Source organism: Anolis sagrei, chromosome 4, assembly GCF_037176765.1.
Source record: "Anolis sagrei isolate rAnoSag1 chromosome 4, rAnoSag1.mat, whole genome shotgun sequence".
Taxonomy (NCBI): Eukaryota; Metazoa; Chordata; class Lepidosauria; order Squamata; family Dactyloidae; genus Anolis; species Anolis sagrei.
The window spans coordinates 238946389-239002314 of NC_090024.1; the positions used below are offsets into that span (position 1 = coordinate 238946389).

At 43.3% G+C, this 55926-nt stretch overlaps 1 protein-coding gene across 1 annotated transcript; it reads right to left on the reverse strand.

Annotated features, from left to right (window-relative positions):
• Positions 1 to 6525: 6525 nt before the first annotated feature.
• On the reverse strand, positions 6526 to 33635 carry TNFRSF6B (TNF receptor superfamily member 6b). Its single transcript, XM_060771471.2, has 5 exons — positions 33602 to 33635; positions 24243 to 24393; positions 18162 to 18549; positions 9069 to 9278; positions 6526 to 7430 (listed from the first exon to the last, which is right to left on the reverse strand). Exons 2-5 carry the CDS (start codon positions 24291 to 24293, stop codon positions 7159 to 7161), a joined length of 921 nt encoding a protein of 306 aa, XP_060627454.2. The 5' UTR covers positions 24294 to 24393; positions 33602 to 33635; the 3' UTR covers positions 6526 to 7158.
• Positions 33636 to 55926: the final 22291 nt, after the last annotated feature.

Genomic DNA, 55926 nt, shown 5'->3' on the forward strand with positions numbered 1-55926 from the left:
GGGGGCTGTGGAGCCCTATTCTTGATCCACATGTTCTCCCGCAATGAGGGCATCAGTTTACAGACATAAGGCGGTTTCGGTCAGGGTTGGCTTGATGCGTCTTCCTCTTGGCACGTTTCTCCCATTTATTAATTAATTTATCTATTTACTATATTTATATACCACACCTCTCAGCCCAGAGGCCCTCCATTTGTGCCTCTCTGAATTACGAAGCATTGCTGGTCACAGCTGAACTCCAGTTAGAGCGCTCAAGGGCCAGAGCTTCCCAGTTATCAGTGTCTATGCCACAGTTTTTAAGTTTGCTTTCAGCCCATATTTAAATCTCTTTTCCTGTCCACCAATATTATATTTCCTATTCTTGAGTTGGGAGTATAGTAACTGCTTTGGGAGACGGTGACTGGGCATTCGGACAACGTGGCCGGTCCAGTGGAGTTTGTGGCAGAGGAGCATCTCTTCAGTGCTGGTGGTCTTCGCTTCTTCCAGCACGCTGACATTTGTCCATCTGTCTTCCCAAAAGATTTGCAGGATTTTTCAGAGGCAACGCTAATGGAATTGTTCCAGGAGTTGAGTGTGATGTCTGTAGACACGTTTCGCAGGCATATAGCAGGATTGGGTGGACTATCTATCTATCTATCTATCTATCTATCTATCTATCTATATAAATGCTCTGTGCATAATGAGTACCTTAAAAACAAAAGAACCAATGAACGAATTCACACAAAATTTGGCAACAAAATGTCTCACAACACAAGGAGTGACCATCACTCAAAAATTATTATTTTTTTCATTTGGAAGTTGTAGTTTCTGGGATTTATAGTTCACCTACAATAAAAGGTAATGGAAGGTAAAAGGAAGAGGGGCCGACCAAGGGCAAGATGGATGGATGGCATCCTTGAAGTGACTGGACTGACCTTGAAGGAGCTAGGGGTGGTGACGGCTGACAGGGAGCTCTGGCGTGGGCTGGTCCAAGAGGTCACGAAGAGTCGGAGACGACTGAACGACAATCAAAGAGTATTCTGAACTCTATCAACGATGAACTGAACCAAACTTGGCACACAGAACTCCCATGACCAACAGAAAATACTGGAAGGGTTTGGTGGGCATTGACCTTGAGTTTGAGAGTTGTAGTTCACCTACATCCAGAGAGCACTGTGGACTCAAACAATGATGGATCTGGACCAAACTTGGCACAAACACTCAATATGCCCAAGTATGAACACAGATGGAGTCTGGGAAATAGACCTTGACATTTAGGAATTGTAGTTACTGGGATTTATAGTTCACCTACAATCAAAGAGCATTCTGAACCCCTCAAACAACAGAATTGGGGCAATCTTCAACACAGAACCCTCATGACCAACAGAAAATACTTAAGGCCATCCAGTCCAACTCCCTTCATCAGGGCAAGAAAACGTAATCAAAGTCCTCCTGACAAAGAGCCATCCAGCCATAGATATATATGATTCACACAAACAGAGATATAGTATCGTAGATTTGAAGGGACTCCTAAGGAAGGACAATTATATGTTGAATGTTCCAGAGTAGCAAAACCAGATAATCTCCCCATCAACACTGACAAAGAAACAGCAAGAAATACTGTTTACCCACAAAAATAAAGAAATCACATATATTAGAAACCAACATTTTCTCGTATTGTCGAAGGCTTTCATGGCCGGAATCACTGGGTTGTTGTAGGTTTTTTCGGGCTATATGGCCATGGTCTAGAGTCATTCTCTCCTGATGTTTCGCCTGCATCTATGGCAAGCATCCTCAGAGGTAGTGGCAAGCATCCTCACTACCTCTGAGGATGCTTGCCATAGATGCAGGTGAAACGTCAGGAGAGAACGCCTCTAGACCATGGCCATATAGCCCGAAAAAACCTACAACAACCCAACATTTTCTCATTACTTTATTTTCCAGATCAACAGACTGGGCCACAGCAATGCGTGGCAGGGGACAGCTAGTAGCTTTATAAACATCACCTTGGTATCCCTATGGATGTCCCAGTCCTCAAACAAAAAATAACAAAACCAGAAAGAAGCAGCCGAAATCTGAAAATCAAGCCTATCAGAAGCTGCTTAGGAAGCGGCGTATATATATACTGGTAACTGAAAAGAGATCCCAAGTCTCAATTTGGGGAAAAAGATATCTGAAGTGACGCCAGATAGACAATGGAGCAAATTGGGATGCGGCACTTTAAAAGCCAATGTGACCTTAGGCTGCTTCTAAAACAGTATAATGCCTATTTCAAGGGAAGTCATAAAACTACTTTGATCTGCAATGCAAATATTATCTGGGTCAAATATGGATAAGCATTGGCACATACGTTTCCTGGTTAGATCAAACATGACCTTTTTGGGGAAACTCTCCATTTTTCCGAGCTGGCTTCCCTTACGCTCCATTTCCTTAATGAAAAGACCATGGTGGGAAATCAGATTGATTTCCCTCTCACATCAACCAGTAAGCCATGATGGGGAAATGTACCGCTTTCCCCAGACACTCCCAGTATAAATGCCAGTCATATATTTTAATTAGGGGAAAATGACAAGTCTTCCTCATTGCATGACTCCCATCACCATAAGAACTTCAATGTTTTGAACTAAACCAATATAGATACAGAAGGGGGAAATACACACACACACACACCAGAATAGAAAGGAAATAAAAACTGCACAGACTACTTTGGAAAAAGTCCAGTCCTAGGCTGAGGGATCGCTCATGATGATGGGCTTTGTCCATGAATAGCACCCAATGGCTTCCTTGAGGAGATGTGGTGGACTGGCCATGGGTATTGCACAATGACATGGAATAGGGATTGCCACCAAAGCTGATGGTCCTGCTACTGCGATGGTTTCCATCTCCATATTTATTTATCGTGTCAGGCAACCGAACACTTGTATTACGTTTTTGACAGAACAAACAAACAAACATACAAAAGACACAGAGTTTGCAAGCTTGGTAGTTGATTAAATGTCCTTTGACCAGTATCTGGCCACTTGGAGTGCCTCTGGTGTTGCTGCAAGAAGGTCCTCCATTGTGCATATAGCAGGACTCAGGTTGCATTGCAGCAGGTGGTCTGTAGTTTGCTCTTCTCCACACTCGCATGTCGTGGATTCCACTTTGTAGCCCCATTTCTGAAGGTTGGCTCTGCATCTCGTGGTGCCAGAGCGCAGTCTGTTCAATGCCTTCCAAGTCACCCAGTCTTCTGTGTGCCCAGGGGGGAGTCTCTCATTTGGTATCAGTCATTGATTGAGGTTCTGGGTTTGAGCCTGCCACTTTTGGACTCTCGCTTGCTGAGGTGTTCCAGCGAGTGTCTCTGTAGATCTTAGAAAACTATTTCTTGATTTAAGTCGTTGGCGTGCTGGCTGATACCCAAACAAGGGATGAGCTGGAGATGTCGCTGCCTTGGTCCTTTCGCTATTGGCTGCTACTTCCCGGCGGATGTCAGGTGGTGCAATACCGGCTAAGCAGTGTAATTTCTCCAGTGGTGTAGGCAGGGGCGGCTCAACCCATTACGCAAAGTAAGCATTTGCAGTATCGTTGATTTTGCCCAGGAGCGCTCTTGAGGCACCCTTGGGGGAAAATAGACCTTGACATATGCGAGTTGTAGTTACTGGGATGTATAGATCACCTACAATCAAAGAGCATTCTGAACTCCACCAATGATGGAATTGAACCAAATATGGCACACAGAACTCCCACGACGAACAGAAAATACATATCAGTGATTGGTTGTTTGGGGGGGGGGGGTGGAAATACTGTTTGCTTACCGTTGAAAATTACCTAGGGCCACCTCTGGGTGTAGGGCGCAGACACCCCGTGATAATGTGGCATGTCTCATTAAGAGCCACATCCACTGTTTTAGTGTGGTGAGATGTAGAATCATAGAATCAAAGAGTGGGAAGAGACTTCATGGGCCATCCAGTCCAACCTCATTCTGCCAAGAAGCAGGAATATTGCATTCAAATCACCCCTGACAGATGGCCATCCAGCCTCTGTTTAAAAGCTTCCAAAGAAGGAGCCTCCACCACACTCCGGGGCAGAGAGTTCCACTGCTGAACGGCTCTCACAGTCTGGGAAGAACTTCCTGACTGTTCCACACTGGGCATGCATACTCAGCAGCAGAGTAGCATAGCGCAAGGGCGGATGTCTTCACTGTGTCTGGTTGTGATCCCCAGGTTGTGCCAGTATCATCTCCATATGAAATAGCCCTTAATTTCCCACAATGATCCTATGGGGCTACCCCTCCATTAAGCTCACCTTAATGGAGATGGTATATGGGAACTTCTTTTTCTTGACAGGACCCCTGTCATTGCATTTTGCTGCTTTCCAGAAGAGAACTGGTTTTCAAAGGTGGCACTGGCAATCTCATAGATCCATAGAATCCTAGAGTTGGAAGAGACCCCAAGGGCCATTCAGTCCAACACATTTCTGCCAGGTAGGAAGACACCATCAAAATATTCCGGATAGATGGCCATCTAGGCTCTACTTTAGAATCTCCATAGAATGGGACTCCGCCACTTTCCCAGGCAACAGCAATCCCACCTTCCAAGCGAGCGCTCTTTGGCAGAGAAGACCAAAGACCTTGAAAAACATCCTTAATTCCATAACATTGACTCCTCTACAATTACTAGTATTCAATAGAATTGAGTCATGGTAGTCAAATAGTACCAAACGGCATTAATTCAACAATGTAGATTACTCTGATACTCTCAAGAATGGAATCCCATTATGTCTTATTACTTTGGAATTGGTGCAGAGTTTCTGGTTAGACTATTTTTAGCTCACTTGCCACGTAACAGATCAAATTAATTTTAGAAACAAGGAAGTTTCTGTTTGCATTACCTGGTTTGCCCTGGTGTTTCTTCTAAGCTGTTGCGGTTCCCTTGTAAACACATGTTGAAATTGGCATTTGTCAACTTCAGACACACCCCGTGGCCTGAAGGTATGCGGTCAGCTCCTCAGCCAAAGAGTGATGTTTCCTGGAAATCCATGTCTGGTTGTAAAAATTCCCCTCAGAGAAGATGCAGCAACATCTACTACTACTAGGTTCTTGTAGGTTTTTTCGGGCTATAGGGCCATGTTCTGGAGGCATTTCTCCTGACGTTTCCCCTGCATCTGTGGCAAGCATCCTCAGAGGTAGTGAGGCACCTCACTACCTCTGAAGATGCTTGCCATAGATGCAGGCGAAACGTCAGGAGAAATGCCTCTAGAACATGGCCCTATAGCCTGAAAAAACCTACAAGAACCTAGTGATTCCAGCCATGAAAGCCTTCGACAATACATCTACTACTACTATTAATAATAATTCATAATAACTTATAATATCACAAAGGATTACCACCCCACCTGGTTAACAGGAAATCTGCTACAATAGAGGAGCTTTTTTGTTGAATTCTAGGGCCAGAGAAACAGATGGCAAAAACAGGATGGCATGCCTCAGGGGAGCGTGCTCGCTCCATCAATGTTTAACATTTACACAAATGATCGGCCACTGCCAGAAGGGACAGAGAGTATCATCTATGCGGGGAATGCCGTGGATGTAGTGTACCTGGATTTCAGTAAGGCCTTCGACAAGGTCCCCCATGACCTTCTGGCAAGGAAACTAGTCCAATGTGGGCTAGGCAAAACTACGGTGAGGTGGATCTGTAATTGGTTAAATGGACGAACCCAGAGGGTGCTCACCAATGCTTCCTCTTCATCCTGGAAAGAAGTGACAAGTGGAGTGCCGCAGGGTTCCGGTCCTGTTCAACATCTTTATTAATGACTTAGATGAAGGGCTAGAAGGCAGGACCATCAAGTTTGCAGACGACACCAAACTGGGAGGGATAGCCAATACTCCAGAGGACAGGAGCAGGATTCAAAACGATCTTGACAGATTAGAGAGATGAATGGTCGTGGATGTGGATATCCGTGTATAAGGAACGGAAAATTTTCTAAAGCAAGGGATCCTATGCCCTGAAGAGAAGTTGGTTTTACACCAAGAAAGACTCTTTACATTATGCTTACTCTAAAGCAAGGGATCCTATGCCCTGAAGACATGTTGTCTTTACACCAAAAAAGACTATTTATGTTATGTATGTGTAATCTTTGTAAACAACTGGTTGTTGTTCATTATACACTGTTTTATGCCTATACCATATAAATTTGTCGTTTGTTGAATATTGTAATATACAAACTGTTAGGCAATATTGACCTTTGTCATTCGTGTACCACAACCTTTAGTGGATTTGTGTTTTTTGTATTGGTGGGAATCCATTGTCTTCTTGTGAAGAACATCCAACAGACCTCCCTACCTCTGAGGATGCTTGCCATAGATGCAGGCGAAACGTCAGGAGAGAATGCCTCTAGACCATGATCATACAGCCCGAAAAACCTACAACAACCCAGTGATTCCGGCCATACATTTAGTGTAATGCCAAGTTTTTCAACTTTGTTTGTGTCCTTTACATTACAACTGCACCGTTGGTTCGCTTCTGATACCATAAAAATAAGCAATTGCAAGGAGGAAGCCAGACATAAGAATGTGGTAAAATCTTTATTGCCCTCCCTCTATATAAAATAAAGGTTGTACAAAACTAAAGAACCAAAATACATTTTGAAAAAATATATTTATTAAAAAATGTGTTTGTTAGTTCTGCTTTCATAACACTTTTCTTGCCCATTTCCTCTGAGGTAGGTCAGGTGAAGAGAAGAGAGGAATATCCGTACCACTCTTTTCTTGCTTTTTTAAACATTGAAATTTCAACCGACGCGCCATGTTGTTGTTGTTGTTGACTCTGTGTCTTTTGTTCACTTGTTTACATTAATAAATAGAAACCAGAAGACAAAGAAGTGGATTCAAATGAATAAAAATTGCACCAAAAGTGATTCCACCTAAGCATTAGGAGGAACCTTCTGACCATAAGAGCTGTTCAACAGCGGAATGTGTAACTGCCTTGGAATGTGTTAGTCTCCATCTCTGGAGGCTTTGATTGGGTTTTCCTGCATTGGAGTTGGACTAGTTCGTTCTTGTGGTCTCTTCCAACCATATGATTCTACAAAATAACAGCACATTTATGTTGCAATCCTATATATGCACCTTCCTTAGGAGTAAGTTCCACTGAAGTCAAGGGCACTTACTCCCAAATAGGTGTACATAGGATTGCATTGTTAATCTCACAAGAAGAAACACTTGTTATGCGGATAGCGGAGGATTTTATGCTGGTAGACGTCTCGCAATGTTTCCAGCAACTGGTGCTTTCTCCTCCGGTCCTTGAGCACGGTGATATGCGCATGGAGCTCAGCCTGGAGCTGTAGACGGCTCTTTCTCGCATTGCTGGTCAAACGGGAGCTCTTGCCGAAGAAACGGTTCAGGCACCGCAGCTTTTTGACTGACTTAATGCTGTATGGTATGAAGTCAATGAAAGCATCTTGGCACTCTTCATTCCCTGGAGAAAGGAGAGGAGGGAAAACCATCAAAAATTTATCAAATGGGATAAATGTGATGTATGGATTGAATGAAATTGTATGAAGTGTATGATTGGGGTTTGGCAAGGGCATATTAAGGCCTTCCGAGACTGAAAACACCATCCTAAGAAGACCGAGGCCTAAAATCTATATAAATAAAAATATAATGTTCGTTTGTGGGATTAACAGAACTCAAAAACCACTGGAGGAATTGACACCAAATTTGGACATGATACACCTAACAACCCAATGTATGTCCTTCACTCAAAGAAATTGATGTTGTCATTTGAGAGTTGTAGTTGCTGGGATGTATAGTTCACCTACAATCAAAGAGCATTCTGAACTCTACCAACGATGGAATTGAACCAGTCTTGGCACACAGAACTCCCATGACTAACAGAAACTACTGGAAGGGTTTAGTGGGTATTGACCTTGAGTTTTGGAGTTGTAGTTCACCTCCACCCAGAGAGTACTGTGGACTCAAACAATTATATATCTGGACCAAACTTGGCACAAATACTCAATATGTCCAAATGTGAACACTGGTGGAGTTTGGGGAAATAGAATCTTGACATTTGGGAGTTGTACTTGCTGGGATTTATAGTTCACCTACAATCACAAAGCATTCTGATTTAATGACTTAAATCAAGACATAGTTTTCTTAGATCTACAGAGACACTAGCTGGAACACCCCAGCAAGTGAGAGTCCAAAAGTGGCAGGCCCAAACCCAGCACCTCAATCCATGGGTGATACAAGATGAGAGACTCCCTCCTGGGCACACAGAAGACTGGGCGACTTGGAAGGCACTGAACAGGCTGCGCTCTGGCACCACGAGATGCAGAGCCAATCTTAAGAAATGGGGCTACAAAGTGGAATCCTCGGCATGCGAGTGTGGAGAAGAGCAAACCACTGACCACCTGCTGCAATGCAACCAGAGCCCTGCCACATGCACAAGGGAGGACCTCCTTGCGGCAACCCCAAGTGGCCAGATACTGGTCAAAGGACATTTAACCAAATACCAAATCTGCAAAATCTGTGTGTTTTTTTTTCTTTTTCTTTTCAATCTGTGTGTTTGTTTTGCTCTGTTAGAATTGTAATACAATGGTATGGTTGCTGATGACACGATAAATAATTCATGAACTGCTAAATTGTGATAAAAAGTTGCTGACGAGAACTGCTGACATTAGTGACCTGTTCAGCTGTGGTTGAAAACAACATGTTTACATAGTCAAATACAATCAATTATTTAAGTTAAGGAAGTCATCACAATGGTTTCTTACTTAAGGAAGAAAAAACAATATCTGTTTGGAACTTAATGGGGTGAGATTTTCTTGGTGGGTCTGTGGATAGTTTGTATGTTGAGTTTCCTCATCAGCTTCCCTCTGCGGTCAGTTCCAACAGACCTCACTACCTCTGAGGATGTTTGCCATAGATGCAGGCGAAACGTCAGGAGAGAATGCCTCTAGACCATGGCCATATAGCCCGAAAAAAACCTACAACAACCCAAAAGAAAATCATGCTTCCAAAAGCCTGGGGAGATTCCTGCTTCTCCCAAAAGGTTATAAATGCAATTTTCCAAAAATATGTGTCTCTTTGACTTGGATTAAATATGCCTTACCTAGCCAATCTTCTAATCCATCAGCAGTCCCATTGGGCTTCTTCAGTTTACAAGCAGTGCACAATGTATCATGAAACTGGTTGCCGGGGACGTTGAGCTCCAGGCCTTGCGCAGAACAGTTCCGGTGCGGTTGACATGGGTCCATGCTGGAGGTGGAGGAGAAGGTCCCCTGAGGACACTCCTTGCATTTCGTGTCCTCATACGGATTGCCTGCAAGGAACAACAATGAGGATAGGAAAGGTGTCAGACTGTGCCAAAAGGAATGGATTGCAGCACCCAAAAGTTTGCTATGAAATAAACTGTCCAACCTTGAAGGTTCCACACAATTCCCTTTTCCTTCCCTCTTTATCAGCAAGCAGAACTTCTCTATACATTGCAATTACAAGTGGGGTATGGAAAATGTTAAAAAATAAATTCCAGTGCCATAGTAGAGCCAACCTTAACGAAAGTTGCCTATTGTGACTTTCCTTGAAGGTTTTGAGGAAGTGTAGCCTTCATATGGCTGCAGAATATTGTATCATCAGTGCCTAACAACATTGACGACGACAACAACAACAGTGGGTTGTTGTAGGTTTTTTCGGGCTATATGGTCATGTTCTAGAGGCATTCTCTCCTGACGTTTCGCCTGCATCTATGGCAAGCATCCTCAGAGGTAGTGAGGATGCTTGCCATAGATGCAGGCGAAACGTCAGGAGAGAATGTCTCTAGAACATGGCCATATAGACCGAAAAAATCTACAACAACCCAGCGATTCTGGCCACGAAAGCCTTCGACAATACAACAACAACAACACTTATAGCTTTCTCCAAAGAACACTCAAAATTTTGGAAAGTGAGTGAGAAATATCACCAACACATGGAAATCAGAACTCACAACCTCTGAGGATGCTTGCCATAGATGCAGGTGAAACGTCAGGAGAGAATGCTTCTAGAACATGGCCATATAGCCCGAAAAAACCTACAACAACCCAGCGATTCTGGCCATGAAAGCCTTCGACAATACAACAACAACAACACTTATAGCTTTCTCCAAAGAACACTCAAAATTTTGGAAAGTGAGTGAGAAATATCACCAACACATGGAAATCAGAACTCACAACCTCTGAGGATGCTTGCCATAGATGCAGGTGAAACGTCAGGAGAGAATGCTTCTAGAACATGGCCATATAGCCCGAAAAAACCTACAACAACCCAGCGATTCTGGCCACGAAAGCCTTCGACAATACAACAACAACAACACTTATAGCTTTCTCCAAAGAACACTCAAAATTTTGGAAAGTGAGTGAGAAATATCACCAACACATGGAAATCAGACCTCCCAACTTCTGAGGATGCTTGCCATAGATGCAGGTGAAATGTCAGGAGAGAATGCTTCTAGAACATGGCCATATAGCCCGAAAAAATCTACAACAACCCAGCGATTCTGGCCATGAAAGCCTTCGACAATACAACAACAACAACCCTTATAGCTTTCTCCAAAGAACACTCAAAATTTTGGAAACTGAGTCAGAAATATCACCAACACATGGAAATCAGAACTCACAACCTCTGAGGATGCTTGCCATAGATGCAGGTGAAACATCAGGAGAGAATGCTTCTAGAACATGGCCATATAGCTCGTAAAACCTACAACAACCCAGTGATTCCATCCATGAAAGCCTTCGACAATACATGGAAATCATAGTTGGAAGTGACCATAAAAGCCATCCGGTCTAGCACCTTTCTGCCATGTGGTAATACACAATTCAAGCACTCCCAACAGATGGCCATCCAGCCTCTATGTAAATGGAATCATATAATAATAGAATCAGAAGAGACCACATGGGCCATCTAGTCCAACTCCCTGCTATGCAGGAAAAGCACATTCAAAGCACCTCCAACAGACAGCCATCCAGCCTCTGTTTAAAAGTTTCCAAGGAACAAGCTTCCACCATATTCCAAGTCAGAGAGTTCCACTGCTGAACAGCTCTTACAGTCAGGACGTTCTTCCTAATGTTCAGGTGGAAACCTGAACATTAGGATTTGAACCCATTGTTCCGAGTCAGAGTTTCCAGGGCAGCAGAAAACAAGCCTACTCCCTCTTCCTTATAGCATCCTTTCACGTACCCCTGAAAGATGGCCATTCAGCCATTCAAACAAGGATATCTAATCACCTCTTAACAAAAGTTTGCTCCAGGCACAGTCAGGCCATTGTATGCTAATCAAGGTGGTCAGTTGAAACATTCACACCTAGCTCCCGCAGAAAAGAGTCCTTTGTCCCACCCTGGTCATTCCACAGATATATAAACCCTTTTTCCTAGTTCCAACAGACCTCACTACCTCTGAGGATGCTTGCCATAGATGCAGGCGAAATGTCAGGAGAGAATGCCTCTAGACCATGGCCATACAGCCCGAAAAAACCTACAACAACCCAGTGATTCTGGCCATGAAAGCCTCCGACAATACATTCAGCCTCTGTTTGAATTGACATCTCTGGCCCTCTGTTTGGGTATCAGCCAGCAAGCCAAATCAAGAAATAGCTTCTAAGATCTACAGAGGTACTTGCAGGAACACCTCAGCAAGCGAGAGTCCAAAAGTGGCAGGCTAAAACCAGAACCTCAATCAGGGGATGATACCAAATGAGAAGCTCTCACACAGAAGAGGGGGCAACTTGGAAGGCGTTGAACAGACTACTCTCTGCCGCTATGAGATGTAGAGCTAACCTTAAGAAATGGGGCTACAAAGTGGAGTCCATGATATGCGAGTGTGGATAAGAGCAAACCACAGACCACTTTCTACAATGCAGTCTGAGCCCTGCCACATGCACAGCGGAGGACTTTCTTTCTGTGACACCAGAGGCACTCCAAATGGCCAACTTCTGGTCAAAGGAAATTTATCATCATGCCAAGTTTTAAACTTTGTTTGTGGTTTTTCTATACATTATAACTGTATTCTCAATTCGCTTCTGACATGATAAATAAATGAATAACTCCAAAGAAGTAGACTTCATGGTGCTATGAAGTCGTGCATTCCATTACTGAGCAGCTCTTACTGTCAGAAGTTCTTCCTAATGTTTAAGTGGAATCTGTTTTACTGCAATTTGAATTCTGTGCTTCTTATCCTAGTCTCTGATCCCTAATCCATCTAAAACACAGACATGTGCCTTTCACCTTAAGAACAGACAAGCGTCCCGAGTTCTGAGGATTACCTGGGAAGGAATCCCACTGGAGCATTGCAGCGCACCCAAATACCTGGGAGTCACTCTGGACCGTGCTCTTACCTACAAGAAGCACTGCCTGAACATCAAGCAAAAAGTGGGCGCTAGAAACAACATCATACGAAAGCTGACTGGCACAACCTGGGGATCACAACCAGACACAGTGAAGACATCTGCCCTTGCGCTATGCTACTCTGCTGCTGAGTATGCATGCCCAGTGTGGAACACATCTCACCACACTAAAACAGTGGATGTGGCTCTTAATGAGACATGCCGCATTATCACGGGGTGTCTGCACTGTACACCACTGGAGAAATTACACTGTTTAGCTGGTATTGCACCATCTGACATCCGCCGGGAAGTGGCAACCAATAGTGAAAGGACCAAGGCAGTGTCATCTCCAGCTCATCCCTTGTTTGGGTATCAGCCAGCATGTCAATGACTTAAATCAAGAAATAATTTTCTAAGATCTACAGAGACACTCGCTGGAACACCTCAGCAAGCGAGAGTTCAAAAGTGGCAGGCTCAAACCCAGAACCTCAACCAATGGCTGATACCAAATGAGAAACTCCCTCCTGGTCACACAGAAGACTGGGCGACTTGGAAGGCGCTGAACAGACTGCGCTCTGGCACCACGAGATGCAGAGCCAACCTTAAGAAATGGGGTCACAAAGTGGAATCCACGACATGTGAGTGTGGAGAAGAGCAAACCACTGACCACCTGCTGCAATGCAACCTGAGCCCTGCCACATGCACAATGGAGGACCTTCTTGCGGCAACTCCAGAGGCACTCCAAGTGGCCAGATACTGGTCAAAGGACATTTAATCAACTACCAAGCTTGCAAACTTTGTGTTTTTTTATCTGTTTGTTTGTTTTGTTGTGTTAGAAATGTAATACAATGGTCTGGTTGCCCCTGACACGATAAATAAATAGCAATAGTCTCTATAGCAATAGAAAGTAAGCTGCTCATCCGTTGAATTGTACATCATTTCAAATACGTAAACAAGGCTAGCACGTCCTCACATAACCTTTGCTAAGTTAGACATGTCTTGCTTGCTAAGCTGCTCCTCATAAGGTTTGGCTTCCATATCTCTGACCATTTTAGTCCCTTTTCTTTGGACATGTTGTTGAACAGCTTCCAGGAAAACGTCTCACCGTTTTAAGCAACTTTGGATTTGTGGCAGAGCTGGTGGGATATGTAATTCAACAAGATCACAAAGGCCAAGTGTCCCCCATCCCTTTGCTAATGGTTCTCCCACTTTGTCAAAGGACCCCAATATTTCTTAAAAGGACGAAGCTACAGAGCAATGCTTTGCGTTTAGAAATCCGTGCGCTCGGTGCTTTATCTGCAAGAGCCTCACCAGAAATGAGTGCCAAGTGCAACAGAAGGCTTTCCTCAGATCTAAGCACTTCCTGGCCAACATTCAAAAGACATGTAAACACTCAGAAAAAAAGGAAACATGTGGGACGCGAGAGGTCGAGCTGCTCATGGTGAATTCACAGCCAGAGGAGGAGATCACTTCCAAACTTCCGGAACTTCCCGAGCCAAAAAGAAAAGCAAAAGTGATGGTGGTTGCGGTCACAATTATGAAAGTGAATACAATCTTGGAAGCCATATACGATTGCTGCCCGTTTGACCCATGACTCATGAGTATAATCCATGCACTTTGCAAGAACACTCTGTGCTGGATGTGGAGCAGGAACTAGTTTATTATAACGCTAGCACTTAGCCCAAGAAAAATCCCAAGAGTCTACGAAATACACTTCCTTCCCGCCCTGTCAAGCAACTGCGGCATGGAGTGTTCCTTGGGCGAAAGGAGACAACTTCTAGGAACTCCATATCTTTCCTTTCAAGGAACACAGCATTATGAGCCGCCTGGAGACACTCAACGACGAAGAATCTCAGGGATGAAAGAACTGATGCAAGGATGACGAAAGATGTCGTGGGATAACTAACTTTAGAGCTTATCTTTGCCTGGAAAGGACCTGCAACCAACTCCTTGCTCAACTGCAGGCATTCCTGCCATTTTGGGCAAGTGACCCTCTTAGAGCTTCTCCCAGAAATCCCTTAGAGCAGTGGTTCTCAACCTGTGGATCCCCAAATGTTTTGGCCCTCAACTCCCAGAAATCCTAACAGCTGGTAAACTGGCTTCTCCTTGAAATCCCTTAGAAATAAAAGGGAAATAGAATCTCAAACCTGAAGATCTGCAAACTTGCTGGAGGAGCAGCTTAAGGAGCTGGGCATGTTTAGCCTGAAGAAGAGAAGACTGAGAGGAGATATGATAGCCATGTATAAATATGTGAGAGGAAGCCACAGGGAGGAGGAGGGAGCAAGCTTGTTTTCTGCTTCCTTGGAGACTAGGACGCGAAACAATGGCTTCAAGCTCCAGGAAAGGAGATTCCATCTGAACATGAGGAAGAACTTCCTGACTGTGAGAGCCGTTCAGCAGTGGAACTCTCTGCCCCGGAGTGTGGTGGGGGCTCCTTCTTTGGAAGCTTTTAAACAGAGGCTGGATGGCCATCTGTCAGGGGTGATTTGAATGCAATATTCCTGCTTCTTGGCAGAATGGGGTTGGACTGGATGGCCCATGAGGTCTCTTCCAACTCTTTGATTCTATGATTCTATGAAAGGCAGGAACTTCATGTTCCCTATAGAGGTCCAATGGGTCACCAGTGCAGGTTTCCTTCTGGTGCCAAAATGATGCTGTGTTTAGAATCCCCTAATGAACATATCTGAGGACCTAGAGACTATTTCACCATGCACTTTATGAGCCTGATATTGATTGCAATTGTTTTATTCCTGCAGCTATTGTTGCATTTTACTGATCTTAACCAATGGGGTTTTGGTGATATTTATGTTGGTTGTTATTGCTTTTGTGTTATTGTCCTTGCACTTTTTGTGTTTTGCCTGTTTGCACCTTTGAGTGCTTTGTGAGCTGTCCCGAGTCCCTTCATGAGATGGTGGCGGGGTATAAAGAATGTTATTATTATTACTACTATTATTATTGCTGGTCGCTTCTGAGATCGACAGAGACACTCGCTGGAACACCTCAGCAAGCCAGAGTCAAACCCAGAACCTCAATCAATGGCTGATACCAAATGAGAGACTCCCCCCTGGGCACACAGAAGACTGGGCAACTTGGAAGGCGCTGAACAGACTGCGCTCTGGCACTACGAGATACAGAGCCAACCTTAAGAAATGGAGCTACAAAGTGGAATCCTCAACATGCGAGTGTGGAGAGGAGCAAACCACTGACCACCTGCTGCAATGCAACCTGAGCCCTGCCACATGCACAATGGAGGACCTCCTTGCGGCAACACCAGACGCACTCTAAGTGGCCAGATACTGGTCAAAGGACATTTAATCAACTACCAAGCTTGCAAACTTTGTGTTTTTTTATTTTTGTTCTGTTAGAAATGCAATACAATGGTCTGGTTGCCCCTGACATGATAAATAAATAAAGGGGGATTATGTTCAGGTCCCTGTTGGGAATCAATGAGGATCAGTAGGGAATTTCCTCAGCCTTTTTTAAAAATGCCCTTCTTGCATTATATTTATTGTGGGAAGGGGAAATACTCCTCTGCTCAAGTCCTCAGCAAACCGCAGGGAAGAGAATGTGTTAGAATGATCTATTTGTGGTCTGTTCTCATAACCCTTGTCCTCCCTCACAGACTAATGAATTATTTTCTGCTTCTCAAGTCAGCAAATCTGTTATCAGCTACTCTGCACTATCCCAAGTGTGTCTCGATTTGGCCTGTTAGGCAATTGCTTTTCTTTCAAAATCAAATCCTGGGATGACCACTGCAATATTGGCTGCCTCCCAGTGCAACGTATGCTTTGCAAAATTTGGGCAAGATTTCAGGATGCAAAAAAAGGCCCAGCCTTCGTTTTCCCTATGCAGCCCGCAGCTTTGCACCCGGTACATTTGCTAGTTCCACTTGCGTCAAAATAATGAATGGTCTCCAATGCTTTTTCCAGATCTTCTAAAACCATTCATGGCCAAGACTTCCATTCGTTTTGCTATTGAACCAGAACAGAGAGTGGGCACACACTATGCCCAGCTTCCTCCTGGATCTCGGAAACATATTTGCTTTGAGGGTCTAAAACTATCCAAAGAAATGGTAATTAATCACATTTACAGCAGGTGACACCTTTAGTCCCCTGACTTATTAATCGTTCCTTGCCAGAAAGAGGTATTTTAGCACTTTGCAACTCACCTAACACTACATAGGTGAAGATAGGAGTGTGTGTTCAACTTTTCCTCTTGTACCAAAAAAATACTGTTTATACCAGGCATGGGTAAGCTTGGGCCCTCCAGGTGTTTTGGACTGCAACACCCACAATTTCTAACAGCCTCAGGCCCCTTCCTTTTCCCCCTCAAGGCGTAGGTAGCAAATCATCACCATCACCATCATGATCACCACTATTATTAAAGCAGATATACCACCGTTTAAATTGGACCTCAGCATCTAGAAAAGCCAACTGGATACTACAGGATCTTAATCAGTTCAGGCAACACTGTGTTAGAGTGAGAAACAAAGCCTGAGTTCTCTTGTTCCTGGTTCAAGGCAAGCTTTGATTTTGGCTGAGTATGCATGCCCAGTGTGGAACACATCTCACCACACTAAAACAGTGGATGTGGCTCTTAATGAGACATGCCGCATTATCACGGGGTGTCCGCGCCCTACACCACTGGAGAAATTACACTGCTTAGCTGGTATTGCACCACCTGACATCCACCGGGAAGTAGCAGCCAATAGTGAAAGGACTAAGGCAGAGACATCTCCAGCTCATCCCCTGTTTGGGTATCAGCCAGCACGCCAACGACTTAAATCTAGAAATAGTTTTCTAAGATCTACAGAGACACTCGCTGGAACAACTCAGCAAGCGAGAGTCCAAAAGTGGCAGGCTCAAACACAGCACTTCAACCAATGGCTGATACCAAATGAGAGACTCCCTCCTGGGCACACAGAAGACTGGGCGACTTGGAAGGCACTGAACAGACTGCGCTCTGGCACCACGAGATGCAGAGCCAACCTTCAGAAATGGGGCTACAAAGTAGAATCCTCGACATGCGAGTGCGGAGAAGAGCAAACCACTGACCACCTGCTGTAATGCGACCTGAGCCCTGCCACATGCACAATGGAGGACCTCTTTGCAGCAACACCAGAAGCACTCCAAGTGGCCAGATACTGGTCAAAGGACATTTAACCAGCTACCAAACTCACAAGTTGTATATTTTTCTGTTTGTTTGCTTTGTTCTGTTTGTTTGCTTTGTTCTGTTAGAAATGTAATATAATGGACTGGCTGCTCTGACACGACAAATAAATAATTTTGGATTTAATATATCTTGGAAGTTTTCTGTGTTCATTGTATTGTTGAAGGCTTTCATGGCCGGAATCACTGGGTTGTTGTAGGTTTTTTCGGGCTATATGGCTATGTTCTAGAGGCATTCTCTCCTGACGTTTCACCTGCATCTATGGCAAGCATCCTCAGAGGTATTGAGGTCTGTTGGAAGTAGGAAAATGGGTTTATATATCTGTGGAATGATCAGGGTGGGACAAAGGACTTTTGTCTGCTGGAGCTAGGTGTGAATGTTTCAACTGACCACCTTGATTAGCATTTAATGGCTTGGAAGTGCCTGGGGGGAATCTTTTATTGAGAGTGATTTGATGTGCCTGCTTCCTGAGAGTAAGACCTGTTCAGTAGCAGAGTCTACTTCTCTGGAAGTTTTCAAGCAGAGGCTGGATGGCCATCTGTTGCGAGTGCTTTGATTGTGTGTACCAGGGGACTGGACTGGATGGCCCTCTTTCAGCTCTAAAATACTGTAACTATAAAGCAAGCAAACCGGGACTGTTCCAAGTAGGGGAAGTCAAGGGAACTGTACAATACATACCCAGCTCAGCGACCTCGCTTCCTGGCGGACAGTTGGAGTGCTTTATGCAGAAATCCTGCTCTGCGTGATAGCCCGGCTTGCACCTACAGACCCGGTTCTGGGTGGCACTGCAAGGCTGGGCCTCCTCTTCCATGTAATTACAGAAGACGTTGCAATACAGGCAGCTGTCGAGGTAGTTCCAGTATTCAGTGTAGTGCAGGTCGGGGCATTGTTTGCACTCCGTCTTGCTCTCTCGGGTGCAATGGCGTGACACGTATTTCCCTGGCGGGCACTGCTGGCACTCAAGCTTCTCACGCGTGTGGGGATCCTTCCATGGGTAGGTGGGCTGGGAGAAGGACTGGGACAGATCCAGGAGGAGGAAGAGAAGAAAGCTGCTGCAGGTCACTCCCTGGAACGGCAGGTAGGAAGACACATACATAAGTCTAGAAACGTTAGCGAAAAATATAAACTCCCAAAATCCTGAATTGGTGAGAAAACTCATGACGAGTTTGTCTTAAGGTCACCATAACTCAGAAGCAACTCAAAGGCACAGAACAACTCCCTACTGGGAAAATACATTCCATATTTCTCTGAAGTCTGGGTGAGATAAGCTTTCTTGTCATGACTGTTCACAATCAGATCACAATAAATCACAAATGACCTGAAGGCAGTGCACACAGCAACAACAATTCTAGCTGGAACTGAGCAACAGAATGCCAGTCGCAGATAAATACATATGCAACTTGGGACTAATAATTGGTTTCAGGTGTAAATCTGGACAGGAACCAGACTCTAATGTAGGGTTTCTCAACCTGGGGGTCGTGACCCCTGGGGGGTCGCGAGGGGGTGTCAGAGGGGTCGCCAAAGACCAAAAACACAGTATTTTCTGTTAGTCATGGGGATTCTGTGCAGGGAGTTTGGCCTAATTGTATCGTTGGTGGGGTTCAGAATGCTATTTGATTGTAGTTTAACTATAAACCCCAGCTACAACTTCCAAATGTCAAGGTCTATTTTGCCCAAACTCCACCAGCGTTCACATTTGAGCATATTGAGTATTTGTGCCAAGCTTGGTCCAGATCCATCATTGTTTGGGTCCACAGTGCTTTCTGGAGGTAGGTGAACTACAACTTCAAAACTCAAGGTCAATGCCCACCAAACCCTTCCAGTATATTCTGTTGGTCATGGGAGTTCTGTGTGCCAGGTTTGGCTCAATTCCATCGTTGGTGGAGTTCATAATGCTCTTTGATTGTAGTTTAACTATAAATCCCATCAACTACAACTCCCAAATGTCAAGGTCTATTTTCCCCAATCTCCACCAGTATTCATATTTGCACATATTGCATTCAAATCACCCCTGACAGATGGCCATCCAGCCTCTGTTTAAAGCTTCCAAAGAAGGAGCCTCCACCACACTCTCTGCTCTGTGGTGGAGGCTCCTTCTTTGGAAGCTTTTAAACAGAGGCTGGATGGCCATCTGTCAGGGGTGATTTGAAAGCATTATTCCTGCTACTTGGCAGGGGGTTGGACTGGATGGCCCATGAGGTCTCTTCCAACTCTTTGATTCTATGATTCTGTATTGCGTATTTGTGCCAAGCTTGGTCCAGATCCATCATTGTTTGGGTCCACAGTGCTCTCTGGGTGTAGGTGAACTACAACTCCAAAACTCACGGTCAATGCCCACCAAACCCTTCCAGTATATTCTGTTGCTCATGGGAGTTCTGTGTGCCAAATTTGGTTCAATTCCATCATTGGTGGAGTTCAGAATGCCCTTTGATTGTAGGTGAACTATAAATCCAACATTGTTTGAGTCCACCATGCTCTCTGGATGTAGGTAAACCACAACTCCAAAACTCAAGGTCAATGCCCACTAAACCCTTCCAGTATTTTCTATTGTATCATGGTCATTCTGTGTGCCAGGTTTAGTTCAATTCCATCATTGGTGGAGTTCAGAATGCCCTTTGATTGTAGGTTAACTACAAATCACAGCAACTACAACTCCCAAATGACAAAATCAATCCCCCCCAACCCCACCAAATTTGGGCATATTGGGTATTTGTGCCAAATTTGGTCCAGTGAATGAAAATACATCCTGCATATAAGATATTTACATTACGATTCATAACAGGAGCAAAATTACAGTTATGAAAGTAGTAATGAAAATAATGTTATGGTTGGGGGTCACCACAACATGAGGAACTGTCTTAAGGGGTCACAGCATTAGGTAGGTTGAGAAACACTGCTCTAATCTATTGTCGAAGGCTTTCATGGCCGGAATCACTGGGTTGTTGTAGGTTTTCCGGGCTATATGGCCATCTTCTAGAGGCATTTTCTCCTGACGTTTCGCCTGCATCTATGGCAAGCATCCTCAGAGGTAGTGAGGTCTCACTACCTCACTACCTCTGAGGATGCTTGCCATAGATGCAGGCAAAACGTCAGGAGAAAATGCCTCTAGAACATGGCCATATAGCCCGGAAAACCTACAACAACCCACTGCTCTAATCTATTGATACTGAGATCTATAGAAGCCAGGAGCACTCAGCTGGAAAGAGAAAATAGGGAATGGTCAATTAATTTGCCATTTTGGCTCCAAATTTTCAAACTCTTCAAAGAGCAACTCTTGGGAGATATTCTATAAACCGCAGAAATCCCATTTCCAGTGGCATCTGGAAATTCCCAAAAAGATCAGGCCAGCAAACCTGTCTGTTCCTTCTTTGAAGCAGTAAGTTTCCACAGGCACAGCCAAAGTAATTAATCAATTAAAGCAGCAATTCATTGGGCGCCCATTCAAAGCCTTTCTTCTCACTGACAGCACAGGTCGTTTAAACAGTTGCCAATGGGTTCGCTTTCTGTTCTAACATTTGTTCTTGGCCTTATGTGTCGCTTCAATTTGTTGTGGCCACAACAAAGCAAACTTATTGTGGGTGTTATGTGGCCGAGAGGGTGCAACTTATCTAAATGGGTTTCTATAGCCAAGGAGGGAACTGAACTCTGTCCTCCAGAGTCTAACCACTGGACCGCATTGTTGCAAAGAAATACAAAGAACACTGAAGACGATGGAGAAATTATGAAGCAATTTCTCCAGAAAGCTAGAAACCCCTATTATGGGGAAACTCTCAATTCTCAGTTATTCTAGGGCAAAAGGGCAACACAGGCAGCAGGGAAAGGTGAGCAGGACCCCTTGAACTTCTCAGCAGAATTTTTATATTTCACATCAGGAGCGACTTGAGAAACTGCAAGTCGCTTCTGGTGTGAGAGAATTGGCCGCCTGCAAAGATGTTGCCCAGGGGACGCCCAAATGTGTTAGCGTCCTGTGGGAGGCTTCTGTCATAACCCTGCACGAGAAGCTGGGGCTGACAGATGAGAGCTCACCCAGCTCCATGGATTTCAATTGCTAACCTTTCGATCAGCCACTGGGGACACCAGAAATAATAAAGGCTGATCTTGCAAAAAAGAAATAATCTTGTAATATCCAGTGGTGCCATGGGTTAAACCAGCGTTTCACCACCTGGGGTTCGGGACCCCTGGGTTGATTTTGGGGGTTCCGTGTGGGATGTTTGGCCCGATTTTATCGTTTGTGGGGTTCAGAATGCTCTTTGATTGAAGGTGAACTATAAATCCCAGCAATTACAACTCCCAAATGTCAAGGTCTATTTTCTCCAAACTCCACCAGTGTTCACACTTGGGCATATTAAGTATTCATGCCAAGTTTTGTCCAGGTCCATTATTGTTTGAGTCCACAGTGCTCTCTGGATGTAGGTGAACTATAACTCCAAAACTCAAGGCCAATGCCCACCAAACCCTTCCAGTATATTCTCTTGGTCATGGGAATTCTGTGTGCCAAGTTTGGTTCTATTCCATCATTGGTGGAGTTCAGAATGCTCTTTGATTGTAGGTAAACTATAAATCCCAGGGTTGATTTTGGGGGTTCTGTGTGGGAAGTTTGACCCGATTTTATCGTTCATGGGGTTCAGAATGCTCTTTGATTGAAGGTGAACTATAAATCCCAGCAAGTACAACTCCCAAATGTCAAGGTCTGTTTTTCCCAAACTCCATTAGTGTTCACATTTGGGCATAGAGTATCCGTGCCAAGTTTGGTCCAGATCCATCATTGTTTGAGTCCACAGTGCTCTCTGGGTGTAGGTGAACTACAACTCCAAAACTCAAGGCCAATGCCCACCAAATCCTTCCAGTATTTTCGGTTGGTCATGGGAGTTCTGTGTGCCATTGTTGGTGGAGTTCAGAATGCTCCTTGACTGTAGGTGAACTATAAATCCCAGAAACTACAACCCCCAGAGTCAAGATCTATTTCCCCCAAACTCCACCAGTGTTCACATTTGGGCATATTGAATATCCATGCCATTTTTGGTCCAAATCTATCATTGTTTGAGTCCGTGGTGCTCTCTGGATGTAGGTGAACTACAACTCCAAAACTCAAGGTCAGTGCCCACCAAACCCTTCCAGTATTTTCTGTTGGTCATGGGAGTTCTGTGTGCCAAGTTTGGTTCAATTCCATCATTGGTGGAGTTCAGAATGCTCTTTGACTGTAGGTGAACTATAAATCCCAGCAATTACAACTCCCAAATGTCAAGATCTATTTTCCCCAAACTCCACCAGTGTTCACATTTCAGCATATTGAGTATTTGTGCCAAATTTGGTCCAGATCCATCATTGTTTGAGTCCACAGTTCTCTCTGGATGTAGGTAAACTACAACTCCAAAACTCAAGGTCAATGCCCACCAAATCCTTCCAGTATTTTCTGTTGGTCATGGGAGTTCTGTGTGCCATTGTTGGTGGATTTCAGAATGCTCTTTGATTGTAGGTGAACTATAAATCCCAGAAACTATAACCCCCAGAGTCAATATCTATTTCCCCCAAACTCCACCAGTGTTCACATTTCAGCATACTGAGTATTTGTGGCAAGTTTGGTCAAGGTCTATCATTGTTTGAGTCCAGTCTTCTTTGGATGTAGGTGCACTACAACTCTTGAGTATTTGTGCCAAGTTTGGTCAAGATCTATCATTGTTTGAGTCCAGTCTTCTTTGGATGTAGGTGAACTACAACTCTTGAGTATTTGTGCCAAGTTTGGTCAAGATCTATCATTGTTTGAGTCCAGTCTTCTTTGGATGTAGGTGCACTACAACTCTTGAGTATTTGTGCCAAGTTTGGTCAAGATCTATCATTGTTTGAGTCCAGTCTTCTTTGGATGTAGGTGAACTACAACTCTTGAGTATTTGTGCCAAGTTTGGTCAAGATCTATCATTGTTTGAGTCCAGTCTTCTTTGGATGTAGGTGCACTACAACTCTTGAGTATTTGTGCCAAGTTTGGTCAAGATCTATCATTGTTTGAGTCCAGTCTTCTTTGGATGTAGGTGAACTACAACTCTTGAGTATTTGTGCCAAGTTTGGTCAAGATCTATCATTGTTTGAGTCCAGTCTTCTTTGGATGTAGGTGAACTAAAACTCTTGAGTATTTGTGCCAAGTTTGGTCAAGATCTATCATTGTTTGAGTCCAGTCTTCTTTGGATGTAGGTGAACTACAACTCTTGAGTATTTGTGCCAAGTTTGGTCAAGATCTATCATTGTTTGAGTCCAGTCTTCTTTGGATGTAGGTGAACTACAACTCCAAAACTCAAGGCCAATGCCCATCAAACCCTTCCAGTATTTTCTGTTCGTCATGGGAGTTCTGTGTGCCAAGTTTGGTTCAACTCCATCATTGGTGGAGTTCAGAATGCTCTTTGATGGTTAAGTATAAATCCCAGCAACTACAACTCCCAAATGACAAAATCAATCCCACCCCCAAACCCCACCAGTATTCAAATTTGGGTGTATCAGGTATTTGTGCCAAATTTGGTCCAGTGAGTGAGTGCAAATACACCCTGCATATCAGATATTTACATTATGATTCATAACAGTAGCAAAATGTCAGTTATGAAGTAGCAATGAAAATAGTGTTATGGTTGTGAGTCACCACAACATGAGGAACTGTATCAAGGGGTGGCGGCATTAGGAAGGTTGAGAAACACTGCTCTACACCATTAGAGATGATTCAAGTCCATCTACCTGTTAAGAGGAGCAGCACAAAGACATCACAAGCATGGTTACCTTGGAGGACAGACTTCTCATGGAAGGCTTCAGTTTACAGTGTGATTGCATAGTCTTGAAAACGTGAAGTCTCTTCTGATGATTCAGTCTTCAGCTGTGAGGATTCCTGAAGTTGTGGAAATGTTTCCCTTTCGTTGGTCTGCAGGTGGACCTTATAAAGAGAAAGCAGATTAGAGGACCTGATGGGTCAGTGCCGATGGCATTCCAGCACCGAGTCAAAGCGTGGCTTTCTATCATCCAACTCTGGACGTGGATTTATATTGTTTTCATTGATTTTATTTGCCTTAACTTGTCAAACTGGTTAATGTAAGTTTAGTTATATAGAACAGGCCAACTTGGGCCCTCCAGGTGTTATGGACTTCAACTACCACCATTCCTAACAGCCTCAGGCTCCTTCCTTTCCTCCCCCCAGTCGCATAAGCATGAGGAGCTAGAGCTGACAGAGGGAGCTCATTGTAAAGATCCCTTACCTTACCAGCCTGGATGGCAGGGCCTAGGAGAAACAGGCCAGTTAGTTGCAGCTTTGGAAGGCCTGGCAGAGGTCAGCAGTAGCCATTTTAGTTCAGGGAAAGCACCATTTTAGAGAGGGGGAGTGTCCTAGACCCGAGTTAGCATTAGAACAGCCAGGATTGGTTCAGAAAAGGGGGCGGAGTTTAGACAGGTTTGGAGGGAAAGAAGAGGGTTTTTTCAGTGAGTCTGTTGTTTTTAGAGATTAGAGTAGGAAGGTAGTTTTAGGAGTTCGTGGTTTTGAGATTAGTTAAGAGAAGGCAGGTTGCCTTAGGTTTGCCAGCAAAAGAAGCTGTAGCAAACTGGAACAGCTATCAGGGAAAGATAGCTGGGTTTTTTTGTAGTTAGCTAGGCCTCAGTTTAGGGTAGCTAAGCTACAGATGTATCTTGACAGAGATTCAGTTCCTGTCAAGTGTACTTGTTTTTAAAGAGAAGAAAATCTCTGTATTGTAACAAAAGAAAGAACCAGTACATGTAACCATTACGCTTTAAAGACAAGAACATTTTCTCTGTAACCGCCAAGCTTATTAAACAGCATTTACTTTCTTCTGTATTTCTATCAATAAATTTTCCTTGAATATTTTTAAAACCTAAAAAGCCTGAGTCAAGTGTGCATTTGTGGATATAGTCCCTTTCCAACCTCAACTAGTTTTCTTTGAAGAAGCAAATAAGAAGACACAGTGCTTGGTGATCTTAAAAACCCTTTTGTTTTGTTAAACAGCTAGAGTGTTCCTGTGCAATTGCAGTTTATGGTGGCAGCGAAAGTTAATTAGAGAGACATCTCAAACGTTATATTGGTGCTAGAGTGGTGTGAATTCTTTATATTGGAGGGACAGTTGGTGGGATCTGTTTTCCCCCCTGTCAAGATATATTGGTGGTCATCTACCTATCTTTATACTCATCTCTGCTCACCCCGGATTTGAACCTCTGACCTGTTGATTTGGGCCCTCCAGGTGTTTTGGACTTCAACTCCCACCATTCCTAACAGCCTCAGGCCCCTTCCTTTTCCCCCTTAGTTGCTTAAGCATGAGGAGCTAGAGCTGACAGAGGGAGCTCGTCTCTGCTCTCCCCGGATTTGAACCTCCGACCTGTTGACTTGGGCCCTCCAGGTGTTTTGGACTTCAACTCCCACCATTCCTAACAGCCTCAGGCCCCTTCCACCACCACCCCAGCCGCTTAAGCATGAGGAGCAGGAGCTGACAAAGGGAGCTCATCTGTGCTCTCCCCGGATTTGAACCTCCGACCTGTCGACTTGGGCCCTCCAGGTGTTATGGACTTCAACTCCCACCATTCCTAACAGCCTCAAGCCCCTTCCTTTCCCCCCTCAGTCGCTTAAGCATGAGGAGCTGGAGCTGACAGAGGGAGCTCACCTGTGCTCTCCCTGGATTTGAACCTGTCGATCTTGAGTCCTGCCGGCACAAAGTTAAACCCATTGCGCCACCAGGGGCTCCTGGGAACTTGGTAAGACTCACAGGTGTGAAGGTAAATCGTTGAATACCTGATTCATCATTGTCGATGCCAAATTGAAAGTGTGACGGCATCTCACCAAAATATGAATCATAACAAAGTATGTTATGAGTGTGTATTTGTAACTCGGGGACTGCCTGCACAGTCATGCACTTTCAGCATTGGCACAAAGATACTTCAAGATGACTCACACACTCAAGGATGGCATAATTTTGCCGGCAACCAACCTGGAAAACCACCCGTGAGACTTTTATCCGCACACGTTTGCCCTGGGGACAAAAGGTGGGATGCAGCCATGGTTTCAGCTTCGTTTTGTGCTTGTGAAGTGACACATTCGCCGCTACCTATAACGCCTTAGCTAACAGCACGCCAGAAGTATGACTGCACCATACGTTTCCAGTGAAGCAGAAATGCAAATCCAGTAAAGCAGAAATGCAATACGCTACAGAGAATCAGCAGGACAGTAAATATTCCAAAAACACATAATTATTCAAGAGCTCTGTCCCTTTATCCTCTCTCAAACACATCCTTTTCTTGTAACTGGCACCTCCCCGTTTTACATTTCCAGGAAACATATTCGGGGGGAGCCACGGTGACCGTGCAGCCATAAAGAAAAAAAAAAAACCCTTCCTAATACCAACAAAATGCCCCCAAAAATAAGTTTCCTAAATTTATAGATACCAATTCTTGCTGCAATACAGGAAACTTTTAACAAGGGAGAGTGTCATATGTTCTGCAGTTGATGGTGCTTGGTGATGGGTTAATGTAAGTATTAGTTCTAAAAGATTTAGTAATCTGTAAGTAAGAGTTCATGGGTGGAGGTATGCAAGAGATAGGTTGCAGCTGGGTGTTTCTGGATATAAGGAGTGAGCCTTGGAAATGATCTTCGGGAGAAAAGTATTGTCATATTTTGGTGGTGGATGCTGCTGGTTTTCCCCCCAGGTCTATTGGATTTTTGGTATCCTGACCTGTCTCCTGTAATCTTGGAACCCTGGAATCTTGAACCTTTGAACTGGCTTTTGACTATGGGATAGACTCTTGATCCCTGGATTTTGTGTTTGACCACTGGACTGGACGCTTCGGCTACAGTGTAGCTTTTGCTATCAGTTTTTGTTTATTTTGTGTCTGAGCACTATCTTTATGTTTTATATTTTGGTCTATTAAAACAGCCAGCAAGTAAGTGCTGTTTGATAAAACTGGGAGTTTGGTTCATCTCTACAAGGATCCCTGGGATGCCTGCGTGTTGTGGAGGAAACACGTCAAATCTAGGATGAAATTCTCCCCGAAGGAAAGCATTCCTTGCGTGATAGGCCATAGTGTTTGGAGAGGACATTGGCAATGTTTGGGCTACATGTTCATGGTGCTCACTCTAACCTGCAATGTCAGTGGAGGGAGTGCCTTTGGAGGCTTCTCAGCACTTGCAACTGTAGCCTGTTTGTGGAGGTGGGAGGCTGTCTGTATAAGTGGACACCTACACCACATACACACGTACACATTTTATATATGTATGTATATACACACATATACATACATAATAAATATATATATGGATGGAGTTACCTGTTCTGACTTACAAACAAACTCAACTTAAGAATAAACCTTAAGAACAAATACATATAAATTGCCACATATACTATATATATATATCCACACACACACACATATACACATACATATATATATATATAGAGAGAGAGAGAGAGAACACACACACACACATACATACATATATATATATAGAGAGAGAGAGAGTTGGAGTAACGTGTTCTGCCTTACAAACAAACTCAACTTCAGAACAAGACTTAAGAACAAATACATGTAACTTGACACATATACTATATACCGTATATTCCGGCATATAAGACAACTGGGCGTATAAGAAGACCCCCAACTTTTCCAGTTAAAATATAGAGTTAAGATGACTCCCATGCTTAAGACTACACCTCCATATAAGACGGCCCCTGACTTTTGAGAAGATTTTGAGTTTAAAAGTAGTCTTATACGCCAGAATATACTGTATATATATATATCTCCACACTATCTATCTATCTATCTATCTATCTATCTATCTATCTATATAGTTGGAGTAACCTGTTCTGACTTACAAACAAACTCAACTTCAGAACAAGACTTAAGAACAAATACATGTAACTTGACACATATTATATATATATATATATATATATATATATATATATCCTCTCTCTCTCTCTCTCTCTCTCTATATATATATATATATAGTTGGAATAACCTGTTCTGACTTACAAATAAACTCAACTTAAGAACAAGCCTTAAGAACAAATACATGTAACTTAAGAACAAACATATATATATATATATATATATAGAGAGAGAGAGAGAGAGAGAGAGAGAGCAAGCTTTGGATATCATAAGGAATGGTTAAGAAGATTTGTTCAGAAGATTTCACCACACTTTCTGTGTCTGTGAAAATTGGATTTTGAGAGAATTGGCTTGCCGGGCAAACAAGAATTGGTGATAAAGCTTCAGTGGAGACACCTTTCCCCCATGATGATAATAACTCTTCCAAGTCAATTTTCCCTTCCTTCTGAGGGGAAAATTTCTCTCACTTCCTTTTGTCTCACCCCTGTTCTTAACTAGGAGTCATTTGTAAGGTGGATGTTTGTAACCCAGGAAAGCCTGTACAATTTCTAGTATTTTTGCCCGAAGAAGAAGAAAACAGTGAAGCCTCGAGAGTTGCAAGAAGTGTTTTGTGCATTTCATTGGCCAATAAAGGTATCACCACCTTGTGGATTTGGTTGCATCAGGGTACCCAGTTTGTTATGTCCTAATAATGGAATCACAGAATCGTGGAATTAGAAAGGGTCCCTGAGGCCATCAGTTCCAACCTCAAGTATAGGATCTCCAGCGGGAGCTATCCAGCCTCTTCTGGAAAACGTTCAGAGAAAGAGACTCAAAACTCAACACAGCACTCTATTTGGAGGCCAGACTAGAGCAGAATACAGTGGGAGTATTCCTTCCCTTGGTTTGGAAAGTACCGTTCTATTAATACACGCATTTCCCTTCGAAAGTTCACTTTCTCTTTTTTTCTGTTCCCTATATAGAACCGCAAGTCAGTGCAACAACTGATGGACCTCCAAAGGACAGCTTTTAAACAGAGGCTGGATGGCCATCTGTCAGGGGTGATTTGAATGCAATGTTCCTGCTTCTTGGCAGGGGGTTGGACTGGATGGTCCATGAGGTCTCTTCCAACTCTTTGATTCTTTGATTCTATGACAACACAAAGGGATGATGTCTTGCTAGAGCAGGCTTGGGCAAACTTCGGCCTTCCCTCCAGGTGTTTTGGACTTCAACTCCCACAATTCCTAACAGCCGGTCTTGCACCACCTGACATCTCCTGGGAAGCAGCAGCCAATAATGATAGGACCAAGGTAGTGACATCTCCGGCCCATCCCGTTTGGATATCCAGCCAGCATGCCAATGCCTTAAATCAAGAAATAGCTTTCTCAGATCTAGACCAGGGGTCCTCAAACTAAGTCCCGGGGGCTGGATGTGGCCCTCCAAGGTCATTTACCTGGCCCTCACTCAGGGTCAACCTAAGTCTGAAACGATTTGAAAACACACAACAACAGCAATCCTATCTCATCAGCCAAAAACAGGCCCAGACTTCCCATTGAAATACTAATAAGTTTATATTTGTTAAAATTGTTATTCATTTTAATTATTGTATTATTTTAAGTGTTTTTTTGCATTACAAATAAGATATGTGCAGTGTGCATAGGAATTCATTCATGTTTTTTTTCCGAATTATAATCCGGCCCTCCAACAGTTTGAGGGACTGTGACCTGGCCCTCTGTTTAAAAAGTTTGTGGACCCCTGATCTACAGAGATACTTGCAAGAACACCTCAGCAAGCAAGAGTCCAAAAGTAGCAGGCTAAAACCCAGAACCCAACCCATGGCTGATACCAGATGAGAGACTTCCTGCTGGGCACATTGAAGATTGGGTGACTTGGAAGGTGCTGAACAGACTGCGCTCTGGCACCACGAGATGCAGAGCCAGCCTTAAGAAATGGGGCCACAAAGGAGTCCACAACATGCGAGTGTGAAGAGCAAACAGACCTCTTACTAAAATGCGGTCTGAGTCCTTCCAGACATTTAGCTTTGTTTGTGGTTTTTCTATGCATTATAACGGTATTCTCAAACTCACTTCTGAAATTATAAATAATAATAATAATAATAATAATAATAATAATAATGGGTTGTTGTAGGTTTTTTCGGGCTATATGGCCATGTTCTAGAGGCATTCTCTCCTGACGTTTCGCCTGCATCTATGGCAAACATCCTCAGAGGTAGTGAGGTCTGTTGGAACTAGGAAAATGGGTTTATATATCTGTGGAATGACCAGGGTGGGACAAAGGACTCCTGTCTGCTGGAGCTAGGTGTGAATGAACAAGGACATCTAATCACCTTTCAACAAAAGTTTGCTCCAGGCACTGTCAGGCCATTATATGCTAGTCAAGGTGATCAGTTGAAACATTCACACCTAGCTCCAGCAGAAAAGAGTCCTTTGTCCCACCCTGGTCATTCCACAGATATATAAACCCTTTTTCCTAGTTCCAATAGACCTCACTACCTCTGAGGATGCTTGCCATAGATGCAGGCGAAACGTCAGGAGAGAATGCCTCTAGACCATAGCCATATAGCCTGAAAAAACCTACAACAACCCAGTGATTCCGGCCATGAAAGCCTTCGACAATACAACAACAACAACAACAACAACAACAACAACAAAAAATAATTAGGCTGGTGTGGCTCTTGCTGAAAATGACTTTGACACCCCTGTTGTAGAGTTCTCTAGCAGCCAATTCAAAGTTTCCAAGTGAACTACACGTTTTGGATTGTTGTTAGATGTTGTAAGCCTTTGTTTCTGAATTATGGAAATTCTAAGGTGATTCTCAGCATAGGATTCTCTTGGCAGGAATTGCTAAGAAAAGGTTGCCTTCCTGAAGCTCAGAAAGTGAGCATTGCCTAGTAGGTTTCCATATTTGAGCAGAGCAAATAACATCACCCAAAATATCAGAGGTCTGTCTTTTCCTCCAGTGTGATGCAATACCATCCTAATTAATGCCCCTTCTCACTTTACATTGGACAAAAAGGGCAGTCCCTACACAAGTAGATGAACGGACACCAACCTGACATTAGAAATGGCAATAATCTTAAATGCAGAGCATTTCAGCCTCCCTGGACATACAGAAAGGGATTTACAGGTTACAGGCTCCCTTATACACTACCATATATACAATCCAGATTATCAAAGCAGATAATCCATATTCTCTGCTTTAAACAGGTTTATATGAGTCTACACTGCCATATAATGCAGTTCAGGAAGGGAAGAGAGAAGGAAGGAAAAATGAAAGGGAGGAAGGGAAGGATGGAAGGAGAAAGAGGGAGGTAAGGAGGAAGGAAATCAAGAAGGAAGGAATGGAAAGATGAAAGAAGAAAGAGGGAGAGAGGGAAGGAGGGAGGAAAGAGAGAAGGAAAAACAAAAGAGAAGGAAGAATGAAAGGGGAGGAGGAAAGAAAAAGAGAAGGAAGGGAGAGAGAAAGATGTATGGAAGAAAGGGAAGGAAAAAGGAAAGACAGGAGGAAGGAAAGACAAAAGGGAAAGAAGGAGAAAAAGGGAGAGAGGGGAGGAAAAAAGGACGAAAGAGTGAAAGGGAAGTATGGAAGGAGAAAGAGGGAGGTAAGGAGGATCCCACCTGAACATGAGGAAGAACTTCCTGACTGTGAGAGCCGTTCAGCAGTGGAACTCTCTGCCCCGGAGTATGGTGGAGGCTCCTTCTTTGGAAGCTTTTAAACAGAGGCTGGATGGCCATCTGTCAGGTTTGATTTGAATGCAATATTCCTGCTTCTTGGCAGAATGGGGTTGGACTGGATGGCCCATGAGGTCTCTTCCAACTCTTTGATTCTATGATTCGAAGGAAAAAGAGAAGGAAGGAAAGACAAAAGGGAGGGAGGATGGAAGGACTAAAGGGAGGAATGGAAGGATGGAAGAGGAAAGAGGGAGAAAGGGAAGGAGGGAGGAAAGAGGGAAGGAAAGACAAAAGGGAAGGAAGGAAGAATGAAAGGGAAAGAGAAAAGAGGAGGGAGGAAGAGAGGGATGGATGGAAAGAAGGGAAGGAGAAAGGAAGGAGACGAGGAAGGAAAGACAAAACGGAAGGAAGGAAGGAAGGAAGGAAGGAAGGAAGGGAGGGAGGGAGGAAGGGAGGAAGGGGGGGGGGATGAGAGAACGAAGGAAGGGCCAAAAGGTGAGAGGGAAGGATGGAAGGAGAAAGAGGGAGCTAAGGAGGAAGGAAAGAGAGAAAGAAAGAAGGAAAGACAAAAGGGAGGGAGGGAGGAATGGAAGGATGGAAAAAGAAAGAGGGAGAGAGAGAGAGAGAGAAGGCGGGAGGAAAGATGGAAGGAAGGAAAGGCAAAAGGGAAGGAAGTAAAGAAGGAAGGAAGGGGAGAAGGAAAGAAAGGAGGAAGAGAAGAGTGGATGGAAGGAAGGAAGGAAGGAAGGAAGGAAGGAAGGAGAAAACGAGAGGGAAGAAAGGACGAAAAGGTGGAAGGTAAAGGAGGGAGGGAGAAAGAAAGAGGGAGGGAGAAAAAGGGAGGGACGGAGGGAAGGACGCAGGAAGGAAGGAAAGACAAGGGGAGAAAAGATGGAAGGGAAGAAGAAAGAAGGGTAGGATGGTGAGAGAGAAGAGAGCCATCTGGCCCACGGACTTGGATGTGCCCCTAACTGCTACACACACACACACACACACACACACACACAGAGAGAGAGAGAGAATTCTTGCAATTGCACATAACCCAGGGAAAGTGAATTTGGGCAAGCAGATTTATTGCTTTCCCATCAGGAGAACTCTGTAAAGATGTCTAAAATCGGTATCACATTTATGCAGCCCTTGGAAAACTTTGGACAGGAGGCATGATTGGCATCTTTCTGGACCTTATCACATTCTTTTCCCACCCCTTCAACTTTGCAAATATGCTTCATAAGCTGTGGCTTTGTGCTGCAGCTGGAGAATTGGGTTTGTGCCCTCAAAACATTATGAAAAAGGGAAACCCGACCTCTTTCATATTCCTCTTTCATTGACTCTCCCCCTTCCTTCTTCCTTTCCACACTACATCTCCAATGCCATACAATGCAGTTTCAGAATGCAGGGGAACTGCCTTGCATGCCATATAAACTAATCCAAGGCAGTTCACCTGCATTCCGAAATTGCATTGCCTAGAAGTAGCTCCACTCTAGCTCTAAACTTGCAAAACAAACCCAGGCACAAAGCCACGCCCCTTTGCCCGGGGACAGCCAATCAGAAGCCCCCGGCGGGGCTAAACCACGCCCCCTTTCCCCTCCTTACCTTGGAGCAACTTCAGTTTGGACTTTGCTCTGCTTCTTCTCTTCTCCTTTGACTCTTTGGCATTTATAGGAGTGAAAGCCACTCCTCTTGAAAGCCCCACCTCTGGGATTTTCCCCGGCCAGAAGAAATTGATGAAGGGTCCTTTCCACCCCCCTCTACACTGACATATAATCCAGTTAGATAATCTGGATTTTAAATGGCAGTGTAGAATGTCTTGTGTTTAATCTCTGTTCTGTGTATTTCAATTGTATTTTGCAGAAATGCAATTGAAATAAGCCAGTAAATCTTGCCAACTGAAAGGTTGACAGTTCAGAGCCCAAGTCAGGGTGAGCTCCTGGCCTTTTAGCCCAGCTTCTGCCTACCTACCAGTTTGGAAAACAGCAATGTTAGTAGATATGGGTACCACATAAGCAAGGTATTTAAAACGCCCATAAGGAAATGCCAGAAAAATGCAAGCAAAGTTTACACTCTTTGGCATGGAAGACGGAGCAACAGCACCCCCCTGTGGCTGGAACCAAGCACAGCCTCCAAGATGCCAAAGATGGGAAAGCCTGTCTATATACCTCTATCTATGTACAGTTGTCTGTCTTGTCAGTATATTAATGGCATTGAATGTTTACTATATATGTGTTCTGTAATCCACTCTGAGTCCCCATTCAGGGTGAGAAGGGTGGAATATAAATATTGTAAATAAATAAATAAATAAATAAATCTTTTAATAGAATATGTATATTTATATAATTTTTATAATGTTTATGTGCTTGAATTATGCTGCAATCCACCTAAAGCCATGAGCAGAGGCAGGTTAGAAATATCATTACTATTGTCGGCTTTCATGGCCGGAATCACTGGGTTGTTGTAGATTTTTTTCGGGCTATATGGCCATGTTCTAGAGGCATCTTCTCCTGACGTTTTGCCTGCATCTATGGCAAGCATTCTCAGCATCCTCAAACTCTAAAATTAGAACAGCACAACAACAGAGAGGAAACAAACAAGGACAGCTAATCACCTCTCAACAAAAGATTGCTCCAGGCATTGCCAGGCCATAAAATGCTAATCAAGGTGGTCAGTTGAAACGTTCACACCTAGCTCCAACAGACAAGAGTCCTTTGTCCCACCCTGATCGTTCCACAGATATATAAACCCTTTTTCCTAATTCCAATAGACATCACTACCTCTGAGGATGCTTGCCATAGATGCAGGCGAAACATCAGGAGAAAATGCCTCTAGAACATGGCCATATAGCCCGAAAAACCCTACAACAACCCAATCATTATTATTATTCATAATAATATATAATAATATATTATATATTATTATTATTAATATACAATATCATCATCATCATCCATGACAGCCTTATCCTAGACATAATATCCTCCTGTGCTGCCATATAAAATCCTGATTATCTGCTTTAAATTGGATTGTATGGCAATGTAGACTCACATAATCCAGTTCAAAGCAGATAATGTAGATTATCTCTGATGATCTGGTTTATATGGCAGTGTAGAAGGGGCCATTGTCTATTCCATCATAAAGAGAAAGGAATCCTGTAGCACGTTTGGAATTAAGAGAGCAATCATGTTTTTAGCATTGTAAGGCTCGTGAAAGCTTATACAATAGAGTCTCGCTTATCCAACCTTTGCTCATCCAACGTTCTGAAGTATCCAACGCAGTCTGCTTCCCGCCCAGATCCACAACGGTTTCTATATATTGTAATGTTTTGGTGCTAAATCTGTAACTACAGTAATTAATACTAATGTTACTGTGTATTGAACTGCCTTTCCTGTCGATTTGTTGTAAAACATAATGTTTTGGTGCTTAATTTGTAAAATCATAATGTAATGTCTAATAGTCTTTTCCTTAATCCCTCCTTATTATCCAACATTTTCGCTTATCCAAAGTTCTGTCGGGCTATTTATGTTGAATAAGCGATTCTCTACGGTACTAGAAATGCCGTTGCCTCTGTTTCTAGACTCCTTTGCCTCTTTGTTTCCCACTCTTTCCATATACTATACCAACAAAGACAGTTCTTCTATATAAATAAAAATGTAATGTTCGTTTGTGGGATTAACATAACTCAAAAACCACTCAACGAACTGAGACCAAATTTGGACAGCATACACTTAACAACCCAAGGAGTGATCATCACTCCAAAAAATTGATTTTGTCATTTGGGAGTTGTAGTTGGGGGGATTTATAGTTCACCTACAATCAAATTGCATTCTGAACTCAACCAATGATGGAATTGAACCAAAAGTGGCATACAGGACTCCCATGACCAACAGAAAACACTAGAAGGGTTTGGTGGGCATTGACCTTGAGTTTGGGAGTTGTAGTTCACCTACATCCAGAGAGCACTTTGGACTCAAACAATGATGGATCTGGACCAAACTTGGCATGAATCCTCAATTTGCCCAAATGTGAATACTGGTGGAGTTTGAGGAAAATAGAATCTTGACATTTGGGTGTTGTAGTTGCTGGGATTTATAGTTCACCTACAATCAAAGAGCATTCTGAACCCCACCAATGATGGAATTGGAGCAAACTTCCCACAGAGAAACCCCATGACCAACAGAAAATACTTAAGGCCATCCAGTCCAACTCCCTTCACCAGGGCAAGAAAACGTAATCAAAGTCCTCCTGACAAAGAGCCATCCAGACATAGAGATATTTATTTATTTATTTATTTATTTATTTATTTATTTATTTATTTATTTCGGGCACTTCTACCCCGCCCTTCTCAACCCCCAAGGGGGGACTCAGGGAGGCACAATTTGATGCCAACTATTCAACAGATAAAATACATAACAACAATAATCACAATAGTTAAAACATCCAATTAATACAATAACAACTAAAAAGCCAATCTAGTGGCCAACGTTCACCGAGTTCTAAAATCTGTAAGTCCATTCAGCATTACCATAGTCCTTTCCAAATTCTGGTCGTCATTACCTTGTCAGTCTGCCAGATTATCCAAAGGCCTGGTCCCATATCCATGTTTTCAACTTCCTTCTGAAGGAGAGGAGAGATGTTGGTGACCTAATTTCCCCGGGGAGTGAGTTCCACAGGCAAGGGGCCACCACCGAGAAAGCCCTGTCCCTCGTCCCTACCAGCCTCACTTGTGATAGAGACGGGGCCGAGAGCAGGGCCTCCCCAGAAGATCTTAAACTCCGAGGTGGGACATAGAAGGAGATAACATTTGGCTGGAACCCTTTCTCAATCTAACTTGACTCAGTTCTGCCCTCTGCGGGCAGCCAATAAGTCTTCTTTGTATCATCCTTCGCATATTTAAAAATACCATTAAAGTCCAACTTTTCAAAAGTTTTTTTTTTGTTTTGAGGCCAAACATTTCCTCACAGAACATTTGTTACTCTTTTCTGGACCTGTCCAATTTGTCTGTTTGCTAGTGAAGAATATAATTTAGCCATTAATTCTCGGATGTTCGTAGCTATTCACGCAGCTTATGTTAGTACTTGAATATCAGCCTGCTGACTCATAATATTCTGCCCCTGAGACCAATGTCACTCATCTGTTATCCATTTTGGGTTTTCCTCCTCTCTCTGCTCATGTGTCAGCAAATGCTATGTTTATCATCTGCATGTCATGTCTGCAAATTATGATGCTTAGTCATTTTGAAAATCGCAGAAACTAAACCCAAAATTAAAGGCTGTGGTCAAGATTCTGGCTCATGTTTTAAAATCTTTTTTGGAAACCAAAACATCTCAACACCTTTACCATATGTGTTTAGGAAATGAAGATAGTTCTGTCTTCTCACAATCTTCTGAGTCAGAGCTTTGAAAGAATGGGAGAATTAGGATGATTTAGTAGTGAGGTATTCCTCCTCTATTTCTGTGAATCACGGTGATGAAGAACCTCAGTGTTTACATATTTCAATGTGTGATTTGCACTCCATATCCGGAAACACCTATGACAGTGTTTCTCAGCCTGGGGGTCGAGACCCCAGGGGGGGGGGGGAGGTCACGAGAGGGTTGTCAAAGGGGTCACCAATGGCTATCAGAAAACATAGTATTTTATAGGTTCTTGTGGGTTTTTTCGGGCTATAGAGCCATGTTCTAGAGGCATTTCTCCTGACGTTTCGCCTGCATCTATGGCAAGCATCCTCAGAGGTAGTGAGGTCTGTTGGAGGTAGTGAGGTCTGCTTGCCATAGATGCAGGCGAAACATCAGGAGAAATGCCTCTAGAACATGGCTCTATAGCCCGAAAAAAACCACAAGAACCTAGTGATTCCAGCCATGAAAGCCTTCGACAATACATAGTATTTTATGTTGTTCATGGGAATTCTGTGTGGGAAGTTTGGCCCAATTGTATCGTTCGTTGGGTTCAGAGTGCTCTTTGATTGTAGGTGAGCTATAAATCTCACTAACTACAACTCCCAAATGTCAAGGTCTATTTTCCCCAAACTCCACCAGTGTTCATATTTGGGCAAATTGAGTATTCGCACCAAGTTTGGTCCAGATCCATAATTGTTTGAGTCCACAGTGCTCTCTGGATGTACTCCAAAACTCAAGGTCAGAGCCCACCAAACCATTCCAGTATTTTCTGTTTGACGTGGAAGCTCTGTGTGTCAAGTTTGGCTTAATTCCATAATTGGTGGAGTTCAGAATGCTCTTGGATTGTAGGTGAACTATAAATCTCAACAGCTACAACTCCCAAATGACAAAATCAATCCCGCCCGACTCCACCAGTATTCAAATGTGGGCGTGTTGGGTATTTGTGCCAAATGTGGTCCAGTGAATGAAAAGACATCCTGCATATCAGATAATTACATTACGATTCATAACAGTAGCAAAATGACAGTTGTGAAGTAGCAATGAAAATAATGTTATGGTTGGGGGTCACCACAACATGAGGAACTGTATTAAGGGGTCGCAGCATTAGGAAGTTTGAGAACCACTGACCCATGAGCACCACACTACACACGATTCCAGGAATGTAAGCAAAGAATTTATTCTAAAAAACATATTAAAAGCATATTAAAAATCAGGAATAAGAAAGAAAGATATATAATCCAAAAAGGTTTAGCAACAAGCGATACCCAAACAATAATCCAAATGTTTTATGAAGTTTCAGAGGTGACAAAGTCCAGGAACATCCAGAAATCACAGATATAGCACAAGTCCACACTCAAGAAGGTATAACTAGTAAAACTTGAACAGGCAAACATGAACATAGAAAACTTCCAAGATATATTAAATCTAAAATCAAAGCTTGACTTGAACCAGGAACAAGAGAACTCAGGCTTCGCTTCTCACTCTAACACAGTGTTGCCTGAACTGACCTTAAGACAAACAACTTGTTTAATAGACACCCATGAAATCTTTCCGTTTGCTGTGAATTTCCTTCAATTTTTAAAACATATTTTATTATTCTATAAACACAAATCAATAAGCCATATTCCAAGTGTTACAAGCATAAATACCGAGTAATTCAACAAATATTAATAGCATTATGCTAATTTACACTGGTGTAGATTATATTTTTCCCTCCCTCGCTCTCCCTCCCTCCTCAACCACAATATATTTCTACTAATCTTTCCTTCACAACTTTCCCATGTAATCTCTCTGAACGACGCAATCTATTTTTGGCTCTGATTTGTAAATGAAAATTTTTGTTGACCTCCATAGCTACAGGTAGGCTCCCACTGGAACCCTCCTTATCACTCAGCTCTTCACTTGATCCCTTATCTGCTGTTGCTACATCTGACACTCCCAAATGTCCTTGAGGCCCTGCACTTTCAGAGCTGGTTTTCTCAGAGTGAACCATCATTTCCCAGACTTGAGAGCCCATCACTTTGTGCCACAGGAAAGCTCACAATCCTCTCTAAATCATCAGTTAAACCATCAGCCCCTTATGACTGATCTACAACAGTGTGAGTAAGAAAGTACCTCTAATGAATGAGAAGGTGGATCTGATGTCAACAGGGCAGCTTTGGCACAAAATTTAATGGAACTATTCGAGACGTTGTCTTTTCCTCCTCTTCATTTTGTGCCAGAAATAGGCATTGTTCCAGGCCTCCCTGAGAGGTCACTTGGAGACTAGTGCAGTCATGCATTACTGCTGTTGCACAATTGTCCCTGGTGATCAATGATGCAGCAGATGATCCCTAGCAGAGAAGGTTTCCATCCCTTTTGCTGAAGGGGGATTAGCATCCCCTAAAAGCCAGTGCCAGGATTGGGCCTCTGAGCTCATTCTATCTAGACAGGCATGGGCCAACTTTGGCCCTCCAGGTGTTTTGGACTTCAACTCTCACAATTCCTAACAGCCTCAGGCCCCCTCATTTTTCCCCCTCAGCAGAAAAGGAAAGGAGAAAGGGAAGGGAAGGGGCCTGAGGCTGTTAGGAATTATGGAAGTCCAAAACACCTGGAGGGTTAAAGCTGAGCCATGCCTGTTGTAGAGAGTAACTGCCTTAGTCCCTGGCATTTCCAGCTTTAAAAAATGGATAAAGTCCATTCGGTCTGTTTCAGTCTAAAGGAGCTGTCCAAAGTGCTGAACCTATTGTTGTTGTTATTTGTATTAGTACCCTGCCTTTCTCCCAAAATTCAGACTCCCTTTCAACTCGTAAAACATACACAAAAAGGTACTGTAGAATTAAATTAAGACCAATGTATTGTTGAAGGCTTTCATGGCCGGAATCACTGGGTTGTTGTAGGTTTTTCCGGGTTATATGGCCATGTTCTAGAGGCATTTTCTCCTGACGTTTCGCCTGCATCTATGGCAAGCATCCTCAGAGGTAATGAGGATCTCACTACCTCTGAGGATGCTTGCCATAGATGCAGGCGAAATGTCAGGAGAAAATGCCTCTAGAACCTGGCCATATAACCTGGAAAAACCTACAACAACCCTAAATTAAGACGGTTCACAATATTAAAATGAATTTACACCTGTACCTAAAAAAGATAAAAAGCACTTAAGAACAGTTAGTCAAAAACAGGCATAGGCAAACTTTGGCCTCTCCAGGTGTTTGGACTTCAACTCCTACAATCCCTAACAGCCTCAGGCCCTGTTCACCAACACCAAAAAGGAAAAGAAGGACAGGTGGAGAGATCTTCAGCCATCTTTGCCAAAAGAGTTATTTGTTGTTGTTATTATTTACTATATTTGTGTACCGCCTTTCTCAGCCTTATTGGCGACTCAAGATGGTTTACAACAAGTCAGTACACATAAAAACAAAATACAAATTGAACATTAAAACAGTATGAAACCACAATAGAAGCAATAAAAACAAACATAATTATAATCAGTGTCTCCTAGTTAAATAATGTTGTCCAAGTTCCATTTTCGAATGATTCCATTTCCTATGTTAGTTACTCTGTATTTGTAAACGCTTGATCCTAAGACAATTAGAAATATGTGTTTTCTGATGGTCTTTGGCGACCCCTCTGAAGCCCTCCTTGGTGTTGGTGAAATACAACTCCCAGAATTCAAAAGCAGCCCCCCAACCTCACCAGTATTCAATGCTGGCCTTGTAGGGAGTGTGCCAAGTTTGGTACCGATCCATTGTGAGCTGAGTTCAGAATGCTCTTTGATTGTACGTGAACAATAGGGAAGTAATGCTACCCCTCTATTCTGCCTTGGTTAGACCATACCTGGAATATTGTGTCCAATTCTGGGCACCAAAATTGAAGAGAGATATTGATAAACTGGAATGTGTCCAGAGGAGGGCGACTAAAATGATCAAGGGTCTGGAGAACAAGCCCTATGAAGAGTTGCTTAAAGAGCTGGGCATGTTTAGCCTGAAGAAGAGAAGGCTGAGAGGAGATATGATAGCCATGTATAAATACGTGAGAGGAAGTCACAGGGATGAGGGAGCAAGCTTGTTTTCTGCTTCCCTGGAGACTAGGACACGGAACAATGGCTTCAAACTACAAGAGAGGAGATTCCATCTGAACATGAGGAAGAACTTCCTGACTGCGAGAGCCGTTCAGCAGTGGAACTCTCTGCCCCGGAGTGTGGTGGAGGCTCCTTCTTTGGAAGCTTTTAAACAGAGGCTGGATGGCCATTTGTCAGGGGTGATTTGAATGCAATAGTCTTGCTTCTTGGCAGGGGGTTGGACTGGATGGCCCATGAGGTCTCTTCCAACTCTTTGATTCTATGATAAATCCCAGTAACTGCAATTCCCAAATGTCAAGATCTACATCTCCTTGGAAGCCCCAAAAGTGCTGAAAGGGGCCTCCAGAAGGAAGCAGATTAGCTGCAGACTAAACGGTCTTTGCTAAAATATCTAAATTCCAAAATTGCAAAGCTTCACATTCTGCAAGAGAGATAGAAAGCATTTCCAAGCTCTGAGTTAGGCAAGGCACCCAAAGTCTCCCTCTGCTCTTTCCAATTCCAAATTAGTCAACCAAACTGTCTTAGAAGGAGCAGGATAGATGCTTCCAAAATCTAATTGCTTTTTTTGCATCCCTACAGACCCAGAGCCACGTCAGAAAAGGCGGATCTCAACCTAGTTCTTTGTATTCTAAGCAAGAATTATTCAGACGCAGAAGCAGCCAAGGCAAGATACCAAATGTAATCTGCTCTTCTTTAGCCTCTGTATCACTAATCACTAATTCTGCTACTTGTACAGAATGCACTGCAGACTAATCATCATTGATGAAATATTTCAATAGAGGCCAGTGATCTCTCGCATATTTCTTTCAATGGACAAGACAAGACATCTGGTAAACATTAATGTTTCTTCTCTCCAGGAGGTTTTCTAAAAGATATTACAGGAATTTAATGAGCAATGGGTGAATCAATGCAATGGCCCCTCTCCCAGAATGTCGGCAGGAGGAGAAATTCCAAATCTCACCCGACTTCACCGTTCTCCTTCCGCATTCATGGGATGATGTCTTGCTAGACCAAGCATGGGCCAACTTGGGCCCTCCAGGTGTTTTGGACTTCAACTCCCACAATTCCTAGCAGCCGATACGAGTTGAAGTTCAAAACACCTGGAGGGCCAAAGTTTACCCATGCCTGGCATATACAGAAACCATGTTGTCCTGGGAACTGAAGTGATCAAGACTTGTTATGCTGGTGATAAGATAATATACTTTTAAAGCAGTGTTTCTCAACCTGGGAGTCGGGATCCCTAGGTGGGTTGCAAGGAGGTTTCAGAGGGGTTGCCAAAGAGCATTGTAGTTGTTTATTCATTCAGTCGCTTCCGACTCTTCGTGATCTCATGGACCAACCCACACCAGAGCTCCCTGTCGGCCGTCACCACCCCCAGCTTCTTCAGAGTCAATCCAGTCACTTCAAGGATGCCATCCATCCATCTTGCCCTTGATCGACCCCTCTTCTTTTTTCCTTTCATTTTCCCCAGCCTCATTGTCTTCTCCAAGCTTTCCTGTCTTCTCATGATGTGACCAAAGGACTTCATCTTTGCCTCTAATATCCTTCCCTCCGGTGAGCATTATTTCCTGAAGTATGGACTGGTTGGATCTTCTTTACGGTCCAAGGCACTCTCAGAATTTTCCTCCAGCACCACAGTTCAAAAGCCTCTATCTTCCTTCGCTCAGCCTTCCTTATGGCCCAGCTCTCATATCTATAGGTTACTAAGGGGAATACCATTGCTTTAACTATGCGGACCTTCACTGCCAGTGTGATGTCCCTACTTTTCATTATTTTATCGAGATTGGTCATTGCTCTTCTCCCAAGAAGGAAACGTCTTCTGATTTCCTAGCTGCAGTCTGCAGTAATCTTTGCACCTAGAAATACAAAGTCTGTCACTGCCTCCACGTTTTCTCCCTCTATTTGTCAGTTGTCAATCAGTCTGGTTGTCAGAATCTTGGTTTTTTTTATGACCATTAGAAAACATATATTTCTGATGGTGTTAGGAACCCCTTTGGTAGAGAAGGCTGAAGATCTCTCCACCTGTCCTTCTCTTCCTTTTTGGAAACAGACAGGGAAACCTCTCACCAAAAGCCCTCCTCTGCTGTGATTAGCTGGCCTCAGCCAAGGAGAGAGCTGTTTCTGAGACTCCAAGCGGGGAGGGGAGAGCAGGCGTGCTTGGCACATGACAACCTAGTGTACATGTGTGGGCAAAGGAGAGTGTGTGAGGTTAAAGGGAGGCTCGTGCCAGCAAGTCCCTTCAAGGCATGAGGGTTCTATGTGGGAAGTTTGGCCCAATTCTATTGATGGTGGGGTTCAGAATGCTCTTTGATTGTAGGCGAACTATAAATCCCAGCAACTACAACTCCCAAATGTCAAGTCTATTTTCTCCAAACTCCAGCAGTGTTCACATTTGGGCATATTGAGTATTCATGCCAAGTTTGGTCCAGGTCCATCATTCTTTGAGTCCAGTGCTCTCTGGATGAAGGTGAACTACAACTCCAAAACTCAAGATCAATGCCCACCAAACCCTTCCAGTATTTTCTGTTGGTTATGGGAGTTCTGTGTGCCAAGTTTGGTTCAATTCCATCATTGGTGGGTCCAACATTGTTTGTTCAGGTCCAACATTGTTTGAGTCCACCGTGCTCTCTGGATGTTGGTGAACTACAACTCCAAAATTCAAGGTTTGAGTTAAGAGAAGTTGCTTGGCCCAGTTTTGCATTTTGAGTGAAGCATTAGTGCCAGAGGGAGCACTAGCGTGAGAGTACAGGGCTTTAAGGCTTCAATGGAGCAGCCTCCGGGCCTTGTGCTCTTGTCCACTTTGAGGAACTTTGGGTTAGTTGATTTTGTGTGGTTTTTATTCCTGGTCTGTTTGGCTTCATGAAGAGAGAGAGGGAGCAAGAGAGGGAGGGAGGCTGGAAAGAGTACAGTATGAAGAAAATGTTATGGGATGCTGGTACATGAAGTGATTTATAGTTTCCAAATCGCAACCTCCCTGAACTGCTGTAAGCTGGACAGCAAATGTCCCAGAAGCAAGCAAAATACAGCAGAGTCCTTTTGTTGAAAAAACATGGTTCAGCCTGTCTATCAGCAGAGTTGAGCTGCCAGCATTTGATCTTATCTATACACTGTATTGTCGAAGGCTTTCATGGCCGGAATCACTGGGTTGTTGTGGGGGTTTTTTTGGGCTATATGGCCATGGTCTTGAGGCATTCTCTCCTGACGTTTCGCCTGCATCTATGGCAAGCATTCTCAGAGGTAGTGAGGTCTGTTGGAACTAGGAAAAAAGGTTTATATATCTGTGGAATGACCAGGGTGAGACAAAGGACTCTTGTCTGCTGGAGCTAGGTGTGAATGTTTCAACTGATCACCTTGATTAGCATATAATGGCCTGACAGTGCCTGGAGCAAACTTTTGTTGAGAGGCGATTAGATGTCCTTGTTTGTTTCCTCTCTGTTGTTGTGCTGTTGTAATTTTAGAGTTTTTTTAATACTGGAAGCCAGACTTTGTTCATTTTCATGGTTTCTTCCTTTCTGTTGAAATTGTCCACATGCTTGTGTATTTCAATGGCTTCTCTGTGTAGCCTGACATGGTGGTTGTGAGAGTGGTCCAGCATTTCTGTGTTCTCAAATAAAATGCTGTGTCGAGGTTGGTTCATCAGGTGCTCTGCTATGGTGAAAACGTCAGGAGAGAATGCCTCTAGACCATGGCCATATAGCCCTAAAAAACCTACAACAACCCATTATCTATACACTGTTTAGTAAACTCATGGATTCAGGTTTTCATCCAAAATATCTGGAGGCTTTAATTATCACCATTGCAAAAATGTACAAACAGGATATGCCGATCCACTTTTAGATTTGTACTTGCAAACAGTCATAGTCTGTCTCGTCTGGATTAAATTTCAATTTGTTTGCCTGTTGGAGACTTTACTGAGAGACACCAGAATCTGTGGAGTAAGAAAGGGAAAAAGAGCAGCTGAAGTCTTATGAGGATAATCTTGTGATCATGACACAAAACTCGCAAAATTCAATGAAGGCTGATCTGGAAAAACACTCATTTGGGACTGTGCGTAGACAAAACAGCTGACCAAAAAAAGCATGACTCCAGAAGAGGAAAATGAATTAATTGCTTTTTTCCAAATTTAAAGCGGAGGAAAGGGGATTCCAATATTTGGGAGTTACAGCGAAAATGAATTCAAAGTGGGGAAAAGTTTCAAAGCACAATTTATTATTTCAAAACTAAATTACAAAAATCAGAAAAGTTGGGAAATTTAAATGTATTCCTTTCGGGGAGAATTGCAATAATAAATAGCAAATGTTTTGCTAAGACTTTTATTCTATTTTTTTTCTACTTCCAAACAATCCCTATCATAAAAACATGGAAACACCCTTTGTTCAATGTTACAAAAAGATTTCCAGATTTTTCTGGCACAATAAAATTGAAACCATTGTATGATGTTAAGGAAATGGGTGGTTGGGGAATTTCTAACATGAAATTTTATTGAGAGACCTGTTGTTTTGTACAGTTGAAGGCATGGAAATTGCTTCGACACGAGGCTCTTGAAACTTGAAGATAATGATTTAAGTTGTGGGTGAAATGGATGTTTCTGGCATGAGAAAGTTAAAGCACATGTAGAATCTTTTAGAAATTTGTTTTAGAAAGGTTATTCTACACATGTTGAGTAGATACTTTCCCCTGAAATTATATCTGCTACCTCACCACAAGAAGCCTTTTTGAGAAATGAATGGAGATGGTTCTTTTCTGGCCGACTGTTGTACTTCAGAGCAAAAACACATCTAACAAACATCACACCAGCTTGGTAAAACAACAAGCAGTGTATTGAAAAATCAGTAAAAGTCATAAAAACAGTATAGTCCTAAGATAAAGAATAGTCCATGAGAATCAAGGCACAAGGTAAAACACAAGATTCAAAGGTACAAAATCAATAGAACAAGGCAGCATGAAAATCCAATACATAGATCAGGAGCCTGGCAAAACTTGGCACATGAAATTAGGAACACTCGGAAACCAGACCGTCATGAAATTCCAACGTTGATGAGACCAAGGCAACTCTTTCCCTTGTGTCAATATAAAGCTTTTCCTGACCCCAGAACTGAAAGGAAAGCATTTCTCTTGCCCTTACAACCAGATGAGGTTTCTTAGTTCTCATTTCCTGCAGATGAATTGACCTTCGTTGCGCCTGACAACTTTGCCTCTGTTTACAAAAGACTTGCTTTCTATCGTTACTCTCATTAAATTCTGCGCCTGACAATTCATCTTCAGAAGAGTTTCTCAGAGAAAGACTGTTGAGAACCTCTCCCAGGAATGTGACCTTGTGAATCTTCATGAGACACCGCAGGCCTCTCGTCTGTGCTTAACTCAGACCCAGACAAACCCTCATCCTCATTGCTAACAGACCCAGGCCCAGAAAACACTTTATCCCCATTCACAACATCAACCTCAGACACAATCACAGGCTGAACTGCAACACTGAGCTTTAGCACAGCTGGTTAATCGCCAACTGCAGTAAATCTTGCCAATCAAAAGGTTGGCAGTTCAAAGCCTGGGTCAAGGTGAGCTCCTGACCTTTAGCTCAGCTTCTGCCTACCTAGAAGTTTGAATGCAAATGTGAGTAGATAGTTACCACTTTAAAGCGGGGAGGTATTTAAAGCACCCATAAGGAAATGCCAGAAAAATGCCAGTAATTTGATCAAGGAGGAAGTTTACGAACAAAGTTCTTTGGCACAGAAGATGGAGCGACATCATGTTGATGATCACGGACTGTTTGACATTGAGACAGCGAGCGGTAGCGTTTGCCAGGACTGCCTGTATAGATCGTAATAGGAAGAAATTAAAACAGTGATGATGGAAGAATGGATTGTTCAGTCTGAGTTCTGTTTTGGAATTTGGAAATTCATATGATTTATTAATTGGAAAGGGGCCCCTCTGAAGCATTAGGAATCAAAACACAAGCTTCTAAAATTTAGGCGAGATTAGTGAAGATGATGGAAGAATGGAGTGTTCAGGAGGCGTGTGCAAAGCTTCAGAGTTCCATTTTGTAATTCAGAGATTCGTATGATTTGTTAATATGAATCTCCGAATTACTAATTGGAAAGGGACCTCTATGAAGCATTAGAAATCGAAGCACAAGCTTCTATTTATTTATTTATTTGGTAGTTTTGTATACCGGTCTTCTAACCTCCATTCGAGGGACTCGAGTCGGTTTCCAACATCAATATTACAGACCGTCATTAAAACATCATATTTCTAAATCACACTAAAACATTAAAACATTGAAACAATTAAAATAGCAAAAATACAATCATATGATTACAGTGGTCAGTCGTCATCAAAGTCATTATTCGTCGTCAACCATCCATATCACAGGATCATGGCTCATTCGTTGAATGGCAATCCCCAAAGCCAGGTTTTCACCTGTTTCCTGAATGTTAAGATCGAAGGGGCAGTTCTGATCTCCAGTGGAAGGGAGTTCCAGAGTCAAGGGGCGAACACCGAGAAGGCCCTGTCTCTCATCCCCACCAGCCGTGCCTGTGAGGCCGGTGGGATCGAGAGCAGGGCCCCTCCAGACGATCTTAGTAATCTTGATGGCTCATAGGGGAGAATACATTTGGACAGGTAAATTGGGCCGGAGTCGTTTAGGGCTTTATAGGTTAAGACCAGCACTTTGAATTGTGCTCGGAAGCTGACTGTCAGCCAGTGGAGCTGGCGCAACAGAGGAGTAGTATGCTCCCTGTACCCCACTCCCGTTAGTAACCTGGCTGCCGCACGTTGGACTAATTGAAGCTTCCAGGCAGTCTTCAGAGGCAATCCCACATAGAGAGAATTGCAGTAATCTAAACGGGATGTAACCAAAGCTTGGACCACTGTGGCCAAGTCACACTTCCCAAGGTACGGGCATAGCTGCCGCACGTTGTTTTAATTGTGCAAAAGCTCCCCTGACCACCGCTGAAACCTGGAGCTCCAGGCTCAGCGATGAGTTCAGGATCATTCCCAAGCTGCGAACCTGCGCCTTCAGGGGGAATGTGACCCCGTCAAGCACAGGCTGTAACCCTATACCCTGTTCGGCCTTTCGACTGACCAGGAGTACCTCTGTCTTATCAGGATTAAGTTTCAATCTGTTGTCCCTCATCCAGTCCATTACAGCGGCCAAGCACCGGTTCAGGACTTGAACAGCCTCCTTAGTAGTAGGTGGAAAGGAGTAAAATTTTTGGAGAGATTAGTAAAGCTTTATTGTAACATACTGTATCCGTAATTGTCTGAGTTGTGAGGCGCCAGGGGCTGATGTGATTGACAAGGGCAGTTTGTCAATCCCACAAAAAAGAAACGGGTTCCTAAATGAAATGCGGCCAGAATACTCTGGTACCAGGAATCCGGGATTTGCTAGCCAAACTGCATTTATGTCACGTGGACAAGGCAATGTGATACGGTTCACCCAGACTTCCCCTTTCAAGAAGGAATAGTGCTGCTATGACAGGCACCTATTGACCAAAACGAAATCACTTCTCTGTCTCTCAGGCCACAAATGATTCTAATTGGTTTCATTACTATTCATTTTGAAAGAATGCAAAAGTAGTAGTCATTTCCTTTTGTTAAAGACTGCATTGTCATCTCACAGATGGGTAGTTTTGGACGAAGGCGAGCCAACAATAGCTCCAGATAACAGGTTCCACTCAGCCTGGTCTTTTTAGAGAAATAATGTCAGCAAGACATAGCTCAAATTCTGGGGGTTTCCATGCGGCATAATTACTGTATATACTTGAGTATAAGCCTAGTTTTTCAGCACTTTTTTAGGCTGAAAAATAGCCCCCCTTGGCTTATACTTGGGTAAGGGTCCTTGCAGGAAGGCGTGCCAGGACTCTCACCTCTGTGCACAGCAACCCAGCTCTTTCCTCTCCTCCTCTCTCGTGCAGCGTGCACCTTCCTCTCTTCTCTCAGCACAGTGAGGGCCTTCCTCTCCTCCTCTCTCGGCACCAGTTTTTCCCACACAGCATTTCCCCCAAAATGTATAGTAGGATTCCTTCCAAGGTAATCCTCAGAGATCGAGATGCTTGTCTGTTCTTAAGATGAAAAGCACACGTCTGCGTTTTAGGTGGATTAGGAATCAGCTGTTTTTCCGTGTAATAAGAAGTATGAGTATCTAAAGCTTCGGAGAGCTTCTGTTCAACCATCTCAAAGCTCCCTGCTTGAGCGGTGATTGTGCGATCATCAGCATAGGTGAAATTCTCTGTCCCTTCTGGCAGTGGCTGATCATTTGTGTAAATGGGAGTGACCCTGGACTCATCGCTAAGCCTGGAACCCCAGGTCTCGGCGGTGGTCAGGGGAGCTTTTGCACACTTAAAACTTGTGCGCCAGCTGTGCCTGTACCTTGGGAAGTCTGACTTGACCATGGTGGTCCACGCTCTGGTTACATCCCGTATTGACTACTGCAATGCTCTCTACATGGGGTTGCCTCTGAAGACTGCCCGGAAGCTTCAACTAGTCCAACGAGTGGCAGCCAGATTATTAACAGGAGCGGGGTACAGGGAGCATACGACTCCTCTGTTGCGCCAGCTCCACTGGCTGCCAATTAGCTTCCGAGCACAATTCAAAGTGCTGGTGTTGACCTATAAATCCCTAAACGACTCCGGCCCAGTTTACCTGTCCGAACAGATTCTCCGCTATGAACCATCAAGGTTGTTAAGATCTTCTGGAGGGGCCCTGCTCTCGGTCCCACCACCCTCGCAATTGCGTCTGGTGGGGACGAGGGACAGGGCCTTCTCGGTGGTGGCCCCTCGGTTTTGGAACTCTCTCCCACTGGAGATTAGAACTGCCCCTTCTCTCCTGACTTTTAGAAAGTTGGTGAAAACTTGGCTCTGGAATTTAGCATTTGATGAGTGAGTCAATAAGTTTTGACCACATGGACGGATGGTGATTGTACAGAAGTGTTTATAATAATATGCTTATAACTGTATTTATGTTTGCATTGGTTGCCCTAAGGCTGGAGCGGCCTAGCTATGAGAAATGTGTTACCATGGAAACGAGGCAGAAGAGGAGGTGGGCGGAGCTTAGAGAGTGAAGGTTTTAAAAAGTGACAGTTAGAGTCAGTCAGGGGGGAGACTCTGAGAGAGCAGCAGAGTCAGGTTTTAGACTCTGAGGAGTGAAGAAGTGAAGAGTCAGTTTTTAGTGTTCGTGAATAGTAGAGATTTCTTCAGCTAGGAAGCTGAAGGGGAAAACCTTGTTAGTTGCTTTAGTTAGAAAGAACTAACAGAGGCTTGTTAAGATCGCTAGTCGGGAGAAGACTAGAGATCTGTAGTTTGATCAAGGATAGATCAAACAGGGAGACTATTCACTGCAGGGAACACTGGTTAATAAAGCGCTTCACCACAACAAGAGTTCATAAAACGTAACATCGAAAGTCTGAATTGTATCGCAACCAAGTTACATGTAACCATCAAGTATTTGCCAAGCTTAACATCTTCATACTGCAACCATACGCTTTGTTTAAAAATAAACTTGTTCTCTTTGTTTTTTTTAAACTGCCTCATCTCCATTAATTCTACGTTCGGTGCACCCACTCTACCAAAATTACCTCACAACACAAACAGAGCCTTTAATACCAGAGCCTTTTACAAATCAGTGGCTCTTTTCTCCTAAACCTAGGCGCTTCCTCACAAATTGGTAGCGTCATCTTTACAGTGATGAATTGTGATTTCACTTTGACGACTTGGCCTTATGTAATTATATGATTGCTTTTTAATGTATTTTATATATTAGTGTGTTATTGGGTGTGATGTTTTAAACTATTGTTTATGAATCTTAGAGTCCCTCTCCAGAGTTTGAGAAGACCGGTATATAAAAGTTCTAAATAAATAAATAAATAATAAATAAATAAATGTGAACAACAACAACAACAATTCTTACCCACCTCTTCTCGTTACCTTCAAAGGGCCATTGAATCCATAGACTGAGAATTCGTGGATTCCTAATATAAACATAGGGGTTGATGTTCTTTCATTTTAGATCCTAATTGTTATTGAATGACAGTGCCCATCACTTTTGATTACCCGCCAAGTGGGACTAAGGATAATGGGAATTGCAACCTGACTGCACTTGTGGCTCTGAGGTTGGGAAAAGGTTGATTGGTGTTCTGAAGTCAGGCATTATAACCACAAGCTTTGTATCTCAATCCAAACACTACTGTTCTGACTATGCAGCCTTCCAGATGTTACTGTATCACAACTCCCATCAGCACTAGTCATTATGTCTGATGATGAGGGATACAGGAGTTAAGAGTCCAGCATCTTGAAGGGACACATAAGCTGGCACGGAGAGACAGATTTGGCCCATGAGCCCTTAGTTTCCGACATGTGCTGTAGAGCAGGCATGGACAAACTTTGGCCTTCCCTCCAGGTGTTTTGAACTTCAACTCCCACAATTCCTAACAGCCGGCTGTTAGGAATTGTGGGAGTTGAAGTCCAAAACACCTGGAAGTAAGGCCAAAGTTTATCCATGCCTGTTCCAGATTAACACAGGTATATCTTTGAATTAGAAATCACTATTGCAGTTACTCTTGGCAGCAAGGAAATTAAAACGTGAACCTTTTAAAAACTTTTAAACTATTTGTAACTTTGCTCAGGATGAAATAATAACAAAACACACTTTAAAAAGTAACTTTTCCACACTAGGTAAGACCTTGTGTGTAAGGATTTTGTGACTGTAACACAATGAAGAGAAGCCGATGCAAAGATTTAGGTGAGGTGCAACTTCTCACCTGCCTTTCAAAGATGCAAGAGGGCTTGAATCCTGTCTGGAAAGGACCTAATGTAAGAAGAGGTATGGATGGAAGGTTATGGTTCAGACATCTAGAAACAGTTTTCTGCAGAGCAAGCAGAGAAATCACCGTGGAAAACCCCCGTGCAAAAGAGAGACTGCACACAAAGAAACTGCTTAGAAACCTTTGAATAGCTCGCCAACAGAAACCATTGTGTCCAAGGTTACAAATTGCTCCCTGCACTTTCAAATTACTTTCCGATTTACGTTAATCCCATGAACGTCATGGGAATTTTATAGGAAAGGGGTACTCAGGCGTGTTTTTGCTTCCAGCCCCTGTGATTCACTGGTGATTTTCCATCCATTATTGATCGTATTATCAATGAAGCAAACCGAGAATTGTAAACAATTGGATGATTTCAGGAATCATCCAGAAATCGATGGCAAGTAAAAACACCAGAAGGTAGCTTTAAAAGTATACATGATCTCCATCTAACAAAATATTCCTGAGTAGGTATTTTCCAGGCCCTCCAGCACAACTCCTTAGTATTTTTGGGCCAGAAGCATTTCAATTGGTTACTGTACCTTGGGAAGTCTGACTTGGCCACGGTAGTCCATGCTCTGGCTACATCCCGTATAGACCCTTGATCATTTTAGTCGCCCTCCTCTGGACACATTCCAGCTTGTCAAGATCTCTCTTGAATTGTGGTGCCCAGAATTGGACACAATAATCCAGGTGTGGTCTAACCAAAGCAGAATAGAGGGGTAACATTAGAATCATAGAATCATAGAGTTGGAAGACACCTCATGGGCCATCCAGTCCAACCCCCTGCCAAGAAGCAGGAATATTGCATTCAAATCACCCCTGACGGCCATCTAGCCTCTGTTTAAAAGCTTCCAAAGAAGGAGAATCCACCACACTCCGGGACAGAGAGTTCCACTGCTGAACGGCTCTCACAGTCAGGAAGTTCTTCCTCATGTTCAGATGGAATCTCCTCTCTTGTAGTTTGAAGCCATTGTTCTGTGTCCTAGTCACCAGGGAAGCAGAAAACAAGCTTGCTCCCTCCTCCCTGTGGCTTCCTCTCACATATTTATACATGGCTATCATATCTCCTCTCAGCCTTCTCTTCTTCAGGCTAAACATGCCCAGCTCCTTAAGCCGCTCCTCATAGGGCTTGTTCTCCAGACCTTTTATCATTTTAGTCGCTCTCCTCTGGACACATTCCAGCTTATCAATGTCTCTCTTGAATTGTGGTGCCCAGAATTGGACACAATATTCCAGGTGTGGTCTAACCAAAGCAGAATAGAGGGGTAGCATTACTTCCCTAGATCTAGACACTATGCTCCTGTTGATGCAGGCCAAAATCCCATTGGCTTTTTTTGCCGCCACATCACATTGTTGGCTCATGTTTAACTTGTTGTCCACGAGGACTCCAAGATCTTTTTCACACGTACTGCTCTCGAGCCAGGCATCCCCCATTCTGTATCTTTGCATTTCGTTTTTCCTGCCAAAGTGGAGTATCTTGCATTTGTCACTATTGAACTTCATTTTGTTAATTTTGGCCCATCTCTCTAATCTGTCAAGATCATTTTGAATCCTGCTCCTGTCCTCTGGAGTATTGGCTATCCCTCCCAACTTGGTGTCATCTGCAAAGTTGATGATCCTGCCTTCTAACCCTGCCTTACTTCCCCAGCTTGGATTTATTCTGGTGATGCCATTATATCAACTGAGTTTGCACGGTTCATATAATGAATATATTGCCACACTATTATCTCTGCAATAGGACAGTGGAAAAGGAACACAGCAGATGGAAAATTTGCTTGCGAGGATCCCCGGAGCAATGGAACGGCACGTTGCCTATTGGGTCGTTGGGGAAATGTTCTCTTCCACGGAAACTACAGGGTACAACAACTGCAATATCATTAATGTTCAGGCTTCTTACACATACATAAGAAAAACAGATGTTTTCTCTTGGGAGTTTCATAATATGTTTTTATTCTTACCCAATTGCAAGTAACAATGCTTTTCATTTCCGGGTGGCGGGGGGTGTTGCAAAAATGTTGGTTATACCTGTCTGTTGGCCTTCTCAAATGGGGAAATTCCACCTCATGTCAACATGCATTATACTATAATGTTTCAGTATTGTGGAACTAATAATAATAATAATAATAATAATAATAATAATGTATTGTCGAAGGCTTTCATGGCCAGAATCACTGGGTTGTTGTAGGTTTTTCCGGATTATATGGCCATGTTCTAGAAGCATTTTCTCCTGACGTTTCGCCTGCATCTATGGCAAGCATCCTCTGAGGATGCTTGCCACAGATGCAGGCGAAACGTCAGGAGAAAATGCCTCTACAACATGGCCATATAACCCAGAAAAACCTACAACAAACCAATAATAATAATGCATTTTATTTGTTGCATATCTCTCAGGGTACAACGTAATTAAAATACCTATATAAACCAAAGGACAATAAAATAGATATATTAAAAAAACAGAACAAAGATTAAATATCATTCAGTCTGCATCTGCAAGTGTTTCTGTGGACATAGGTAAAAAGACCTAGAAATATTGGACTCTGATACACTTGATGTTAGAATATACTGTAAAGGTTAAAATTGCAATAAAACTTGGACAGTATTTGTTAGAAAAGAAATATAGAAGATTACTATTATATATGATGATAGCAGCAAGAATAATCTATGCCTGGGATGGAAAGAACCAGATATATGGATGCAAGAAAAATGGCTGATGAAGATCTGTGAATTATCCACGATGTTGTTGTTTATTTGTTCAGTCGCTTCCGACTCTTTGTGACCTCCTGGACCAGCCCACGCCAGAGCTCCCTGGAAGAGACCTTGTAGGTCATCTAGTCCAACCCCCTGCCAAGAAGCAGGAAAATTGCAAAGCACCCCCGACAGATGGCCATCCAGCCTCTGCTTAAAAGCCTCCAAAGAAGAATCCTCCACCACACTCCAGGGCAGAGAGTTCCACTATTGAACAGCTCTCACAGTCAGGAAGTTCTTCCTCATGTTCAGGTGGAATCTCCTTTTCTGTAGTTTGAAGCCACTGGTCTGCGTCCTAGTCTCCAGGGCAGCAGAAAATAAGCTTGCTCCCCCCCCCCCCCCATGACTTTCCCTTACATATTTATACATGGTCCTCATCACATCTCTTCTCAGCCTTCTCTTCTGCAGGCCAACCATGACAAGTTCTTTAAGCCACTCCTCATAGGACTTGTTCTCCAGACCTTTGATCATTTTAGTTGCCCCCCTCTGGACACATTCCAGCTTAAAGTCAACATCTCCCTTCAACTGAAGTACCCAGAATTGGACACAGTGTGATTCCAGGTGTGGTCTGACCAAGGCAGAATAGAGGGGTAGCATGACTTTCCTGGATCTAGACACTGTACTCCTATTTATGCAGGCCAACATCCCATTGGCTTTTTTTGCCGCTACATGACATTGTTGGCTAATGTTCACCTTCCTGTCCACGAGGACTCCAAGATCTTTTCCACACATTATCAACAACAACAACAAAACTTTATTTATATACCGCTCTATCTCCCCAAGGGGACTCAGAGCGGTTTCCAAGTGACATAATCTATACATCCAAAGAGAACAGCATGAACATAAAATTAACAATACAAGATAAGCATTAAAAACCACAATAACACATATATTTAAAGTAATCCTGCCTGTTCTTGAGTCAGGCATC

Coding starts and splice junctions, on each gene's coding strand:
- TNFRSF6B (XM_060771471.2), bottom strand. CDS start 24,293: ATGCAATCACACTGTAAACTGAAGCCTTCCATGAGAAGTCTGTCCTCC. Junction 18,550..24,242: donor TGAGAAGTCTGTCCTCCAAG/GTAACCATGCTT, acceptor CTGCCGTTCCAG/GGAGTGACCTGCAGCAGCTT. Junction 9,279..18,161: donor AAGCGAGGTCGCTGAGCTGG/GTATGTATTGTA, acceptor TGTTCCTTGCAG/GCAATCCGTATGAGGACACG.